At 40.3% G+C, this 71,378-nt stretch overlaps 3 protein-coding genes, 1 non-coding gene and 1 pseudogene across 7 annotated transcripts; 1 reads left to right on the top strand and 4 right to left on the bottom strand.

Moving 5' to 3' along the window:
• Positions 1 to 680: 680 nt before the first annotated feature.
• Positions 681 to 796, bottom strand: LOC114905415. Its single transcript, XR_003796241.1, has one exon. It is a non-coding gene; the product is annotated as a small nucleolar RNA SNORA22 (small nucleolar RNA).
• A 4,077-nt stretch (positions 797 to 4,873) lies between these two features.
• Positions 4,874 to 12,883, bottom strand: CUNH15orf48 (chromosome unknown C15orf48 homolog). Of its 2 annotated transcripts, none has more exons than XM_029238838.1 (5): positions 7,978 to 8,078; positions 7,779 to 7,840; positions 7,253 to 7,338; positions 6,267 to 6,327; positions 4,874 to 5,278 (listed from the first exon to the last, which is right to left on the bottom strand). In XM_029238838.1, the coding sequence occupies exons 2-5, from the start codon at positions 7,812 to 7,814 to the stop codon at positions 5,210 to 5,212; spliced, it is 252 nt and encodes an 83-aa protein (XP_029094671.1). In that variant the 5' UTR covers positions 7,815 to 7,840; positions 7,978 to 8,078; the 3' UTR covers positions 4,874 to 5,209. The 2 variants fall into 2 exon arrangements, with proteins under 2 accessions (XP_029094671.1, XP_029094672.1); XM_029238839.1 differs by lacking the exon at positions 7,978 to 8,078 and adding an exon at positions 11,919 to 12,883 and having other exon boundaries at positions 4,887 to 5,278.
• A 47-nt stretch (positions 12,884 to 12,930) lies between these two features.
• Positions 12,931 to 29,119, bottom strand: SPATA5L1 (spermatogenesis associated 5 like 1). Of its 3 annotated transcripts, none has more exons than XM_029236189.1 (8): positions 27,915 to 29,119; positions 26,729 to 26,914; positions 21,491 to 21,649; positions 17,998 to 18,207; positions 17,265 to 17,489; positions 15,767 to 15,901; positions 14,753 to 14,878; positions 12,931 to 13,284 (listed from the first exon to the last, which is right to left on the bottom strand). In XM_029236189.1, exons 1-8 carry the CDS (start codon positions 29,007 to 29,009, stop codon positions 13,117 to 13,119), a joined length of 2,304 nt encoding a protein of 767 aa, XP_029092022.1. In that variant the 5' UTR covers positions 29,010 to 29,119; the 3' UTR covers positions 12,931 to 13,116. The 3 variants fall into 3 exon arrangements, 2 of the variants coding, with proteins under 2 accessions (XP_029092022.1, XP_029092023.1); XM_029236190.1 differs by having other exon boundaries at positions 13,019 to 13,284; positions 15,767 to 15,897; positions 17,297 to 17,489; positions 27,915 to 29,100; XR_003795725.1 differs by lacking the exon at positions 12,931 to 13,284 and having other exon boundaries at positions 14,755 to 14,878; positions 17,297 to 17,489; positions 27,915 to 29,031.
• Positions 29,120 to 41,905: 12,786 nt separating this feature from the next.
• LOC114905260 lies at positions 41,906 to 42,005 on the bottom strand (annotated as a pseudogene).
• An 8,330-nt stretch (positions 42,006 to 50,335) lies between these two features.
• GATM (glycine amidinotransferase) lies at positions 50,336 to 65,798 on the top strand. The gene is made up of 9 exons (XM_029239399.1): positions 50,336 to 50,540; positions 52,027 to 52,245; positions 58,223 to 58,418; positions 59,266 to 59,456; positions 60,439 to 60,576; positions 60,718 to 60,882; positions 62,139 to 62,202; positions 62,664 to 62,780; positions 64,750 to 65,798. Exons 1-9 carry the CDS (start codon positions 50,472 to 50,474, stop codon positions 64,860 to 64,862), a joined length of 1,272 nt encoding a protein of 423 aa, XP_029095232.1. The 5' UTR covers positions 50,336 to 50,471; the 3' UTR covers positions 64,863 to 65,798.
• The last annotated feature ends 5,580 nt before the right edge of the window (positions 65,799 to 71,378 follow it).

Genomic DNA, 71,378 nt, shown 5'->3' on the forward strand with positions numbered 1-71,378 from the left:
CTCTTGTCGCGGAGCACAGGCTCTAGGCTCGTGGGCTGCAGCAGTTGTGGTGCACGGGCTTATTATTTGCAGTAGTTGTGGCGCACCGGCTTATTAGTTGCCCCGCAGCATGTGGGATCTTCCCAGGCCAGGGCTCGAACCCATGTTCCCTATATTGGCAGACCAATTCTTAACCACTGCGCCACCAGGGAAGCTCCATACCATCGTCTCTGAATGTAAGAATATGTGTAGTGTACTTGTAGACTATAGTGATTACTAAAATGTAGACAGTGGTTGCTAAGGACAAATTTTTATATTATACACATAAAAATAATTATTTTTGCTACTATGTCTTTTCTAGATGTGAGGCCATCTAGGTGGGCACATATGCGGGGGTTCTTATTTCTAGCTCGGTGTCTGAGTAGGTGAGAGTAAAGGTGAGATGTGTTTATCTTCAGGTGTGGTCATGCTCTGGCAAAGGTTTATAACTGGGGCACTGTGAACCAAAGGTAGACCAGTTACCAGAAGTAGGCGTGTGTGAATCTCAAACAGGCAATGTTCTCACTCATGGAAGAATATAATTTTATACACATTAAGAGCTTTCTCTTCTTTTTTTCCAGTTAGATGCAAATATAGTTCATGACAAAGCAAATTTATGAAGGGATATGCTAGATCATTCATACCCTTAAACACAATTAATATAATGGGCTGACTTTCTGAATACTCCTTTCAATGCGGAGGAAAAGAACAGACATTGCTCTAGTACAGAGTCAAAGCCAAGGGAATTATAAAGCACACTTGGGTGTTCACTGTGCAAAGAGCTTTCTCTTTTATAGTGATAATCATTTTTTAAAAAGCAAAAAGGGAATACTTATTGAACAACTAGTGCATGTTAAACACCATGTCAGAAACTTTTATTATCTCACAAAATCTTCACAACTAACCCAAGCAAGTAACAGATTAACCCAATTTCATAGACCAGGAATCTGAGGTACAAAGCAACATGGGTAGTAAAGTGGCAAAGTGGTCTGATTTCGGAGCCTGTAGTTTCATTCTCCGACAAAGTCTCAACTAAAATGTGTGAGAATTTCCCCAAGAAAATTGAAAATGATGATGAATGAGTATTTAATCAGACCTCACTCGTTTTTAGTGATATGGTGTGTGACTTTAACTTTTTTATTCAGAAAGTTTACTTCACATCTTCTTTTTATATGAGAGAATTATAGGTGTTTGCTTAAGGCTCAAGGCCATAAAACTGAAGGACTCTGGGCTTTGGTTTAATTGCAAACTGAAACCAACAATGGAAGAGCCTTCCTTTTTCTCTGGGCTCCATGATGCATCCTCTGGTTCTCCTTCCCCATTTCTCTCAATCCCCATCAGGGACCAAATCCTCTCCCCTGCCCACGTCCTTCATGATGACATTCCTCTCTGTTCAGTCTTCATATCACTTTAGAACTGCCTCTGTAGGCAGTTTTACCCATGCCCTGGCTTTAACCACCCCTTGAACTATCTCCAAGTCACACTTCTTGGCAGTTCTCGAGAAGTAATTTACCTACATAGCTTACTGGGCTCTCCAACGTTCAGTTCCAAAGTCCAACTCATTCCTCATCTACACTTCCCTTGAACATTCCATTTTATTTTCCTCCTGTATTCTCTGTCTTGGCACCACTGTGCACCCAACTACTCGGGCGAGAAATCTGGGAGTCATTTTGGACTCCCAGCCACATCCAATGAGCCTTGATGCCTTCTCTTCAATCACGTTCAAACGCATCCTCCTTTTTCCATTCCCTCTGCCATTGCCTTGATCAGTTACGGCCCTCCAGTGAGTTTCACCCTAGATGATATAACACTCCAGGTGATATAGCCAACACTCCCTTGAGAAAACTGTATTATCAAACGTAAGGTAGATAGCTAGTGGGAAGCAGCCGCATGGCACAGGGATATCGGCTCAGTGCTTTGTGACCACCTAGAGGGGTGGGATAGGGAGGGTGGGAGAGAGGGAGACGCAAGAGGGAAGAGATATGGGAACATATGTATATGTATAACTGATTCACTTTGTTATAAAGCAGAAACTAACACACCGTTGTAAAGCAATTATACCCCAATAAAGATGTTAAAAAAAACAAACAAACTGTATTATCTCCTTCCCCATCTTAAAATCCTATTCTGGTTCCTTTGTGCCTGCAGGATAATAGCATAAAAGGCCCTAAGCATTTCACCTATCCCACTCTACACTCCAATATTAAATTTCATGTACTAAATTGCTCCAAGTTTCTGAAGAGATGCTGTCTTAGCTCTCTATGGCTAGGTAAATACATGCCTCTACTTCAATTGCCTTTCTGACTTCTAATTATTGGCTGTTTTTTTAACATCTTTACTGGAGTATAGTTGCTTTACAATGGTGTGTTAGTTTCTGCTGTATAACAAAGGGAATCAGCTATACATACACATATATCCCCATATCCCCTCCCTCTCGTGTCTCCCTCCCACCCTCCCTATCTTACCCTAATTAATGGTTTTTGAAGAAACTAGGCTTTCAGGGACCCATCTTCTTCGGAACCTTCTTTTGTACCATGTGCTTGTTTCTATCTTTGCCTTATTGTCACTGTATTGCTTGGATTTGTTCACAGATGTATCTACCTTTCCTATGTCAGTCAGATCCTTGAGGCCAGCACACCACCTACCACATAGTGAATGCTTAACAATTGTACAACTTCTTAAATATTTAAATTACTTGAAAATGTCTTTAATACGTCTCAAATTTTAAAACTTCAAAGTCCACTTGCAAGAGAGAATCTTATCCAGATCAAACTCTGCAGAGAGAGTTCTATACAAGCTCCTTGGGAGTCACTTCCATGACCACATATCCGTCAAGTACTCAGTACAATAACCTAACAACCAAATGCAACAAGTGAAACTTGGATTGGATTCTGGACTTAAAACTACAGTTATAAAGGACATTACAGTCAGAGGAAATGGAAATGGATTATATGTTAGGTGATAGTATTGAATTAATGGTAATCGTCTCAGGAATGATAATGGTGTAACAGCTAGAATGTCCTTTCTCTTAGGCATGAATAGTATTATGATGTCTGTAACTTATTTTCAGAGTTTATTTTAAAAGAGCATAATATACAGAGAGATATAGCAAATGTGGCAAAATATTAAGTGATAAAAAGTGTATTTTTTGTGCTAGTTTTTCAACTTCTCTGAATATTTGAAAAATTTCAAAATAAAACGTGTGGAAAATGCTAAGAATACTATCAAAAATAAAATCAATAAATCTTTTGAAATTTAAGTTTCAATATTGCTGTTGGCCTTTCTCCCTCCCAAACCTGCTGCATGGTACCTTCCACTGCCTTGTTCACCCCATAAAGCCACTGTATTTCAATCAGGTTTGTGTTTTAAAGTTGAAAGGCACAGTCCCCTCCCAAACACTACAATTTGCTCTCCTAATTGGCCAAGCATCACAGGGCTGTTCATTTTTATTTGCCTATATGGTACCACATTGCCCTTTAGAAGCTTAAGCAAATAAAATTGTACTTCCTAACTGGTACATGTAATTCCTTGAAATCAATAATTGGAGATTTTCACCTGGGAAAATTTGAGGTGATAAGGAAAATAGAAGTTGCAGAAGTAGTCTTGCTTTAATCCCTTCAGAACTGCCAAGTCTCTAGAAAGATCTAGTTAATTCTTATTGCCGTGAAGGTGATTAGAATTTAGCCCTTCTCTTAAATTTCTATTATGTTCAGATGGAAATTAAGAAAAAGGATTTATGATATTTATTTAAAAGAGTTAATGAACCTAGGTATATACCCAAGAGAATTGAAAAGATATGGCTATACAAAAACTTATACATGGCCGTCCACAGAAGCATTATTCATAACAGCCAAATGGTGGAAACAATCCAAATGTCTGTCAACTGATGGATAAACAAAATATGGCATATCCATACAATGGAATATTAGTCATAAAGAGGAATGAAATACTGATACGTGTTACAACACGGACGAATCATGATAACATTATACTAAGTTAGAGCCAGGCACCAAGGCCACATAATGTGTGATCCCATTTATCTGAAATGCCCAGAATAGGCAAATCTATAGAAATAAACTTTATTAGTGTTTCCCTAGGCTGGGGGCAGAGGGGTCAGAAATGGGGGAATGACTGCTAATGGCTACAGTGTTGTTTTGGGGTGATAAAGATGTTCTGGAATTAGATGGTAGAGATGGTTGTAAAACTTTGTGAATATACTAAAAACCACCGAACTGTGCACTTTAAATGGATAATACTATGTTCTGTGAATTGTATCTCAATTTCTTTTAAAAGTTAATGAAAAGCTATTTTCTATGTGGTCCCACTTTCAAGAACAGTCAAGGGGGAGCCGAGGGGCATGCTGCGTTTGATCGTACCTTTGATCTCCAAGGGACCATTGGCCACAGTGAAGAGGAGCCCCAGACTCTGTGGGGTGCTCTCCATCCTCCCCTCCCCAAGCCTCACGGGAGCACCACTGTTAGCCTTGGCATCTGGAGGGCTACTCTCGCATGCCCCACATTCCCATCACTGCCAGAATCCCAGTACTTCCTCCAAGACCAATCCCCATGCAAGTCTCATACCCCATCTTGTCTTCATTTTCCTCACTGTACTTACCATCTTTTATTCCTCTCCCTCCAAAATTTGGTTTTGTTCATTGCCTTATCTCAGCTGCACAAGAACAGTGCCTGGATAACAGTAGTTACTCAATAGATTTCTGATGAATGAGTGAACTTGGAAAAAAAGTTTATACAGAAATTTGCACTGGGTGTTATTTAAAAAGATGAAGTTCCATGCTTCAGAATGTGTTTATCTCCCATAAAAAGACTTTCTCCTCGATTTAAATATGTACCTGAACTTTAAGAAATCTCGCACAAGTGGTATTTTATTGGAGACAATCAAATTTAACAAATCTTTATACATTTTAAGGAGAACATTCAGGCATCATAAACACAAAAATTTCAATACACAAAACAAATTTACAACAAGAAAATAAACATAGAATCTTATTTTGGGACTACGTGGTTATTGTTGCACTACCTTTATAATTCTTTATCCAGAGTCTGAAAACGTAGGCAAGCCCTAAAAATGTAGCAGAAGCATTTCCGCACACTGGTATCCATAATCTAGTTTGTGCAGAAGTGTTTCCACTAGATTCATAGAGTACTCTTTGGAAGAAAATGGCGAAGACTGGTCACCTGGTTGCCTTTCGGACCTGCTGCAACTCTTCAATAGGCTTCCATTCTTGGTTGATTGTTATAAGCTTTAAAAAAAGAATAAAAATGTTTTGTTAGGATCTGTCCATCCTCAGGCCCCCTTCTGGGAGTTGTACACAGCTCCCTTTGTAAAAAGCATCACCATAACGTTTGTAGTCAACGAATCACCTCTTCCCATCTCTAAAACAGTAATATGGGCTGGTTCTATCCCTCTATCCCTCTAAAGAGCCTTTGGGTTCCTGAGTGTTACAGGATCAGAGAGAAAGGTCATATCCATTTACCCTACTTTCACTTAAGGGGTTCTAGATTTTTAAATTTCCTATGGTTTTATGTGAACTAGAAGCTCAAAAAGTGTGTCTGCTACGTCTGAGTGGAGGTATGATGCTCCCAGCACAGAGCTAGGCACATAGTAGGCTCTTAAAATTTCCTCACTGTAATTACTCAACAAAGGTACAAATGATCCAAGTTATACAATAAGGGAAAAGGCACAGAGCTGTGGACAAGATAACTAGTAAGCACAGGTAACTCTACTCAATATTCTGTAACAACCTATTTGGGAAAAGAACCTGAAAAAGAATGGATATATGTATATGTATAACTGATTCACTTTGCTGTACCCCTGAAACTAACACAACATTGTAACTCAACTATACTCCAATATTAAATAAAAATTAAATTAAAAAAGGAGATGATGTGTCACAATAATGATAAAAGTTAATATTTGAGTGCTGACTATGGGCCAGGCACTGTGCTAAAGGGCTCTATTTTATCTTCTTTAATCCTCTAAACTCTGAGGAAGAGCCCTATTATTGTGCCCATTTTATAGATTCTGAGAGCCTCAGAGAGGCCAAATTATCTAAAATCACCTGTGACTAATGGAGCAAAGATTTGAACTAAATCTCCATAACCCTACAGCACTCCCTTTGCACTACACATTAAATGGCACCCTAAAGGTTAAAAGGTATTACATCTATTTTGCTGACAAAGGTGCTAAGGTTTCAGCTAAGTATAAATCACGTTTTAATGCAGGAATACCTTTCTAGGTGCAGTAGGATCCACAGTTTCCCAAGGTTCTGGATTTCTTTTTCGATCAATGCTAAAAATAAAAGAAAGCTGATTAAACATTAAAGTAAGTGCATTTAAACTAAGTCTGATATTGGGTTTATAAATATGCTAGGGACAGACTCAGAGTGCATACTTAGGCATTGAGTTAATTGAAATTGATGGAACATTCCTTTAAAAAGCTTCACAGTTTGGCTCAAACATCAAGGATCAATTCCTCTGCAGAGTAGGAGGTCTGTATTCCCTTTACTGGCCTAGACTGGAGAATGTTCTCATAAGCTGAAGAGCAATTAGGGTGGAAGTGCCAGGCTAAGAGCAAGCAAATATGCTCTTACCCCAGTTTCTGGAAGAGGCAGAAGGGCTGGGCTTGAAACCGGTAGGTGATGAACTGCCACAGCCTAGCATTACGGCTCTACGGAGCCCTGCACCCGGTCAATATCAGAGTCAGGTTTTTCTCTTCCTCATATTCCAGGATACATGGTATTTTACCTTATATCCAGGGCTAAGATTAGATTCATTGTAGACAGCTGAATCTATAAACTCTACCACATTAGGAAAGACCTTTCTAATGAATTGACATTTTAAAATGTTATTAAAATGATTAAGATTGATGATGTATATCCCAAAAGACCGTCTAAGAACTTTAAATTTCAAAACTTAAGTTAAAAAAAAAAAAACCAACAAGCTTTATTTTGCTGCAGCAGAAGAGGAGGAGGGCCAGTGGATGAAAGGGTATTTAGATACAAGGAACTTATATTAGTAAACTTATTTTATCACTAATCGTCATTTGATAGTCTTCTGATACCTGGATGCTTTCTGGCCCTGACTCTAACCAAGTTCACAATTCGACATTCTTATCCTGGGGGGAAAACCAGGAAACTGATACTATGCATTTCATAAACTGAAGGTCAACCTAACACGGCTAAAAACGTTTTTATAAATGATGAATGCCTACTTACATCACATCGGTTTTTCGGAGGGAATACAGAGCAAAAGACAAAGCTCCAGTCGCTGCCACGGTCGTGAAAAGCACCAAAGGAATAAGCTAACAGAGAACAAAATACTCGGACGTTTCAATGTGAAACACTTGAAATATAACAGAATAGCTCTATATCATTTTATACTTTCTTCAACATCTTTATAAGTTAATATTTTTAGTCAGATTTTCAGTTGCTTTAAAAATTTACTTTCTTCTTTTGGACTTCCCTGGTGGCGCAGTGGTTAAGAGTCCGCCTGCCAATACAGGGGACACGGGTTCAAGCCCTGGTCCGGAAGATCCCACATGCCGCAGAGCAACTACGCCCCTGCGCCACAGCTACTAAAGCCCGCGCGCCTAGAGCCCATGCTCCGCAAGAAAAGCCACCGCACTGAGAAGCCCGTGCACCGCAACGAAGAGTAGCCCCCGCTCACCGCAACTAGAGAAAGCCCACCCGCAGTAACGAAGACCCAAAGCAGCCATAAATAAACAAATAAATAAAACCTTACTTCCTTTCTTTTCATCAGGAGTTGGAAAAAGCTCATGATGACTTCAGTGTAGAATGCCAAATCTAGAAGAAAAAAAAATCCAAGATACTGATCAAAACTCAGCTACTAGGACGAAGCCTGTTGGGCTCCAAACCGGCCAACGTATCCCAAAGCCAGCCTCGAGACGGCTCACCAGAGCCTCCGCCCGAGGGCAGCTCACCTGGGAGACCTGGCGGGGCGCCGCGAGCGGACGATGCTAACGCCCAGAACCGAACGCCGACCTCGACCTCCGCGCATTATATACCAACCCCACCCTCTCCGGAAGGCCGGCCGGCGCGTTCTGGTCACGCGGGCCGCGCAGGGGGCGTGCGGGGCTTGACTCGCTTTCCATGCCGGGCGCCCGGCAACCGGGCGCGCCCCCTGCGGGACGCCGGGCCTTCAATTTCCGCGCAGCAGGACGCTAGCGCTCCCTGCCGCCTGCCGCGGTTCTTACCCGCCGCTCGGAGCGAGCCCAGGCTGGGCGTTGGCGGGTCTGCAAGGGGGTGGAACTGAGAACTAGGGGCGCTTGGATGGCCAAGAACAGGTGAAAAACAGCCCGTCTAAAAGGAGGTCCGGAAAAGGAGCCGCAGATCCGGGGGTCCCATGGGAGGCTCCTTGGTGCAGGCAGGTAAACTAGAATTAATCTAAGTCACTTTAAAAGCTCCAAAAATGTGATGTGGCGCACTTATGGAGATAATTTAAGTTGTAAATTTCCTTTCAGAATAATTCCTTGTTGTCCTGATTTTTTCCATTAAAAAAAAAAAATCAGGAGATTAGGGAGAGGAAACAAAAAGAATCAACCGGAGAGGTTTGCAGGAGAATATCTCTGAGACGACCCTGAAGGAACTCGCCCCTAAGCTAGCAGCCTAGCCTTTCACGGAGCATGAAGGTGGCAGCAGAACCACGGGAATAATAATTAAATCAGTATCTGTGTGTCAGGCACTGTACTGGAATCTTCTCGACATTTTTGCAAGGTATGTTATTTAGGCTCAGAGATGCTCTAGGCACATAGCCAGTAAGCGGCGGAGATGGAATCAGAAGCCCGGTCTGGCCGGCAATCAGGCAGCACTGTTCTTTCTGCACCCTGCTCTTAGCAACTGCGATTAAGTCAAGAGTGAAAGCTCAGTTATCTAAAAATAGTTATTTTTAAAACAATTATTTTAAAACTGTTTGAAGTTCAAGCTATGAGTTAGCATAAAAACGAAAATATCTTAATGTTTTCTAAACGGCCAGACCCAGCTCTGTTTCAGCCCCATTTTATTTCTAGTCATGGGCTTTGCATTCAAACTGACGTGAGTTCAGAGCCCACCCCTGACATACTTTATTAGCTGATTGACTTCGAGGAAACTACTTAACCTTCATGACTCTCAGTTTATATATCTGTAAAATGCGGACAAACCTGGCTCGGCAGGGAGTTGGAAAAAATGTTAGAATGTATGCAAAGCATGTAGCAGTCTGCCTTGCCTGTAGTAGGCATTCAATAAATAGTAATTATTTTTTGCAAAGATTTGTTTTATATAAGGGAGATCATAAATATAACTTCTCACCCAGTCACTGACAAGGGTTCTTACTGTGTAACTCGAGCTGTAGCTGGAGACGTTTGTTGATTACTTCAGAGAAAATTCAACATTTTCCGTGGTTTGTATTGAATAGAATCAAAGAAGCCTTTTAATGCTCCTTCTGCAGAATCTCTAAAGCTTCTTTTGTCAGAAGGTTCTAAGAAAAGCCTCAATTTGTTAATTAAAGATAAATTGTTTTTTCTAGGATACAAGCAGGAGAAAAAGGAAATCTTATAGGAATGTATCATGGCCCACAAATTAAAATTAAAATGTGTAGCCCTTGGGAATTCCCTGGCGGTCCAGTAGTTAGGGCTCCATGATTCCACTGCTGGGGGCCCGGGTTCCATCCCTGGTGGGGCAAGTAAGATCCTGCAAGCCACGTGGCGCGCCCTGGGGCGGGGGGCGTGTAGCCCATGCCTAGTAATGACCTTAAACTTAGAGCCCTGCTTTGCCAATGTCATTTCTTTTCAAAATGCAGTTTTGTAATAGCCTAGGCATTATTCTCAGAATGGGGCATGGTAAATTTAAAAGAATAAAACACAAGTCCCTTACTTCACGTTTCTTACAATTTAGCGCCTGTAAGTAACTCTAACACGCTCTGTCATGATCTGGTGCCAAAGACCGATAATTAATTCTGACTAATGGGCTCTGAGAAATCTTACCAAAGGTGAGGATATTTATTTGAACATAGAAATAGACAAACCAACTGTAAAGACATTTTGGGGGCAACTAGAGAAACTTACAGACCAGATATGAAATGATATTAAAGGGAGTACTGTTGATTTTTTCAGGTGTGATAATGGTATTATGGTTGTTTTTTTTTTTTTAAAAAAACACATTTTTAAAGAGATTATATGTGGAAATAATTAAGAAATATCATTATGTTTGGGATTTACCTGAAAATACTTCAGTTTTTCAGTAGAAAATGAAGCAAATTTAGCAAAATACTAATTATTCAATCTAGGTGACAGATATGTGGGAGTTTGTTATATTATTAAATGTGTGTGAAAATGTTCAGAATAAAATGTTTAAAAAATTTATAAATTGTATATGGCGTTAAAAAACAGAATTCAACTGAGTCAATTTGAAGATCTAATTGGCTTCATTCAATGATTCATGAACTAGCAGGGTGCTCCAAGGGGTAGTACAAACAGAAAGCTTTTATAAAGGCAGGAGGGTGGGGCAAGAAGTAGTAGCAAAAGAAAATGCTTGTTTCAAGCCAGACTGTCTTCTTTTGGGGGCCAGAATGGGGTGGGAGGAGGGGGTGGGTGGGAAGGAACCAGAGGGGTCTTTATCATGCAGATTACCTCACTACTGTTGATCAGGAAATTTTAGACTGGCTGTTCTAAAGCTCACAATGAGAACTAGACCCTGAAAGCCATACTTTCCCTCTTTCGGTTAATGCCCAGGTTTACTGAGCTTGTGTTTAGTCTTTCCCAGAATGACTAACTAGCAGGCACAGTTCTCACCCTTCAAATCTTGGCAGTGCCCCAAAGGAACCCACTCAGGATACTCGCCAGCATTACCCTCTGTGGCTGCTCCAAAGCCCGAAATCCCTTGGGGGAGCTTCTCCTCCCCACCCCAATTGCCAGAAACTTCCAGAACCTTCTCTAGCTGCTGCAACCCGGGCTTGCAGGAGCATGGAACCACAGCTACTTGGTTCCCACGTTAGGAATTTAAACTTAGATTTTAATCAGCCCAGTTCAGCCTTTATAAGAAAAATAGAATATCCTTTCATTAAATATTTTGTGTTGGAATTCTTTCTGCCCACCCTTCAGTGGCTGCCTAGTTACCAGGTTTAGCAAATATGGATTTGCTAAATTTCAGATGGTCTGGGAGTGTACTATTGATACATTGTTTAATGCTGTAATGTGGCTCAGAAAGGAGTTTGAGCTTAATGTAAAGCTGTTCACACTTCCCAGGTATAATATTTAGAAGCTGAAGTGTTTTCTCACCGATAACGAACACAGCTTTTGGAAATTTCCCAGAGCCATCCTCTAATCACACTGAAGTTGAGTCAAAGAAATCCTTGATCTGACTTCATCATTTACTGATTTATTTCAATGAGAGAAGAAACATGGTTTTTGTCCTCAGGAGGCTTCCAAAGTTCTGTTGCAAAGTTACAGTTTAAAAAGACATTTTCAAATAAAAACTCAGCCTCTAACCAAAGTGTGGGTACTAAATTTCCTGGCTGACCACTAGAAACTTTCTCTAGGAAAAAACAAGGAGCATACAACTAGAATCTGAGTTAAGGGGTTCAGGCCTAGGGATGGCAAAGGCCTAATGGCTGCCTTTTCCTGTGAAATCAATAATGGACAGAACATGAATGAAAATATTCAGAATTCTAAAAAAGTTTCTAGGTATTTTCCCTACTACTCAAAAGCAAGAGTCAGGTTGTTAGAATAATTTTAACTGAATTACATTTTATACCTATAAATAAGACAGGCCTTTTCCTTAATTGTTCCCCAATAGTGAGGTTTTGCTTAATAACAGTACTGGCTCCCGTCAGATATAGAAAACTTTCCAACTGCTTGACATTTATGACTTCATATAGTTCACGCACCATGTCCTGACTGTACCTATACTTCCTTTGAAGCTCGTCTCCTGTGTTTAATTCACACTGCATGATTTGTTGGAGGTCTCCGCTCCCAGCTGCCCTATCAGTGCCATGTCTGTCTCCTTCACGAACACTCCTGCACCCTGTATGGCACCTTGAGAGTGAAGAAAGGCTCAGTAAGATGCTTACCAGATACTGTTAGGTGAGAAAAACAAGAGCTACACAGTACCATGCTTTTGGTTTTAAAAAGTTATCTACGCATGTGTAAGGGACTGGAAAGTTAAATACCCACATGTTTTCTTCATGTTTATCTACATTTTCTAGCATTATTACTCTTTTAATAAAGGAAAATAAAAACTTATATATAACCTATCTCCTTAAAAAATACTCACAATTACAAAAGGAAAACTAGTAGCTATACAGTGGAGAAGATGGACAAGATCATAAACAAGTGATCAAAATTAACATCACCAATAATGTGCAGATGTCACGTGCCTCCAGCTGTGATCTGAGGACATGACAGCACATACATATGCTCCACTGGTGATGCATAACCTGAACCTATCATGATGCACATCAGACAAACACTAATTAGGAACCAACTGTTCTATAAAATACTTAGTCTGTACGCTTCAAAAGTGTCAAGGTCAAGAAAGACTGAGGAACTGTTTCAGATTAAAAAAGGCAAAGAGGCTAAAGAGACATGACAACTAAGTGCAGTGTATGCTCCTAAACTGGATCTTGTAATGGGAAAACAATTACTATTGGAACAATGGATGAAATTCATTGTCAATAGATTAAAATGTTGTATCAATGTTAAATTTCTTGAATTTGATAACTGCACTGTGGTCATGTAAGAAAATAACCTCATTTATAAGAAATGTACACTGAAGTATTAAAGGGATAAAGGGGCATGATGTGTAAAATCTACTTTTAGATAGTTCAGAAAAATACTGTGGTGGGGAGGAGGGAGAGAGAGAAAGGAGACAAATGTAGGAAAATGTTAAAAATTGGAGAATCTGGGTTAAGAGTATATAAGAGTTCTTTGTATTATTCTTTTAACTTTTCTGTAAGTATGAAATCTTAGCTTATTAGGCACAAGTTTTTTTATTTATAGGAAATAACACACACAAAGTGTGAAGTTGCAAATTATAATGCACGTTCACATTTAAGTTAATCCTTAAGCAGGTATGTAAAATAATTTTTAAATATCTTCTAAGTTAGAAAATCCTTGTTTCTGAAATAAGTTTTTATATAAAGTCAAATCCTTGTGACTTAAGGATGGTTTTACAGTCTTAAGTGATTCTAGAAAGTGCTCTTGTTTCACTGTGGTCGCTTCCAGTCCATTTTCTTGCAGAGCCAGCAAGGCGGCCTATAAGAGACAAACAATAGGAAATAATAAATATGCTTCATTGTTATTTTATAATATATGGTAATACTTTAAAATCTGAACACAAAAATCTCAGTCTCACTTCATAGAATTTCAATATTCATGATGCTAGAAAACATTAAGCTAAAAAGTTAAAGTGATTAAAAGTCCTCTCAGTAGACCATCTTTTCTTCTACATTAAATTCTAGCCTTAATTGGTTGGGGGTTGGGGGGAAAGCAGACTGCAGAATAATATAGACATTGTGAGTGCATATATTTTAAAGATGAGATCAACTATACTCTGGTATAAAATAAAAATTTTTTAAATCAACTATATGCCAATAAAAAAAAAAATTAAGTTACAAAAAGAGAGACTATATTCCTGACCTCAGAGTAGGAGTTTTTAAACAGGAAACAGCACTGATCATAAAGGAACAGATCAACACATACTAGATGACCCACCAATTCTCTTTGTATATGAAATAGACATACACACACACACACGTATACCAATAGACGCATACAAGATTGTTCATAGCAGCATAACTCATAATAGCAAAAAAGTTGTAACACAAATGTTCAAAGATAAAATGCGTATATAAATGCAGCACATTCATATATTAGAATATTATAAGCAATGGAAATGAACAAACTACTGCTACACACAAAACAACAGATGAACTTCACAGACATAATCTTGAGTTAAAGAAGCAGACAGAAAAGCATACCGTATGGGTTCCATCTATATAAAGTGCAAAAGCAGGCAAAACTAATCTCCCCAGTGCTGGAAGTCAGGAGAGTGGTTCTCTTTTGGGATAGAGTGGGAAGGCCCACGGGAAGCTTCTGGAGAGGTGGTTATACAAGTGTGTTCACTTTATGTTAATTCAGTGCACCATATCCTTCTGATCTGTGCATTTTTCTGAATGTTATATTTAACACAAGTTTATAGAAAGGAAAAACCCAACAGTGGCTGCCTTTTTTGGCAGCCAACATAAAGACTAAATGCCTTAAAGTGACCTACAAGAACCTGTGTGATCTGGCCACTGTCCACTCCATCTCTTCAATAATGTCATTTCTCACCTCCAGTTGCTGCACATTTTATTCCTTCTGCCTCAAACACTCCGCTTCTCTCCCTTAGCCTAGCTAACTCTCTAATCATCCTTCCAGTTTCAATGTACACACACCCTCTCTCAGATAGCCTTCTCTGATGCCCCCAGGTCTGGACTGGTGTCCTTCCTAGGTACTCCCACAGCACCCTGAACTTCCCTGACTCACTACATGTTTTAATTCAGTATTACCTCTCTGCACCTCCCCCACTGCCCCATCAACCTGTAAGCTCTGAAGAGAAGGTAAGGGACCACAGTGGTCTTTTTCACCTCACATGGTGCCTCCCTTTCAGTAAATACTGCCAAGTGAATGAAGTTCTGAAAAAATGTATTGAACTATAGGTTTTCTCCATTAATTAACTTACTTCTTTGCAGAGGTTTCCAAGATCAGCTCCAGAGAAAAAACAGGTATCTGCTGCTACATTTTCTAAGGAAATATCAGGCCCCATTGGCATGTTTTTTGTACAGACTTTCAGAATAGAAAGCCTGCCCTGGAACAAAATAAAAAATAATATGTTTATAACCTTACAACATTTATGTCTGATACAATGCTGTATTAAAACATTTCAAGTTAGAGTTTTCTATCATATTACAGAGAAAGTATATATATTTCAGAAACAATAAGAAAGAATCACTTCTTCTCAAGAAGTAAGAAAGTAAATGTAACATCATGATACATTTTAATATTTTTATGATTAATTTAAAAAACAACCAACCACAGATATAATCTTTAAGAGACTTGATGAATCTCTCTTTTGGGTACAAACAGTCCCATCAGACATGGTTCAAAAGCAAATACATAAATTATCAGACACAATTTAAAAATAAAATAGATATAATTTTTTTTCCATCCCTTCAAAATCTGGTAAAAACCTAAGGAAGGAAAAAAATTCATTTTCTGTGTCTTTCACCACTCACTGCCAGTGGCTCTGGATGTGAAGGGCAACGGATTTACTGATTCTTTGGCTGTGGATACATTGTATAATCTCTGTAACCTCAGATTTCTCCACTGAAAAATAAGAATGCTGACCCAGATAACCTCCAAAACCCTTTAACACTTTAGGATTCCTCCCTTCTAGTTGCAAAATAATGTTGAGTAGACTCGATAAACTCAGTATTTTGAGTCTTCCACAAAAAGGAAATTACTACCTTGCTTTTAGGCTTATGTTTCTCTGAAAACAGGGCCAGAGAACCCAGCAAAAGCAGATGAAAATGATGATTTATGACGGGCCCAGATAAGGAAAAATGCAGAATTCAATATAGGACACATACCATGTACACCTACACCCAGTAAGGGATTCAATTCTGCCGTCTTCTTAGAGCTCAGACACTGATGTGTTGTTAGAAATGCACACAGAGTAAATGTGCACAATGATTACCTTTTCATCTGGAGGTGGAATATAAATAATCTTGTCTAATCTTCCAGGCCGTAACAAGGCATCATCTAACACATCAGGTCTATTTGTTGCTGCAACAATCATGACATTGCTATTAAAAACTTCCTGAAACTCTAGCTGAGGGAAAACATACAACACAAAGTAATGTCAATAAGTTGTTAATTATTAAATGTATTTTTTTAAAAATTACAAATCAGAAGGTCCATTTGTTTCTAAATAGGGGGATATTTTTTTCTTGGGACTAGAATGCTTACATTTCCTTTCCAGACCACCTTCTTAATATCAAGGTACCCCAGAAACAAATTATTATCAAAGAGTTACTCTGTGTACACAGTGAAGGGAGTGATCAATCCTGATGGGGCATCTCTCAGTGTGAGAACTGATGAAAAGCTTTACACCACAGCAGAGTACATCTATCTGTTGACCTAAATGCACCTGAGCCCCAGTGAATGATTACAACTTAAATGGACGACTTGAAAAGACAGAAGCATCTGACTAACACATGTATAGCTATGAAAAGTCTTGGCTCTCACGTTCTTGAAGAGGGAGATTTATTTTACCTCTTTGTTTTCTTTCCAAAGGCAGAAATATGACAATTAACATAAGCTGCATTTATATAAATCCTGAAGATAAGAAATATCTAAGAGCAACCAGAACAAGGCCTTACACATGCTAAGCATTCAAAATTGTTGAACTTTATTATCAGAGCAGTTCTCCAGTGATGTGATCTCTCAAAGCAATGAGTTCCCTATATCTGCAAGTATTTTAGCAGAGGCTGGGTAAACACCAGTCAGAGGCTATACAAGGAAATCCTGCATGATGAGGAGATCTGATTAGAAAACCTGATGGGTCCCATCAAATTGTAGTGGCATATGTTCCTAAGGTGCTGTTAAGACTCTCTTTCCATGGAACAATTTAAAAAATGGGAAACAAGTAAGAACAAGAAAAAAATAAAAGAAAAAAAATTATCTGTCAGGAATTACTTAAGGATACCAAACTCTATCTGGAGAAGGCTCAGAAGAGAGGAAGAGGATTTCCAAGGTCACTTTAACTTTGTTATAACCAAGGAAACCCACTCCTTAAGAAAACTGAAAATTTTCAATTACTGATCATTATTTCCAATGATCAGTAACCCAAACATGCGTTATGTTTCATTTCACATAAACAATTTTAGAAAGGGATGAACACTAGTTTTTCAGGGTATAAAAATAAGAAGAAACTCCCTTCTCCACTAGCAATAGGTAGTTATGTTTCTAATCTTAGGAAAAAATTCACATTCATATATATCTAAGATAATTTATTATAAAATTTGCCTCACCTTTCCCAGGTAAATCACTATTTTACCAGCTCTGTAAAAGTCCTAAGAGTCACACTGAAATTATATAATTCTATGAGATGAATCCAGCATAGGGAAAGCTAGTGCAGATGCATTCTACTTAATGCTGGCCTGGATTTTTGGTGTATTCTGGCTAATAAATACCTCTTCGTTTTTTTCCAGCTCCTTGTATTTACCATGTTGATCTGATTTACTTCCTCTTCTCTCTATAGTCTTCAATCCAACACCATCTAATTCATTTAGGAGAACAGAAAGAACACGTTCTTGAACATTACATCCTGTTCTGCTGATTGATCGAGAGCCCAAGATTGAATCAATTTCATCCAAAAACACAATTGCTGGAGTATTTGCTCTTGCTTGTCGAAATACCTTTTGTTCGAAAAACGGAAATATTTAAAAGCTATACATCATGCCTTATTCATATGAATATGTTTTCTGCATTACTCTGTATTTATAATTTTAAAATATAAAAAGAAGGGAAAGATTCTAAATGTCTAAGAACCAGGGAATGAATAAATAAGGAATAACAGTATTATATGGGGGTTAAAATCATATTTTCAAAGAATATTTAATATTATTGAATTTTAAAAGTGATAATATTAAGTTAAAAAATCACAGATATATATTACCATCCACCCATTCCCTGCCCAAGGAAACTGAAAAGCAAAGGAAATTCACCAAAATGTTAACAGTAGGTAGAGGAATTATGGAGGATTTCTTATTTACACTTTTCTATATTTTCTATACACAATCAGGTATAACTTTCCTAATAGGAAAAAAAGCCAGTTATATTTAAAAAAATAAGGTTTATCCTTAAGGCATGAAACAAAAATTCAAAAGTAAACTTAACTGCATGAGGGAAAATAAAAAAACAAACCTGAGACAAGATTTTTTCTGAATCTCCAACAAAAGGTGAAAAGAGATCAGCTCCGCTCACTGAAACAAAAGAGCAATGACAGCTCGTGGCCAGGGCCCTCACCAGGGTGGTTTTAGCACACCCAGGGGGACCATACAGGAGAACTCCCTTTGGCTCTGTCAGGCCCATCCTAACAAATTCCCGAGGAAATTTCAGAGGCCATTCAATGCTCTAAAAGTACACAAAAAGAGACAGGACACAAAAAGAGAGAGTTGTTTTAGTATAATGATGAACATCAAAAAATTCAGTAAATTCATGCGTTCAACAACCCTCAGGTACCTGCTATGAGCTGGAAATGTGGTCCGATCTCCACACAGCAGCCAGTGACCTTATGACCTAAGTGAGGTCACATCACTTCCTGCTTAAAATCTTTCCATGACTTCTCATCAGAATTAGAATAAAATCCAAATCCAAACTCCTAACTTACCACTGCTTACAAGGCCTCACATAACCCATCGCCCAAACACTCCAGTTTGTTCCCATCTCATGGCCTTTACCTGCTAGTCTCTCTCTGCCTGAACACTCCCTTAAGATCTTTGTGTGCTATCCCTCATCATACATGTCTCCACTCATATGTCATTTCCTTGGAGAGGTCTTCCCTAACCACTGTAGTTAAAGCAGATCCTCCTCCTCCTAGGCAGTCTACGCTACTACCCATCTTTGGAGCACTTATTCAGTTGCTGTCTGAAACTACTATTTTTCCATGATGAGTTAGTCATTCTGCTCCTGCTAGAATGTAAGCGAAGTTCACCTCTAAATCCCCATCACCTAGAGTGACACCTTCACAAAGTAGGCACTAATAATAGTAAGTAAATCCTCACTACCTCTGAGGTAGATGGTTCTGTTATCATCATAACTTCACAGATGCAGAAACTCGGGCTAAAAAAGTGAAGTAACCCGCCCAGATCTTATCTTACTGCTAGCGAGGCAGCAGAACTAAGACTAAACCCAGACAGTGTAGAGCAAGAGCACAAGCTCTTAACTACTGATATATTGCCTCTACAGAAAGGGATAGACAAGACCCCTGTACCTAGAAACTCCTATTTTAGTTGGGGAGACAGGCTTGTAAACTAACAAGCAGACCAGAGAAGGGCATTCCACAGACAAGGAACAATATATACAGAGACACATGAAAGCATCCAATTCATCTCCCAACAGTAAGCAGGAACAGAGGGGAGGATGAGGGAGGCAAGACGCGATAGAGCTGAAGTGGAAGTAGGATTCAGATCACATTGGGCCTTGACAGTTTTAGTCAACAATGAGGAAGCAGTATAGAGAATGGATAGAAGGAAATGAAACTAGAGGGAGGGAGACCACTTAGCAGTCTCTTGCAAGGATTCAGACTACAAAAATAATAAGGCTTGATGTGTCACAGGCAGCAGAGGTGGTGTGGGAGGGATGTATATGAAACATAAAATGTAACTGTATTATACGCAGGGGAAATCCAGAGGGGAAGTTACGTGATGTATGACATGACTCCATGCATTCAGAAGACAGGTTTCTGAGTGAGGGGATGGGGTGACTGGCTGCATTCACTGAGGGAGGGAATCCAGGTGTAGAGGTGGAACTGATTAGCTGAACTTTGGACATGCTGAGTTTGAGACCCCTGGAAGTTATCCAGTAGGCAGGCATTTAAGTAGTTCTAATGATCAAAAGAACTATCTGTGCTGGATATAAAGATTTCTGAGTTAGCATTTTTCAGGGGACAGCTGAGGCCTGGGACATTGAGGAGATCAAAGGCTCACTCAGAAAATGCAAAAAGAAAACTCTCAGGAGCTTGGAGAACTAACATTTAAGGTAGGGGAGACGAGTGCTCAGAAAGGCAGGAAAGCTTAATATTCAGAGCTAAAGAAACAGTGTTTCTAACAGGAAGGTGTTACTCATCTCCCACATGTATTTTGTGAAGATTAAATGAGACAAAGCATGTAAAAAATTAGGGGGACTTCCGTGGTGGCGCAGTGGATAGGAGTCTGCCTGCCAATGCAGGGGACACAGGTTTGATCCCTGGTCAGGGAAGATCCCACATGCTGCAGAGCAACTAGGCCCATGAGCCACAACTACTGAGCCTGCACTCTAGAGCCCGCAAGCCACTATTACTGAGCCCGTGTGCCACAACTGCTGAGGCCCACAAGCCTGGAGCCCGTGCACCACAACGAGAGGCCACCGCAGTGAGAAGCCTGCATACCGCAATGAAGAGTGGCCCCCGCTCACTGCAACGAGAGAAAGCCCACATGCAGCAACGAAGTCCCAACGCAGCCAAAAATAAATAAATAAATAAATAAATAATTAGGGCATATTATAAACGTGCTTATCCATGGACACAAGGATTCCAGGGTTCACTGTAGATATAGCTTCCAGTTAAGACAAATAAATTATAATTGATACTTATAAATCAGTCTTGTGTGTGTGCAATTAAGAAACCTACTTCCTTATGGCAGGATCACCCAAAGGGGTATTGGCAAAATCAACTGCTGAACCTGCAATGCAGGTAAGAAGGGCTGAAGAGCTGTGTCCCTCAACAGCCACTGTGAGAACCAGTATCAAGTAGCCACCCAGGCCATACTGACTGTTTATTATAATTTTGTGTTTTTACCAGTCCCAGGGCAAACTCAGGCCTATGAACAAAGAATCTGTATTTGTATAGCCCATGAACTAATAAGAATCGTTTTTACATTTCCAAATGCTCAATAAATAAATAAATAAATAAACAATTCAGGGCTTCCCTGGTGGCGCAGTGGTTGAGAATCTGCCTGCCAATGCAGGGGACATGGGTTCGAGCCCTGGTCTGGGAAGATCCCACATGCCACGGAGCAACTGGGCCCGTGAGCCACAACTACTGAGCTTGCGCGTCTGGAGCCTGTGTTCTGCAACACGAGAGGCCGCAACAGTAAGAGGCCCGCGCACCGCAATGAAGAGTGGCCCCCGCTCGCCGCAACTAGAGAAAGCCCTCGCACAGAAACGAAGACCCAACACAGCCAAAAATAAATAAATAAAATTTTTTTAAAAATTCAAAAGAATACTATTTTGTGACGTGAAAATTATATGACTTCGGTGTCCATAAATAAAGTTCCATCAGAACACAGATACTCATTACATACTGTCTATGACTGTTTTCGTGCTACAATGGCAGGGTTGAGTGGTTGCAACAGAGACCACAAAGCCTAAAATATTTACTCTGGCCCTCTACAGAAAAGAGTTTACTAACCCCGGTCTAAATTATAAACTCTTTAGAGCAAAAAGCAAACAAAAAGAGGGTGAGGCAGGAAAGTATGAAAAATAATATTTGATGCCTATAGAGTCCGGTTAAATAAGGATTGAAAATCCACCATTAGATCTAGATGTTAGGATCGCATTAGTGATGACGGCAAGAAGTTTCAGTGCAGCTTGTTTTCACCATAAAGCATTACACTTAGACTGTTATATTCTACTGGCTTAAGCAGATTCTCTATCTCACCTGTTTTAACTTCAGTTTTACATCTTCAAGGCCACCAATCTGCTCCCAGCCAACAGGCTTGATGTCCATCAGTCCAATGACACTTCGAAATGATGAGGGCTGGATCTTTTTAAAAGCTTCAAGGAAGTCTGTTTCATCAATCATTGGATTGTCCTGGTTCTGAAGAAATCCACCCCAAAAAGCAAAATCAAACCAAAAATCAGGTGGGCCTTTTTTGTGGTACACAAACACAATTACTTTTTAATTGTAAATCCTCTTTTGAATTTATACATCTATTTTGTTATCACTATAAAGAAATTTGTAACACATGGTATAAAAAAATTAAATGTCTCCCCCTCAACTCCACCAATATTCATCCCCAGAGAATGTCAACAGTTTCCTGTGTATTCTTCCAGTGTTTTATGACATACGTATATGCTTTCAAAAAGATACACAAATGTGACCATACCATACATATTAATTTGTACTTTTTCATTTATCTTAGAAATCTTTTCACGTCAACTAATACAGCTCTACCTCATTCTTTTTGACAACTGCATATTGTATGAGTATTTTAACGACATCCTTCTGTTGAATGTAGGTTTCCAGTCTTTTGTTATTAAAAACAAAGCAGCAACTGAAAGTCCTTGTGCACATGCTCAAGTATTTTATATAATAATTTCCTTAAAGTAGAATTATTGTGCTTAAGAGTATGTACACTTACAATTTTCACAGCTACTACTAAACTGTCCTCAAAGCTGCACCAATATATGAAGCTGTTCTCCCCACACCTCTCCAACAATGGACATTACCAAACCTTAAATTTCGGCCAGTATGAGAGAGGAAATGGTGCTCACTATTGTGTTAATTAAATTTCTTTAATCAAGAGTGAGGTAGAGGAAAATAATGGAATTAGAAAATCAATTTTGCAACCATCACAGTAAAGGCTGTTTAGGGCAAGAATCAATGGATGCTAATCTAGGGGAGGGAAAGTTTGATGAGGAACAGTATGTCTGCATTGTCTCAGAGCATTTCCTCACAGATTTCTTATTAGTTGCAAAGGGAAAAATAGCAGCTATACAGTAAATAAACTGGACAAAACCTTGACTGATTGATCACATCAGTCACCATTAGGGACATCACCAATGAGGGGCAGGTGGACGTATTGTGCCTTCACATGTGACATCATAAGAAGGACACACTATCACTTATGTAGTATCCCCAATGGGAATGCATAACCTGAATCTGACTATGAAGAAACAGACAAACCCAAACTGACAGAAGTTCTATAAAATCACTGACCTGCATCCTTGAAAAACGTCAATGTCAAATGTCGCACACACACCAAAAAAGTGCTAAGGAAGCGTTCAAGATAAAAAGAAACAAAAAACTAAACACAATACATTATCCTGGACTAGATCCTGTACTGGAGGAAAAGAATGCTACAAAAATGGATACAGTTAGCAAAATTAGAATAGGAACTATAAATCTGACAACATTTTGATCAATGTTAAATTTCCTGAATATAATGAGATTATACATACTTTTTCATAGGAAATGGACATTAAAATATTAAGGGATAATGGGTTAAGATGCATGCAACCCCTTCTCAAATGATTCAGAAAAAAACAATGTGTATACCTAGGCAGTTGACCCTTGAACAACATGGGAGTTAATCCTCGTTTAAGTAGAGGTGGCCCCCCATATCTGCCGTTCCCCACGTCTGTGTGGATTCAACCAACCCCAGACCGTGCAGTACTTATAGTATTTACTATTGAAAAATATCCACGTATCAAGTGGACTGGTGCAGTTCAAACCTGTGTTGTTCAAAGGTCAGCTGTACAGAGAGAAGAAGAGAAAAGAGAGAATGATAAAGCTAATTTGGCAAAATGTTAAAAACTGGTGAATTTGGATAAAGGATTTAGCAGGAGTTCTCTATCTCAGAACTCTCCCTGAAGTTTTAATTATTTCAAAATAATAAGTTTTTAAAAAAGAAAAAGAACCAAAAGATTAATTTTTAAAGGAAGTTGAGGATTTTTCATGTGTATAAGCCATTTGTAATCCTTTTACTGTCAACTACCAGTTCATATCTTGCTACCCATTTTCTCTTGGATAGTTGGTCTTTTCTTATTGCTTTGTGAGAGTTCTTTCTACACCAAGGAAATTGGGCTTTTGTCATGGGCTGCAAGTATTTTTCCCAGTCTTTCTCATGTCTTGCCTTTGCTTATAGTATTGTTTGTTTGTTTTGATTTTGAACTTGTCATCTTTCTTTTTTTTTTTAATAGTATTGTTTTGCCATTCTAAAATGGCCAAATCAGTAAATCATTTCCTTTCTGGCTATTAAAAACTTATATTTCTATTTGTAATATCTGTATTATATTTAAGTATTTGTCCTCATACATCAAATTCTGAACATTCAGTTATCCCGAAATTCCCATTTTCAATAACAAACTATTTTATCCCACTTATGAAAGATTAAATAAGTGAATATGTATATGTGGAGCTTTTCTGAACAGTTTTCCTAAAAAATGTCAATAATTATAATCTCTGGGAGGTGAGATTTCAGACAATTTTTACTTTCTTTATAATTTTTATCTTGTTTAATTTCTCACAAATAATGTTATGAAATAGTTTTTTGAAATAGTGCTTTTTTTTTTTAACTAGTTAGCAGTATTAGATATTGGGTAACTGAATACTAATTAATTTTTAGGTAACACCAACTGACATTTGAAAATCCCATTTACACTTGCAGATTACTTGTGTATACACTATTCATTTGATTTTCATAATCCTTTCAGGCAGATAAAAATCCTTTCCCCTCTATGTGTATATGTGTGTGTGTTAAACTGTCTTTCTAACCCTTTAATAGGCATACTTGACAAAAAGATGAACAAACTGTGATGTGCCCTTGTCTGCCCTGGCACAGATAGAGGCAGCAGCAGCCCCTCAGCTGCCTGGGGAGGGAAAGAAGAAAAAGATGGAGCCAGTACCTTCCCAGAAGCCTCTGCCCCTTCTTCCTTTTTGCCTTTCTTTCTTCCACTTCCCCTGGCTGTTTATGAACTGAGCCATCACCTGTGGTAACTATGCCTGGGCAGGCCCCTCCTGAAGTAGCAGTGGGCTCCACCCTAGGACGGCTGCAGCTGGATGGTCCACCTAAGCCAACGTGCTTAAGGTCAAACCTGGAACTTCAAAGCAGAGGGAATTCTAAATGTAAACCTCCTTTCCCACACCGTGGTGTTCTTGTCTTCCCCTCAAGAGGCATATATCCTCAAATCTTCACACGTGGGACTTGTCATTAAATCTTCAAGCAGCTTTGGTTCTAAACTGAAAAGATGAGGACTTACAAGTTCACATAACTCCTTCCCCACCTTTGGTGTAAGAGTAAAAATAAAGGAAAAGAAAATGAGGAAGGATATAAATGACCTAGGTAAAAAGGTTTTCAAAATTTAGGATGATAAATCATCCTTTTATAGCTTAAACAAACTCGAATTAGGTTTTAAAAAATTATAAGGTCAAAGAACAATTTTAAGGTTACAAGAGAATCCTCAGCATGCTGAAAATAATTTTTTTCAGAAGGGGTTTAGGGATTCAGGTTGACATTACATAAAAGTGAACAGATTTTCCAATCTATAGTGTTGAAAACTACTATATTTAAGATAATATCCTAACATTTTTAAGAAAAGCAGTCATGAATTAAGGATTTGAATGTCAAAGATGAATTTAAATAAAATCCTAAGCACCTAATCGTCTCCTGAGTTAGAAAAGCTTATTTTCCCTTCAAGATGCTTATTAACAACAAAGGGAAAAAATAGTATCTTGAAAATGGAGAAATCTCAGAGATACCACCTTATCCAAGAAATCAAAGTTAATTTCACCAGTAATAGGACAAAGATATATCATTTGCTACCTAACAGATGCAATGAGAAGAACACAGTATTATTTCTGTGATATTTCTGCCAAAAATGCAAAACCTGAATCAAATCATGAGAAAACATCAGTCAAACCCAAACTTAGGAATATTCTATAGAATAACTGAACTGTATTTTTAAAAAATTAAAGTTGTAAAAGAAAGACTGAAGAATGTTTCTAGATTAAAGATTAAGCAGCCATGACAGCTAAATGCAAGGTGTAATCCTGGATTAAAAAATATATATTTTTTTCCTTTTAAAATTTTTGCTACAAAGGAAATTAGTGGGACAAATGGTGAGATTTGGTTAAGGTCTATATAGATTAGGTAGAAGTATCATGTCAGTGTTAATTTCCTCATCTTGATAATTGTACTGTGGTTTTAAAGTCCTTGTTTTTAGGAAATATACACTTAAATTTTCAGTGCTAAAGGGGCATCATGGCTGCATTTGAGAGTATGAGTATATATATATATATATATATATATATATACACACACACACACACACACATAAACATTCATACACATGAAGAGAGTATGATAAAGCAAAAGTGATAAAATGTTACATTTGACGAATCTGTGTGAAGGATATACAAAAATTCTTTGTACTATTTTTGCAACTTTTCTCTAAGTCTGAAATAGATTCAAAATAAAACAAAAATTAAAAAGATATAGGTTTACTTCTTCTGGGGTTACACTGTCTTTTTCCTGACTGCTCTGGGCTTCAGCACTAAAGAGTTACTATGGGAGTGGGGGAAAACACTCTGGGCAAACCCGAAGAACTCAGCTCTCCGTCCCTACTTTCAGTCATATACTATTTCTATGGAGTTCAGTTGTAAAACTATATGTAAGAGGACTTCCCCGGTGGTGCAGTGGTTAAGAATGTGCCTGCCAATGCAGGGGACACGGGTTCGAGCCCTGGTCTGGGAAGATCCCACATGCTGCGGAGCAACTAAGCCCGTGTGCCACAACTACTGAGTCTGCATGCCACAACTACTGAGCCTGTGAGCCACAACTACTGAGCCCATGCTCCACAACTACTGAAGCCTGCACGCCTGGAGCCCACGCTCTGAAACAAGAGAAGCCACCACAGTGAGAACTCCGCGCACCGCAACGAAGAGTAGCCCCGCTCACCGCAACTAGAGAAAGCTCGCGCGCAGCAACAAAGACCCAACGCAGCCAAAAATAAATAAATAAATAAATTTATTTAAAAAAAAAAAAATGTAAGAAACAGCTGTCGAAGGTATCAAAAGTTTGAAGAAAATGTACTTACCACTTTTTTAAATCTCCAAATTAACTTGTTATGTTAATAAAAGGGTTCACATAGAAGGTCATAAATCAATCCTTCTTACCTTCTCACTATGAAGCAGAGCGTGCATGGCAGCCTCCCTACAGAGTGCAGTCAGGTCTGCACCAACATAGCCAACCGTCATTTCTGCAAGGAGGCTCAAATCGACTTGACTGGAGATGGGCATCTTTGAGGTAATCACTTGTAGAATCGCCTTTCTTTGTCTAAGTGTGGGAGTTCCAATGACAATCTATGTGCAAAGCAAGGAAAGAAAAAGTTTACAGCTTAAAATATTATTTTTTTAATCCTCACAAACATGTATAATAATTTAGCGAACAAATTTGGAACTATTACTGGGTACTCTTAAGCATACCTTAGATTCTGAATACATGAAAATCTTTATCTTCCAGAGGAGTAACACTGGCTAGAAAGTTGCACAGTTAAAATTACATATGTCGTTTAATAAGTTTTTGTTATTTTTGAGAACCTACCATGTTCTAGGAGCCAGTAAACTAGATAGTCTATGTCCCTGCTCTTATGGAGCTTATTCAGGACAGGTACTACATGGTGTGAGGAAGAAATCCACTCAAGTTCTAAACAGATTATGCTAAAGGGGGCAATTATCACCTGTCTCTTTAGAAACTTACCACAAAGTTCAAACATCATTTAAATAATCACTATTCAAACTATTTAGTAGAAATCAAGAATCAATTTAGGACTGAAGTTTATAAAATAGGACAGCTTTGAATATTCAACCTTCCTGGCAACTCAGGGAGCAATTGTGGGATAGGAGGCTGGCGTTCGAACAAGGAATGAATAAATCTAGAAGAGTTAAATGTCTGCTCTGATTTAGTCCTTCCCTGCCTTCCCCCTTATTTCAATACATTTGTTTCTTGAGGCTATCCTACTTTAAATTCTCCTTCCAGATTCGTAAGAGTTTAACATGCTTGTAGCAGTCCCAGTTCCCTTAAAAACTAAACTACTGATTATAGTACTCCTCATTCTCAGGACCTGCACAACTCATCCCTAACGGCCCCCTTGCTTCTCAGAACAATTTGACTCTGGAGGGGGAAAGGGTCCTGGCTCGCAGATCATTTGTGGACCAGAGAATGGGTTCTCTGCTTTACAGAGCCCCTCTCCAGCTTCACTGACTTCCAAACCTAAGTGGCAAACGCCTCGGGGCAGCCAACCAGGGCCAGAAGAGGCCGGGGTTCCAGGAGGCAATGAGCTAGCTGGCTGAGCCTATTTACCTCTCGGTCAAATCTCCCAGGTCTACGCAGCGCTGGGTCTAGTGCGTCCGGCCGGTTGGTGGCTCCCACAACCACCACCTCCCGGCCCCCACTGATGCCGTCTAGCAGCGTCAACACCTGGGCCACCACGCGGCTCTCGGGGGCTTGGTGTGGGCCGCCCCGCCGGGGACACAGGGCGTCCACCTCGTCCAGGAAGAGAAGGGTGGGCCTGCGGCTGGCCAGCTCCTGCGCGCGCTGGAAGACCCGCCGCACGTTCTCCTCGGTCTCCCCGGGCCGGGAGCCCTGCAGCGTGGGGGCACTCACGGCCAGCAGCTCCGCGCCCGCCTTTCGGGCCACGGCCCGCACTAGCTGGGTCTTGCCGACTCCGGGGGGGCCAGCCAGGAGCACCCCGCGTGGCACTTCTAGCCCCAGCGAGGCCAAGGCGCGGGGGTAGCTGAGCGGCAAGTCGAGGAGCTCCCGCAGCGAGTCGGCCGCCTCGGAAAGGCCCCCCAGGGGCACCTCGGGCTGCGGCTCCTCTTCCGACGGAGGTAGCCCGCTCAGACTGATGTGGGTGCGAGGGGTGACCAGCCCGGCCGGATTCGGGTTGGGTGCCCCGCTGACGATGTGCAGGGCGGCCACCGGGCCGGGAGCGCCCGGAGGAGCGGCCACCACGTGGCCCAGAGAGACCGGACGGTTCCTCAGCAGCTCCTGCGCCGCCTCCAGCACCGCGGCTGGATTTGGGGCACCAGACACGCCCGCCAGCTCCCGCAACACCGGCCACACGGCGAGGAGCCGAAGGGGCGGGCAGGGCACTAACCGGAGTCGGCTCAGGTTCAGACTCCCCCGGGACCCCGGCGCCCCCACTGCCGCCCCCGGGCTCGCGCACTGCGGATCCAGTTGCACAAAGCCGTCCGCTCCATCCCGCCGCGGCCAGGCGGTGCAGAGGCAGGAGCCGCCGTCAGGCAGCGAGATCTCCACCGCTGAGCCCAGGTGCGCGCCTAAGGCGCGGAGGGCCGCCGGGCCCAGGCGACAGCGCTGGGTGCCCCGGTCCCTAGCGTCTACGGGTAGCAGCTTTAAGAGCGGCCCTTCTGGAAAGGGGCCTGAGTCCGGAGCCATTACTCACGGAAGACGCAAGGCCCAGGAAAGTGGGGTAAGAATTCCACCCGGGCCAGAAAGACTGGTACACAGAGCTCCTCTGCCGGAAGCACGTGATGCGCATGCGCCAGGGATCAGTTGCCGTTCCCTTACAGGAGGCAGAAAGGACCAATCGGAAAGTTAGACGAAGTTAAACGCTCGGACTCTCGGGGCTAGTTTGCTGTGGTGCTGGGTTTGATGAACTCCGGTCGTCCTTTCCATAGCTTTACGAACAAGGCCTTAGTCATGGGTGTCTGGGAGGCAGCGTAAGCTACCTTTACTAGGTCATTAAGCATGTACCTTGGTGGTTTGGGGAGTCGCCACATAGCACTCTCTTTCCCTGGCTCCCGGACTCGAGCATCACCATCTGCGCTTTTGGAGCCTAGAGATTTTGCTATTTTGTGAAAAAACCTCGACAGTCCTCAGGGGCCCAGTATTTTGCCTTTTTTTTTTTTTTTGCGGTACGCGGGCCTCTCACCGTTGCGGCCTCTCCCGCTGCAGAGCAACAGGCTCCGGACGCGCAGGCTCAGCGGCCACGGCCCACGGGCGCAGCCGCTCCGCGGCATGTGGGATCTTCCCGGACTGGGGCACGAACCCGCGTCCCCTGCATCGGCAGGCGGACTCCCAACCACTGCGCCACCAGGGAAGCCCAGGGGCACAGTATTTTGGAGTGCTCTGGTGCTAATGTCTTAGGTGACTTGGAGTGGATGAGAAATACAGCCTTGGCACCTTCGATAACCTGGGTTCCAACCTGTTTGTAAAGTCCATGCATGTCCTTCGTATACAAAAGAATCAGCCGAGCAAAAGAGAATCACAGTGTAGCATTTTAAATCCCTTGAAGAAGGGAAAGAAGGAAAACCAGGCCACCTGACGTAGTTGTGGCACACCAGTACATTCTGTTCATATTCCTGACTTCTCCTTTGAATGTTCTTTGACAACAACTTAATCATAACCTCTTCTGTTCATGTGATTAAGTCCTTATTGTCTATCTGGGGCACAACAGTACTAAGTCCTGTATTAGAGGCAATGCCTGTCTACATTATTAAGACCTCCACCTAATATTCGCTTTCCACCTCTCCCCTCCCTTCCCCACCGGGAATTACTCTTTCCTCCTATCCTTTTAAATTCTACTCATCAAAAAGAGCTATAGGGCTTCCCTGGTGGCCCAGTGGTTGAGAGTCCGCCTGCCCGGTCCGGGAAGATCCCACATGCCGCGAAGCGGCTGGGCCCGTGAGCCATGGCTGCTGAGCCTGCGCGTCCGGAGCCTGTGCTCCGCAACGGGAGAGGCCACAACAGAGAGAGGCCAGCGTACCGCAAAAAAAAAAAAAAAAAAAAAAAAAAGAGAGCTACAAATATTCAAAGTCAAGATAATATGCCTTGTTTTTTATCCTCACATCTTTCTACCTCTGTTTTTCCCACTTTCACTGAAAACCAAATTTATGTGATTACAAAATTGAGATTGCAGACGGAATGCTTAAGTCACTGGGGTTTGAGTGCTTTTTCTTCCTACTTATGCAAATAATCAGCTGCAGACTCTATAGTGATCTCTTCTCAATGGAAAGTACTGTCAGATCTGGGATCTTATGACTAGTGCCCATTCCTGGCCTCACTCTATCCAAACCTCAGGGAAGACAGTATGACTAACTTCTGGAGTCCACAGTCACTTATCAGATCTTTGCTGTATGTTTCCAACTACTGTGCTGGAACAACGTAAAAGGAACTAGAAAACAGCATACTAGGAGGAAGTCCTGAAATGGGTAAATCACCCATTACATCCTGTTTGCTTCTTTCTCTTAATCGTATTGCTTTCTATTCTCTTTGGAGAACAATGACTCTAAACTCAGACTTTTCAAGAACAGCTTTGTATTTTCTGAAATAAAAAGCCAATGTTTTTTTTTTTGCAGCAACACGGATGGACCTAGAGATTATCATACTAAATCAGAGAGAGAAAGATAAATATCATATGATATCTCTTTTACGTGGAATCTAAAAAAAGGGTACAAATGAACTTATTTACAAAACAGAAATAGAGTCCCAGTTGGAGAAAACAAACTTATGGTTACCAAAGGTGAAAGCGGGGGGAGGGGAATAAATTAGGAGATTGTGATTAGCATATACACACTACTATATATAAAAGAGATATCTAATAAGGACCTACTGCACAGCACAGGGAACCCTACTCAATATTCTGTAATAACCTATATGGGAAAAGAATCGAAAAAAGAATGGATATGTGTGTATGCACAACTGATTCACTTTGCTGTACACCTGAAACTAACACAACATTGTAAATCAACTGTAGTTCAATAAATTTTTTTAAAAGCCAATGTTTTTACCTCTGAAGATGTGAACAAAATGCCCATTAAGTTATTCAATTATGATACCTCTACCTCACAGAGGTTCTTTTATTCTGGTACCAAGAAGCTTTGGGGATCCAAAAAAGGGAAAGAAGACAGGACATGATAACTGTCCTAAATATGCAAATGGCTGTCATATTAAAGAGTTGGCAGATTTATGTAATCTATAATGCAGAACTGGCTAGGAAGTGAAAGTTTAATGGAGTGAACACAAGAGTCTGCCTCCTCATGTGGTCATGTGCAAGAAGTAGGAGACATAGCCAAGGGGCATAACCAAAGCCAATATAGGGAAGCAAATAAAGTTAAATCACTCTTAGAATTTTCTGAATTTGGTTTAAAACAGATGTATAGGCTGTAATATTAGGGATATGATATGAAGGGAACCACATGTTGCTTTGGGTTGGTCTGAAAGGTTGACTTTATACAAGGTCAAGCTAGAACTCTCTGACCTTGTAGGACCCATATACCAAGAAAATAGTCACTTCTCTCTATCCCTAAAAGGTTGAATTCTCACCTTAGGTTGCAAACAAAAGCAAACAGAAATCCTGTTCCTGGACCTCCAGCTATTATTCACACATTCTCAGCAGAACTATAACTGGCTTTTCTAGTCAGCCAGTGAAATCCACTGTGTCCCTTTAGGTCAGACCATTTGAAACACTATTATTTCAACTACCTTAATAGCCACATTATCATACTATTCAATCACATAGTTTTCTTCTTGTGGGAAACCACTCAGGAGTTGTGTGGTCCTTTTGCTTGTTTTTAATATGACCCAAAATTTGATGATTCTACGAACTGAAGAGTACCAATTAAAGCACCAAAGTTTGAACCACTAGAGGGAGTCCAGAACCAGATAAGCCCTAAGGCTGTAAAATTTGAGTTTGAAGTGTTCTCAACTGTGGTTCTAGGTTTTCCCAAGATTCACACCCAGGTGTATGAAACAATCTGTTGACTATATAGTTACTTATTTTCACATAATTTCTACATGCCTCGGGCCATGTATAACTCACTTCTCACATTGTTCACATTATCCTCGGTACTGAATACTTCATTTGTCCTTTGAAATGAAGGTCACTGTTTCCCTCCCACGTCCAAAAGATGTGTGGGAGTGGTCATGAATGCTTAGGCATTTTTCAAAGTTTTCTTTGGGAAACTTCTTTCCATGTTTCTCTGCTACTCCCAGACCCTCAAACTTTTCTGACTTCAAGCAGACTCAATATGTTTCATTGCCATGAAACAGTGTCTGACCTGCTTTGGTGCCACTCGGATGGATTCTAGGCAAACATACCACCTCCAGACAGAATTCATCAATTCTTCCTTTGGCTTTCCTCAGCATGTAACCTGCACCCCTTTCATTTTTATTTTTATTATTAATTTATTTTTTTGCAGTACGCAGGCCTCTCACTGTTGTGGCCTCTCCCGTTGCAGAGCACAGGCTCCGGACGCGCAGGTTCAGCGACCATGGCTCACGGGCCCAGCCGCTCCGCGGCATGTGGGATCCTCCCGAACCGGGGCACGAACCCGTGTCCCCTGCATCTGCAGGCGGACTCTCAACCACTGCGCCACCAGGGAAGCCCTGCACCCCTTTTAGTACATGGCTTCATTATGCCTTGAATGAGCTAGTTGTTTTCCTCCCTGTCTTCCCTCTACTCCCTTCTTATTTTAAGAGTTGACACTGTGTTATCTTTAATCTTTCATTCTACCTTTTCTCAACAGGGCCTAACTACTTGCTGTATGATCTTTAGCAATCCATTTAACCTTTCTGAGCCTGATTCTTGTAATCTACAAAATGGATTATTATGAGGATTAAGTGAGATAATATTATGTTTTAAATTGAAGTATAGTTGATTTAGAATATTAGTTTCAGGTGTACAACATAGTGATTCAATATTTTTATTGATTATACTGCATGAGATTCTATTATCTTAATTGTAATGATTATTGTCCACCTTATAAGGACATTATGAGATAATGTATAAAAATTTCTTTTGAAAAGTAGAAAACTCTATTGGTATGTAATATAAGGCTCTACTAAACAGTAATAGCTATATTTAGAGGGTGCCAGCCACAGTTCTAAGTGCTTTACATGTGTGATCTCATTTAATCCTCCCAATAACCTTGGGAGATTGGGATTATTACTTCTAATTTACAGATGAAGGAACTGAGGCACAGAAAGGCTAAGTAACTTCCCCAAGGTCACACAGTTAGTAAGTGGCAGAGGTAGGATTCAAAACTAGCTCTGTGGTTCCCACTCTGAACCACTACACTATGTTATGCTACAATCAAATTTCAGTTTACCAGCTAGGTTCACTTGTTACTTATTAGTTATGTGACCTTAGGCAAAGCTTAAAATTCTAAACCTAATTTTAATCATTTGTGAAATTGATAAAAGTAATTCCTATCTCACAGATTTACTCAACAAATATCTATTAAACTCCTCCTGTTTGCTATATGCTGGGCATATTGCAATATCACGTTGATTATATTCACATAAAACACTTGGCATACTGCCAGGCACATGGTAAGTGGCCAATGTTAATTATTGTTTTAATTAATAACAATAAGCCAATAACTTCTCTGACACGTTTCCTATTACTCAGCTAGAGATTATGTTCTGATCATCACCATATTGTCATTTCTACTGTTCCCTTAATTCTATTTGAAATATTTTTGTGGCACTGTTCTGTAGGATATTGCCTTGCTATCATAGCAAAAACAAACAAAACAAAACAGCAATTCAAGTATCTCTCAGGGCTAAACAGAGAAAGTGCTTTAAACGGCTACTTTCTGATACATAGCTAAGGCTGGGTGAGGCACGCACAATATGCTTACTACCAAGGAACATGAAGTATTGGGGTGGCCAAAAAGTTCGTTCTGTAACATCTTACAGAAAAACTCGCACAAACTTTTTGGCCAACCCAATATATTTGATGAATGTGAAGCTGTGAGGATCACCAAATATAATGCTTTCAGGAAATGTACAATAAGGTCATCTTGGGAAAGAAAATAACCCCACATTACATCTCCAGTGACATATAAAGAGCCCAGCAACACCTCTGGTAATCCAGATGGGAAGGGATGGCCTGCTATGCTCTACTGTGCTCTCCTGCACTGTACTTTGGTGCCCTGAGGGTCCATCCTGTGCTTGCCTTACCCACATACTGTGAGAGTCAGCAGTATTTGCTAGATTGCATACGAGATTTTACCTCCCTAGATGGCTGATAATCAAATGAAATGATATATAGGAAATCACTTTGAAATATTACACAAACACACATGCAAATAGTGAAGAGTTATATACAAGAGTGTTGTAGTCACGTCCAGAGAATACCTGATGTAGGAAGCAGATGTGGAAAGTATTATCTTCCCCATTTCTGAACTTGCTCTCAGCATCTTTTTCTTAATGTGGCCACACTTGCCTTCCTGTCTTGACTAGTTCCCCTTCTCCCCATTTCAGTTCCTATTTTTTTAAAATAAATTTATTTTATTTATTTATTTTTGGCTGCGCTGTGTCTTCGTTGCTGCTCGCAGGCTTTCTCTAGTTGTGGCGAGAGGGGGCTACTCTTCGTTGAGGTGCACGTGCTTCTCATTGTGGTGGCTTTTCTTGTTGCCGAGTGCGGACTCTAGGCGTGCGGGCTTCAGTAGTTGTGGCGCATGGTCTTTGTTGCTCCACAGCATGTGGGATCTTCCCAGACCAGGGATCAAACCTGTGTGCCTTGCATTGGCAGGTGGATTCTTAACCACTGCGCCACCAGGGAAGTCCCCCAGTTCCTATGAATAAGAATAACAATAGCGAACGTGTAGTGAGTGGTGCTTTACGTATATTATTTAATCATAATAACAACTCTGTGAGTTATGTACTGGTATTATTCCTGTTACATTCAAGAAAGCTGAGATCCAGAGGGTTTAAACAACTTCACAAGGTCATACAGCCAACAAATGGTAGAGTCAGAATTCAAACCTGGAAGTACAGCTCTAGAGCCCATGTTCCCATTGCTAGGCTGACTGCATCTCATCCTGCCATAGTGCCTGCCGCTGTCTTAGATATATATTTACCAAGCTAAATTTTTTCAGGCAGCAGTCAACATTTTTCTTCTTTACCTTTTATAATTCAGTCAATGATACCAGAGTCACTTTTTCAACTAAAATCAACTCTGGGGACTTCCCTGGTAGTCCAGTGGTTAAGACTCCGTGCTTCCACTGCAGTGGGTGCGGGTTGGAACCCTGTTCGGGGAAGTAAGATCCCACATGCCTCGCAGTGCGGCCAAAAAATTTTAAATATATTAATTAATTAAATCAACTCATATAATATTTGTTACCCAGTATGATAAATTCAGAATCTTATCAACTGGTAATAATTCATGCTATAAACTTTGATTTTTCGTCATTATCTGGGGGAAAAAAAGAGTTTAGCAATAACTCTGTATAATATTAACTAAACCACTAGCTTAGCTAGCTGACAACCACAAACATATCTATTCAAGAAATGAGGTCAAATCTCAGCTATTTTTCCTCTGATGATTACTTGATATAACATTAAAGCTGCAACTTGCTCAAGGGTTAGGCACAAGTTGGCAGAATCATCTTTATTAATGACATTGTAAACAGGGATAAGCATTTTGAAATGTATGCAAAATATCTTTCTGAGCTATGGAAATGGAGTGGTGAAAGACTAGGGCTTGAAAGAAACCCTGACTTGAGCATCCATGGATTTTGGAATCCACAGGGGTCCTGAAGCCAATCCCCCTTGGATAGTGAGGAATGACTTTAGATTTAAATAAGTAGATTCCATACGTCATATTAGCTTAATTTGAAAGCAACTAAGGGTTTGGCTGCTGTGGCTTAGATCTTGAAGGACAGACAAACCCACCTTGTGTTTGTAAGAAAACAGAAGCAATCATATAAAATGTACATTAGTGTCATCCTAAAATCCTCAAGTGTAATTTTAGGATAAGAAGCCTCAAGTTCTAGAAGTGGACCTCTCTCCACAAAACTGATCTTTATATAAAACTAGCTTATTGCCCTTTTGATGTAGTCTGGGTGCTTCTTTTCAACATCAAAGGAACCAGAAAGTCCAAGAACTGTTTGCCTCTAAAGTAGTTCTCTTAAGGAAGAGAATTCTCTTTCCTTCCTTTGGCTTATTTTAGAAGAATGAGTTATTTATTTTTGTCACCTAGCTCCTTCTTTTTCTAAGCTCTGACTGTACTTTGTGAATGATCCATGTCTATTCAAAGCTCTTTGCAGCATGAGAGAAAAGTTCTGCCCCGTCCCAGGAACTTCCTGGCCTCCTAAAGCCTTGCCAACAGCCAGACTACAGAGTTGGGTATGTAGGGTTCCCTGGGTCCTTGTCACTCAAAGAATGATCTATGGACCAGCAACACTGGCATCACCTGGGAGGTTGTTAGAAATGCAGAATCTCAGGTCAGGCCTGAATCAGAACCTGGCTTTTAACAACCTCCCTGCGTGATTTGTATGAGCTGTCCTGCCTGCTCTTGTGTGAACACCTGTTGCTTCTCTCTGATCTAGACGTAAGGCTGAGACCACTGTACCCCAGTCCAAAGTAAAAACCTTAGGTTTAAAACAAGAAGTTTTCGGTTATTTGGGGACGTAACTTCATTAATCCTGTCTGATAGTTGTTAAACTTAGATTGGAAAAAACTTTAGAGGTCATCAAGTTTAACCATCATCATTGCTGTGAATTTCAGTATCATGATCAATGTTTGTAAAAAGGCTAAATTTTTGTTCAGGATATTCTGTTCAAGAAGATAAAAGCACATGATATACCGTAGAAAGGCAGCCAGAAGAATGGGAGAAATTTATATATTAAAAAAAAAGAAGCTCTTGGTGATTGAAGGAATACATTTCAGTAATCTGGAAAGTTTATTGATGTGAACTCTCTCAGCCATGGTGGTGTCCCCAAAAGAGGTGTTTATCTCTTAAATTCATATTCTAACACCATATGCTTACTTTATATTGGCCCAAACTTACTGTCTTATACAGTTATAATTTTAGTTTAACTTCCCACAAATTCAAGGAATTGCTATTATCTACTAAACTAAAATCTCCATAAATAAAGGGAGGATAAGAGATAAATCTCCCTAATGAAAGAATTCCAAATACTATATGAAGATAAACCTCTCTTCCCTTCCAGGCCGGCCCTAGTGACTCACTTCTAAAGAATAGAGAATGGAAAGGAAAAACACTAACTTTATAGTGGAGAAACCTGGCACATACCACCTTCACCAAGTGATCAAGGTTAACCTCACCAGTGATAGCATGGGGATATCATTTACCTCCTGATGTAATGTGATGAGAAGGGCACTTGGCATTTGTGGTATGCTTTCCAAAAACACATACACAACCCCAGTCTAATCACAAGGAAAACATAAGACCAAACCAATTTGAGGGACAATCTACAAAATACCCAACCAGTACTCTTCAAAACTATCATGGTAGCCATAAAAAAGAACAGAATAATGTCATTTGCAGCAACAAGGATGGACCTAGAAACTGAGTAAAGTAAGTCAGGGAAAGACAAATATATGATATTGCTTATATATGGAATCTAAAAATAGGCTACAAATGAACTTATTTACAAAACAGAACTGGAGTCACAGATGTAGAAAATAAACTTATACTTACCAGGGGGTAAGCGGGGGAGGGATAAATTGGGAGATTGGGATTGACATATACACACTACTATATATAAAATAGATAACTAATAAGGACCTATTATATAGCATAGGGAACTCTGCTCAGTACACTGTAATGGCCTATATGGGAAAAGAATCTAAAAAAGAAAGGATATATGTATATGTATAACTGATTCACTTTGCTGTAGACCTGAAATGAACAAAGCATTGTAAATCAACTATACTCCAATAAAAACTAAAAACAAACAAACTGTCATAGAGCAAAGACTAAGAAACTGTCACAGACCAGAGAAGACACAACAACTAAACATAATGTGGTATCCTGGATGGAATCCTGGAATGGAAAAAGGACATTGGTGGGAAAACTGGTGAAATCTGAATAAAGTCTGGAGTTTCATTAATAGGAATACACAGTGTTAGCTCCTTAGTTATTTTGTGTTTTTTTGCGGTACGTGGGCCTCTCACTGTTGTGGCCTCTCCTGTTGCGGAGCACAGGCTCCGGACGCGCAGGCTCAGCGGCCATGGCTCACGGGCCCAGCCGCTCCGCGGCATGTGGGATCTTCCCGGACCGGGGCACGAACCCGTGTCCCCTGCGTCGGCAGGCGGACTCTCAACCACTGCGCCACCACGGAAGCCCAGTTCCTTAGTTTTGACAAATGTACCGTGGTAATGTAAGATGACAGCATTAGGGAGAACTGACACTGGGTGACAGGTATACAGGAACTGTGTACTACCTTTGTAACTTTTCTATAAATCTAAAACCTGTAATGGAAAATAAAAATAAAATGTCCCACAAGCTCATGAGAATAGTTTTAACACATTAAAGTAAGATTTCTCTTGATAGTATCTTCTGCAAGTTTAGAGGGCAGACTTGGGCCAAACACCAACCTATACTATCCACCTTTAAAATACTTCTTGAGGCCTGTTAGCACCATTTTGCTAAACCTGGAAGTTAAAGTTTTACACATTTGAATTCCCAGAATGTAAAATAAAAGTCCATTTTCCTAAAGCTCACTTAACTCTCGCAAAGAAAATTGCACTGATCTCAGCAACATTTGATGGATTCGTATGGGTCATTGGACTTTTCTGAGCTGTGGTTATCCCATTGACAAAGTGAGGTCCCTCTCGGTTCTAAAATTCTATAAATATGCCTCTCTCAAATATGTTAAACATTGTTTAAAGTGCTGTATCGATTCTGAGAGGGGAAAAAAATGAACATTTTGATTAGGCAATTAATTCCACAGACATTTATTAAGCGGCAATCACTGTGCTCTGGTACAGAACCTATAGCCCTTGCTCTCCAGAGGTCTCAGTCTGGTGATAGAGACAGATCTGGAAACAAACTGTTACAGGCATGTAACAAGTGCTATAAAAGAGGTATTAACAAGGTGCACTGGTACTCACGGAGGAATTGCTTCGCTCTGCCTGTGGAGGCTAGAGATGGCTTTGGACCTGAGAAACAAGGACAACAATGAAACATTACAAGTTGATCTAACCAGAGTCAGTGAGGAATCTGTCCCATGGTAGTAAACATTTATTTTAATTGGCTGTGTATGAGAATTTGGGATTACTGGATTTTCCCAGCCATACATTGGTTGTTGACTCAGTAATTCGGCTGCTACAGAGCTGGGCCAGAGAAGTACACTGTCTCAGGTGGCAGATGCGCTCTCTGAGGAGTGTTGATACGCGTCAACGTTCACATGAACAAGATAACTTTCTAGAAAAGGCCATGTGTGGGCTACATATCCTGTCATTTCTAAATCAGGCCTCATTAAACATTCATGCCTCTCAGATCATTTCATTTCCATCTTACGGCTGAACATCTGTGGCTCAGGCCTTACAATCCTCAGTCTTAGTATATAGCTTTGCTTTTAAATTCTGAACAGCCTGGCAGAAATGGAAATTTAGGATTCCTAAGCAAAAATTCAAAATTGGCTCTTACCTGGACCCTAAGCTTGCAAATTCTGAATAATTCTATTTAGGCAGGGCTTTCTTTAGTGAGAACATGACATGACTGTGGGGGCAGCTTTGCCACTTAAATGATCTTGATGGGGGTGGGGATAAGTGCTTTCTCCTGGGATGTTGCCCAAGCCAATCCGAGAGAGGAGTACAGAAAACTGGCAAATGTTACGTCTCCATTTCCCAGGGCCTAGTTAGAGAAATGCCTTCTGCTGGGAGTGATAATTTGGGGAAATTCCTCACCAGCAACAAGTGAGACAGATGGGAGTGAAACAGCAAGCACAGATCTGAGAGAGCTGGGCAAAGTGCACAACAGACAGACGTGCCTTCCCATGCTAATCCCCGCGTCCTGCCAGATCATCACATGTGTGGACACAGAGGAGCCAGGTGGCCATGGGAAGTGTTCTCCCAGAGCAGGGTTTACAGTTTTCCTGGGGCTGTGAGGGAAAACATCTGGGACAGTAAGAGAGTTCTTTGCAGTATACACAGAATCCTTTTCTTCTAAAGAAAAAATTGACATTTATGGGGTTTTTTCCTGATTATAAATGTAAGAATGGCTCATAGAGAAAACTGCACAAGTTGCTAAAAGCAGAAAGAAGATTATAAAGAACACCCATTATACCTCTATCCAAGGATAGTAACTATTAAAATTTTAGTGAATTTCTTTCCAGGATTTTACATGCATAGGTATTCATCACGGTTGAGAGCATACTATATGTATAATTTCATATTCTGTTCTTTTCCTCTTAATATCACGACATAGGAATTGCCCTACGTTATTAAAATTCTCTGTAAACATTCTTCTTAGTGGCTGCATGTTTTATCCTATGATGAAATCTATTTACTCTAAATCCTAAATTTATTCATTCATTTAAGAAGTATTCATTAAATTTTTTTATTTTTTCACTTAAGAGCCCAATGCTGAATGTGTTTTAATTTCCTAACCCATCCGCTAGTTGTTGGCCACTCAATCCCTTTCTTATTTCATAGCTTTTTTTTTTTTTTTTTTTGAGGATCTAGGCCAGACGTGAAAATAGGGAGTCAGAGTTAAGAAGAAGGTTGAAAAAATAATGGGAGAGGAATTTAGGCTGAATGAATGAGATGAGGGAGAGGGTCCAGTGAAAGCTGCTCTCCCAGCACTAAGGCATCCAAGGATATTTCCTGCAAAATCAGGAACTGTTCATGGGCAAAGAAATCTTTGTGGCACTGACATTATATAACTTAATGATGGCGATTCAGTAACTTCTCCACCATTTCTGGAATTGGCCAAATGCCTTCCTCACTCTTGGGTGCTGACTAGATGTGGCCCACCTCTGGCCAGCACCACCGGTGCTAGCGGCTGTTGGCTTAGGAAAGGGAAGTGCCAACTCAGAGGGAAATGTGAGGCACCTTTTTCAGCAGGGTGAGTGGAGCTATTTTAGCCCCTGTGAAAAGTCTTAAGGGTGGACTCAAGTGGGGATGAATATGTAGTCTATTTCCAGAACCATCCCCATAGGATAGACCCTTGTGGAGCATCCATCCCCTTCCTGATGTTCTCCCCTCTTTGACTGAAGTGCAGGGGCAACAGCTACACCTACGCTAAAATACCTTCTCTTGCCTCTGTAGAGTTCTCAGTAAAACACTTAAGCCATTCCTGTGCTTGTTTAGAGTGCCCATACTTTATGCTTTCCTTTGCTGTGCAAAGCTTTTAAGTTTCGTTAGGTCCCATTTGTTTATCCTTGTTTTTATTTTCATTACTCTAGGAGGTGGATCAGAAAAGATCTTGCTGCGATTTATGTCAGAGAGTGTTCTGCCTATGTTTTCCCCTAAGAGTTTTATAGTATCCGGTCTTAACATTTAGGTCTTTAATCCATTTTGAGTTTATTTTTGTGTATGGTGTTAGAGAATGTTCTAATTTCATTCTTTTACATAAAAATATGGAACGCTTCATGAATTTGCATGTCATCCTTGTGCAGGGGCCATGCTAATCTCTGTATTGTTCCAATTTTAGTATACATGAGCTAAAATTGTTCCAATTTTAGTATATATGAGCATTGGAGTGCTCATACTATGTTCTGGTCTTTCCCTGTCTTTGGCATTCAGCTATAGCTGACCTGTAGAAGTTCAATTTGTCAAAGACTCTACCACGCAATCTTTATAGGTACAGTGTTATCCTAAGAAGGGCAGTTATCTGATAAATAACTCCCAGAAGAAACACTCAGATATCCTGAAGGATAAATGGAAGCATGTGACACAACATGAAGCTTACAGGAGAGTATCTGATATTGAAAGTAGTTGGATTACACATATACCTTGTGTTGCAATACGTATTTCCCTGAGAATCTGGAGAAAATCAAGAGGTATGAGTGGTAAGAGCACAGGCTTTGAAGTCTGTGCCTGTGTTTGAATTTGCCTCTGTCAGTCACTTGGCAGCTGTTTGACGTTGGGCAATTTATTTAACCTCCCTAAGGCTTAATTTCTTCATCTACATGAGATTTGAGATTATTTTAAGAATACCTCCTCAGGACTTCCCTGGTGGCGCAGTGGTTAAGAATCTGCCTGCCAATGCAGGGGACACATCCCTGGTCTGGGAAGATCCCACATGCCCGGAGCAACTAAGCCCGTGCGCCACAAATACTGAACTTGCGCTCTACAGCCCATGAGCCACAACTACCGAGCCCACGTGCTGCAACTACTGAAGCCCGTGCGCCTACAGCCCGTGCTCCGCAACAAGAGAAACCACAGCAATAAGAAGCCCGCGCACCGCAATGAAGTGTAGCCCTCCTCGCTGCAACTAGAGGAAGCCTGCGCACAGCAGCGAAGACCCAACGCAGCCAAAAATCAATCAATCAATCAATAAAATTTAAAAATAAATGAATAAATAAAATTTGTCCTTATTTAAAAAAAAAAGAATACTTCCTCATAGATGGGTGAATAAGATAACATACATGAAGCTCTTAATCTGGCACATTTAAGCACTCAGCAAATAGTAGTTATTATTAAGTAGAGTGGAAGTTATTTTCAAATTAATTCAGTCAACAAATATTAATTGAGCACTGTCAGGGGCAGGGCTGTATGATAGCCCCCCTCCACTTATACTTTATTTTTCATGTGAACTGAGTTTTTCTCTGTGGGTTCATTAATATTAAAATGATAACTTTATCTTTTTCGAAACAGCAGATTTGTTACATTATCTACTAAGTCCTAAGCAAGTCTCAGAGGCTCCTCCAAAAATAGGAATATTGGTGGTAATGTCTCTTACAAGCCCATTGTTTAATTCTTGATGTGAGCAGTAGTTACTGTTTATTTTTCTGCTCTAAAAGAGAAATTTCCTTAGCTTTCCTTAAGAGAAATCACTTAGCTTTGAGGTTAATTTTTGTAACTTTTTAAAGATAAAAGTGTGTTTTTAACCCCAGAGTCCTATGCTATATATTTAAAGAAGTATTTCCCCTTTGCATTTTTAAACAACTATTAATTTGGCCTCACTTGAAAGAATGCTGTTGGTTCCTATAAACAGGCATCAGTTCCGCTCTAAATAAAGGTATTTTAATTTTTATCTGTCCTAAGACTGAGGTGACCCAAAGATGACGTACAAATGGCCAATACACACATGTAAAGACGATCAACGTCATTAGTCACTGGGGCAATGCAAATTAAAACCACAGTGAGACACCATGTCACACCCACTAGGATGGATATGATCAAAAACAATGGACTTACAAGTGTTGATGAGGATGTGAAGAAACTGGAACCCTCACACATTGCTGGTGGGAATGTAAAACTCATACAGCCACTTTGGAAAACAGTTTGCCAGTTCCTCAGAATGTTAACCATGGAGTTAACATATAATACAGTGATTCGACTCCTAGATATACATCCATGATCAATGAAAAATACATTCACAAAAAACTTGTACGTAAATGTTCATAAAAGCATTATTCATAATAGCCCAAAATGAAAACTATACACGTCCATCAACTGATGAATAGATAAATATAATGTGGTACTGAACCAACTTTAGCCACTGGGGACAGACACCAAAAACAACGGGAACTACGAACCTGCAGCCTGCAAAAAGGAGACCCCAAACACAGTAAGATAAGCAAAATGAGAAGACAGAAAAACACACAGCAGATGAAGGAGCAAGATAAAAACCCACCAGACCTAACAAATGAAGAGGAAATAGGCAGTCTACCTGAAAAAGAATTCAGAATAATGATAGTAAAGATTATCCAAAATATTGGAAATAGAATAGACAAAATGCAAGAAACATTTAACAAGGACCTAGAAGAACTAAAGATGAAACAAGCAATGATGAACAACACAATAAATGAAATTAAAAATACTCTAGATGGGATCAATAGCAGAATAACTGAGGCAGAAGAATGGATAAATGACCTGGAAGATAAAATAGTGGAAATAACTACTGCAGAGCAGAATAAAGAAAATAGAATGAAAAGAACTGAGGACAGTCTCAGAGACATCTGGGACAACATTAAACACAGCAACATTCGAATTATAGGGGTTCCAGAAGAAGAAGAGAAAAAGAAAGGGACTGAGAAAATATTTGAAGAGATTATAGTTGAAAACTTCCCTAATATGGGAAAGGAAATAGTTAATCAAGTCCAGGAAGCACAGATCGTCCCATACACGATAAATCCAAGGAGAAATACACCAAGACACATATTAATCAAACTGTCAAAAATTAAATACAAAGGAAAAATATTAAAAGCAGCAAGGGAAAAACAACAAATAACACACAAGGGAATCCCCATAAGGTTAACAGCTGATCATTCAGCAGAAACTCTGCAAGCCAGAAGGGACTGGCAGGATATATTTAAAGTGATGAAGGAGAAAAACCTGCAACCAAGATTACTCTACCCAGCAAGGATCTCATTCAGATTTGATGGAGAAATTAAAACCTTTACAGACAAGCAAAAGCTGAGAGAGTTCAGCACCACCAAACCAGCTTTACAACAAATGCTAAAGGAACTTCTCTAGGCAAGAAACACAAGAGAAGGAAAAGACCTACAATAACGAACCCAAAACAATTAAGAAAATGGGAATAGGAACATACATATTGATAATTAGCTTAAATGTAAATGGACTAAATGCTCCCACCAAAAGACAAGATTGGCTGAATGGATACAAAAACAAGACCCATATATATGCTGTCTACAAGAGACCCACTTCAGACCTAGAGACACATACAGACTGAAAGTAAGGGGTTGGAAAAAGATATTCCATGCAAATGGAAACCAAAAAGAAGCTGGAGTAGCAATTCTCATATCAGACAAAATAGACTTTTTTTTTTTTTGGCGGTACGCGGGCCTCTCACTGTTGTGGCCTCTCCCGTTGCGGAGCAACAGGCTCTGGACACGCAGCCTCAGTGGCCATGGCTCATGGGCGCAGCCGCTCTGCAGCATGTGGGATCCTCCCAGACTGGGGCACGAACCCGTGTCCCCTGCATCAGCAGGCGGACTCTCAACCACTGTGCCACCAGGGAAGCCCCCAAATAGACTTTTAAATAAACACTATTAGAAGAGACAAAGAAGGACACTACATAATGATCAAGGGATCTATCCAAGAAGAAGATATAACAATTGTAAATATTTATGCACCCAACATAGGAGCACCTCAATACATAGGGCAAATACTAAAAGCCATAAAAGGGGAAATTGACAGTAACACATTCATAGTAGGGGACTTTAACACCCCACTTTCACCAATGGACAGATCATCCAAAATGAAAATAAATCAGGAAACACAAGCTTTAAATGATACATTAAACAAGATGGACTTAATTGATATTTATAGGACATTCCATCCAAAAACAACAGAATACACTTTTTCTCAAGTGTTCATGGAACATTCTCCAGGATAGATCATATCCTGGGTCACAAATCAAGCCTTGGTAAATTTAAGAAAATTGAAATTGTATCAAGTATCTTTTCCAACCACAATGCTATGAGACTAGATATCAATTACAGGAAAAGGCCTGTAAAAAATACAAACACATGGAGGCTAAACAATACACTACTTAATAACGAAGTGATCACTGAAGAAATCAAAGAGGAAATAAAAAATACCTAAAAACAAATGACAATGGAGACACGATGACCCAAAACCTATGGCATGCAGCAAAAGCTGTTCTAAGAGGGAAGTTTATAGCAATACCATCCTACCTTAAGAAACAGGAAACATCTCGAATAAAAAACCTAACCTTGCACCTAACACAATTAGAGAGAGAAGAACAAAAAAACCCCCCAAAGTCAGCAGAAGGAAGGAAAGCATAAAAATCAGATCAGAAATAAATGAAAAAGAAATGAAGGAAACGATAGCAAAGATCAACAAAACTAAAAGATGGTTCTTTGAGAAGATAAACAAAATTGATAAACCATTAGCCAGACTCATCAAGAAAAAAAGGGAGAAGACTCAAATTAATAGAATTAGAAATGAAAAAGGAGAAGTAACAACTGACACTGAAAAAATACAAAAGATCATGAGAGATTACTACAAGCAACTCTATGCCAATAAAATGGACAACCTGGAAGAAATGGACAAATTCTTAGAAATGCACAACCTGCCAAGACTGAATCAGGAAGAAATAGAAAATATGAACAGACCAATCACAAGCACTGAAATTGAAACTGTGATTAAAAATCTTCCAACAGACAAAAGCCCAGGACCAGATGGCTTCACAGGCGAATTCTATCAAACATTTAGAGAAGAGCTAACACCTATCCTTCTCAAACTCTTCCAAAATATAGCAGAGGGAGGAACACTCCCAAACTCATTCTACGAGGCCACCATCACCCTGATACCAAAACCAGCCAAGGATGTCACAAAGTAAAAAAACTACAGGCCAATATCACTGACGAACATAGATGCAAAAATCCTCCACAAAATATTAGCAAACAGAATCCAACAGCACATTAAAAGGATCATACACCATGATCAAGTGGGGTTTATTCCAGGAATGCAAGGATTCTTCAATATACGCAAATCAATCAACGTGATACACCATATTAACAAATTGAAGGAGAAAAACCATATGATCATCTCAATAGATGCAGAGAAAGCTTTTGACAAAATTCAACACCCATTTATGATAAAAACTCTGCAGAAAGTAGGCATAGAGGGAACTTTCCTCAACATAATAAAGGCCATATATGACAAACCCACAGCCAACATCGTCCTCAATGGTGAAAAACGGAAAGCATTTCCACTAAGACCAGGAACAAGACAAGGTTGCCCACTCTCACTGCTCTTATTCAACATAGTTTTGGAAGTTTTAGCCACAGCAATCAGAGAAGAAAAGGAAATAAAAGGAATTCAAATCAGAAAAGAAGAAATAAAGCTGTCACTGTTTGCAGATGACATGATACTATACATAGAGAATCCTAAAGATGCTACCAGAAAACTACTAGAGCTAATCAATGAATTTGGTAAAGTAGCAGGATACAAAATTAATGCACAGAAATCTCTGGCATTCCTATACACTAATGATGAAAAATCTGAAAGTGAAATCAAGAAAACACTCCCATTTATCACTGCAGCAAAAAGAATAAAATATCTAGGAATAAACCTACCTAAGGAGACAAAAGACCTGTATGCAGAAAATTATAAGACACTGATGAAAGAAATTAAAGATGATACAAATAGATGGAGAGATATACCATGTTCTTGGATTGGAAGAATCAACATTGTGAAAATGACTCTACTACCCAAAGCAATCTACAGATTCAATGCAATCCCTAACAAACTACCACTGGCATTTTTCACAGAACTAGAACAAAAAATTTCACAATTTGTATGGAAACACAAAAGACCCCGAATAGCCAAAGCAATCTTGAGAACAAAAAACGGAGCTGGAGGAATCAGGCTCCCTGACTTCAGACTATACTACAAAGCTACAGTAATCAAGACAGTATGGTATTGGCACAAAAACAGAAAGATAGATCAATGGAACAAGATAGAAAGCCCAGAGATAAACCCACGCACATATGGTCACCTTATCTTTGATAAAGGTGGCAGGAATGTACGGTGGAGAAAGGACAGCCTGTTCAATAAGTGGTGCTGGGAAAACTGGACAGGGACATGTAAAAGTATGAGATTAGATCACTTCCTAACACAGTACACAAAAATAAACTCAAAATGGATTAAAGACCTAAATGTAAGGCCAGAAACTATCAAACTCTTAGAGGAAAACATAGGCAGAGCACTCTATGACATAAATCACAGCAAGATCCTTTTTGACCCACCTCCTAGAGAAATGGAAATAAAAACAAAAAAAACAAATGGGACCCAATGAAACTTCAAAGCTTTTGCACAGCAAAGGAAACCATAAACAAGATCAAAAGACAACCCTCAGAATGGGAGAAAATATTTGCAAATGAAGCAACTGACAAAGGATTAATCTCCAAAATTTATAAGCAGCTCATGCAGCTCAATATGAAAAAAACAAACAACCCAATCCAAAAATGGACAGAAGACCTAAATAGACATTTCTCCAAAGAAGATATACAGACTGCCAACAAACACATGAAAGAATGCTCAACATCGTTAATCATTAGAGAAATGCAAATCAAAACTACAATGAGATATCATCTCACACCTTTCAGAATGGCCATCATCAAAAAATCTACAAACAATAAATGCTGGAGAGGGTGTGGAGAAAAGGGAACACTCTTGCACTGCTGGTGGGAATGTGAATTGATACAGCCACTATGGAGAACAGTATGGAGGTTCCTTAAAAAACTACAAATAGAACTACCATATGACCCAGCAATCCCACTACTGGGCATATACCCTGAGAAAACGATAATTCAAAAAGAGTCATGTACCAAAATGTTCATTGCAGCTCTATTTACAATAGCCCGGACATGGAAGCAACCTAAGTGTCCATCAACAGATGAATGGATAAAGAAGATGTGGCACATGTATTCAATGGAATATTACTCAGCCATTAAAAGAAACGAAATTGAGCTATTTGTAATGAGGTGGATGGACCTAGAGTCTGTCATACAGAGTGAAGTAAGTCAGAAAGAGAAAGACAAATACTGTATGCTAACACATATATATGGAATTTAAGAAAAAAATGTCATGAATAACCTAGGGGTAAGAAAGGAATAAAGACACAGACCTACTAGAGAACGGACTTGAGGATATGGGGAGGGGGAAGGGTAAGCTGTGACAAAGCGAGAGAGAGGCATGGACATATATACACTACCAAACGTAAAATAGATAGCTAGTGGGAAGCAGCCGCATAGCACAGGGAGATCAGCTTGGTGCTTTGTAACCGCCTTGAGGGGTGGGATAGGGAGAGTGGGAGGGAGGGAGATGCAAGAGGGAAGAGATATGGGAACATATGTATATGTATAACTGATTCACTTTGTTATAAAGCAGAAACTAACACATCATTGTAAAGCAATTGTACTCTAATAAAGGTGTAAAAAAAAAAAAGAACCCATCTGAAAAAAAAATGACAGCTCTGAATTACTTATTAAAAATAAGTAATTACATATATTGTAGGCACAGACATGAAATACTCTCTGTCCCCTCTCCTAACAATATAAATGTTAAACCGAGTTCTCTAGTTTTGCACAAATCTGCAGCAATTAAAACTTTGCACTGTTTGGGAGCTACTTTTCTAACAAATGTATCTTTATCAAATTGAAACAAAATTTTAAATACATGAGATAGAAGGGAAAAAATTCCCTGTAGTCCTCCCTCATTTCTGGCCCACATTTATCTCTATTTTCATGACTGAGTTTCTCAAGCCAGGGACACATGGCCGAAGACTATGAAACGACAAGTATTCCGAAGAACACGTAACAGGCTAGTGGGTGGACCACGCAGCACCCCGGGGAGCGGATGACCTGAGTTCCAGACTTGGTCCCCTCCAGGCTCCATCCCGGTGTTGCCCTAAGAAGCCACCTAAACTTGAGGTGGTTTCGTTCACTGCAAAATGAGGGGAGTGGATCAGTGCACAGAGATGAATTTAAACGTGAGACTCTACTCACGCTTTGCATATTTAAATCCATAAATGTAAATTTAAAACCATACATGTATATATCATTACTTGACTCGTCAGAAATCGCGTCCTCCTCCCCGAGACTGGGGGCCTGGTTCGGCGGACCCGGGCGGGGCTGGCGGAGCTCGGCAGAAACCAGTGGGCGGACTGACAAACTAACAGAGGGCCAGCCCGGCGGACTTGACCCCGCGTCCCCCGCTCTCCCTGCCGTTCCTAACTCCCGGGCGGCCCCGCGCGCAGCCGTGCGTTCCGCGGCCCCGCCACCTGCTCCCGGCAGCCAATGGGGCGCGCGGGAGGAGGGGGGGGCGCGCGGGAGGAGGGGGGGGGGCGGCCGGGGCGGGGCGAGGCTACAAAAGGCCGAGCACCGGGACACCCTGCTGCGGGCGCGCTCTCGGGGCACTCGGAAGGAGGTGGCCGAGCGCTGGGCACAGTCGGCTTGTGGACCAGGCGGGCACGAGACGATGCTGCGGGTGCGGTGTCTGCGCGGCGGGAGCCGCGGCGCCGAAGCGGTGCACTACATCGGGTCTCGGGTGCGTGCGCCGCCGCCTCATCGGGCAGCCGCGTGCTCTCTTCCCCCTCTCTTTTCCTGGCTTTCCCCCGCCAGCTTTGCACGACCCTGTCCTTTCTGGGCCCCCTTGGAAGCTTGGCTTCAGGAGCCTTTGCCGGCTGCCGGAAGCTTGGCGGTGTTCCAGGGGAAGGGGGCGTGCGTTGGGGCCACACCCAGTGGGCACAGCTGCGGTCTGCGCGCCTCGGGTTGCGTTGGCCGTCAGCGCGGGGGGCGCGGCCCTCCCCAGCCGGAGGGGGCGAGGGCGACAAGCAACACCGCTTAGTGAAAAAGGGCGGCCTTTTGGCGGCTCATCGCTATGGGTGGGCAGAGAGTTGGGCATGCGTGTACCGTGGATGGACGGGAGAAGGGGCGAAGTGGGACTCGGGGACAGAGGGGGAGCGAGCAGGCTCATTCTAAGTGTAACGTGGAGTCCTGAGTCGCGAGAGGAGTTGGAGCGAGTTCGGTCTGTACCCAGATTTCTGCCCGGTCCTGCCCTCCGCTCTCCTGGTATGCAAGCACGCGCCTGCAGCAAACCCTCCCTAGCTCCTGGGACGGGAATAGCCAGGCAGTTTGGCTTCCGCCAGCAACTGGCTTCAGAACAGTTGTCACTCCCTCCTGCTTTTTAGTCTCCACCCTGGCTCCCCTCCTGCCTCCTTCCTAAGGCTTTTAACAGAACCGGATAGAGATTTGTGGGGTTGAGGTTTGCCCAGTGTATGAGGGACTCTCCCTGATCTAGAGTTTATGGGCTCTACATTTTCAAAAGCCTTTTTTGAAGTTCTTAGATCTCCTTCCTAGTTGTTTAAGTTTGTACCTGGGTTAGTTAATCCTTATCTTGCCTAGGGTACTGTGGACCATCTGTAAAATAAGCCTATGGCACTTGGTCACTCTCTCATAATTGCAGTGCCAAATAATGTGAAGTGTGTGTCAGTGAGGACAAACTGATGGTTTGAAGCTGATTATTCTGAAAGAGAAAGTCATTTAAAATGTTTCTATAGTTTCATTTGCGTGGGGCGGGGGGAGAGGATCCTAATACTAGTAACCTTTGGTACTGAAAGGGACAGGAGGCTCCCTCCCCCAGCTGGACTTGGCAGGGAGATCCGGAGCCACTTTCTGTGGTTTTCTGGGAAGAAGGGTGACCCACCATCTGCAGAAACTTGCTTAAGGCTTGACTGCAGAAAACCATTCCGAGATATAAATGGGGGTGTATGGTCTTTGGGGACAAAATCTTCTGAGAAGTTTTAAAGAGTTATACCAATTAACATAATACATAAAAAGATAATGTATAAATAAACACAAAAGTAAAATCTGTAACCCCACTACCCACCTATCCACTAACATCTCGGTTTACATTCTCCTAAAAGATTTTAAATGCCTGGCTGTGTTATCCTGGGTTTTCATCCTACCTCTACTTCCCCCTCCCCCAAGTACTGTGCAGGACCACACAATAATCTTTTCTTTGTTCTTGGAAGCTTGGAAGAACTGTTACGGGATGGGTGCAGCGAACTTTCCAGAGCACCCAGGCAGCTACGGCTTCCTCCCGGAATTCCTGTGCAGCTGACGACAAGGCCACTGATCCTCTGCCCAAGGACTGCCCTGTCTCCTCTTACAACGAATGGGACCCCTTAGAGGAAGTGATAGTGGGCAGAGCAGAAAATGCCTGTGTTCCACCATTCACTGTGGAGGTGAAGGTAAAGCCAGGGTTTCACATGTCTGAGCGGGTTCATTCCTCATGGTCTGCAGTCTGGCTTCTGCTCCCACTCTCCTCTGTAACTGTGTTCACTTTAGCTTACCCAAGACTACCCAGATCCAGTGGCTGATGATATCTTAACTTGGCATCTCTGCAGTATTTGACACTATCTACACCAATGATTACTCCCTCCTTCAGGTTTGGGGAGACCGTTTCGGGGGGGTGGGGGGGATATTAGTTCTTTCCCTATTCCTCACATCTTCTTCCTTTACGGTCTGTAATGTTGGGCTGAACAGAATTTCACTGTAGCTGTTCTCATAGCTTCCTCCCACCCCTACACTCTGGTCCAGATCTCTCTCCTGAATTCTGTCCATATGAACACGTTAAATTCCTTGTTGGATATTGCCACTGGACCTCAAACATGGCACATTTGAGTTCAGCTGCCAGCCACTCTGCAAAACTGGGACGTTCTTCATTCCTTCCTTTCAGTTTTGGGCATTCCTATTTATTCAAGCTAAAACTTTTATTTATTTCTCCTTCAGTCACATCCTCCACATCCATTCTCCAAGATCGAACAAGTCTTTTATCAAAATGAACCTTACCTCCATCCCTCTGCTACTGCCTTAGGTCAGGATCTCATCTACTGCCTGGACTATTGCAGTGAACTCCTAACTGGTCTCCCCTATTTGCTGCACTCTCTAAACCACCTCTAGCTTCTATCAGAGTAATTTTTTTTTTATAAATTTACTTATTTATTTATTTTTTGGTGCATTGGGTCTTCACTGCTACATGTGGGCTTTCTCTAGTTGCGGTGAGCAGGGGCTACTCTTCGCTGCGGTGCGTGGGCTTCTCATTGCGATGGTTTCTCCTGTTGCGGAGCATGGGCTCTAGGCACGCAGGCTTCAGTAGTTGCGGCACGTGGGCTCAGGGCTCCAGAGTTATTAGCACAAAAGAACTTGTTTTCCATTTGGAGAGGTATGATGTTTATTACGTAGAAATGAAGACTAATACTAAGTATCTTATGGCAACTAGCTGGCAAGGCAGTTGAATTCAAATACCAGGAGAGCTAAGGGAAAGGCAATGACCAAATGCTGAATAGTTAGGAAGTCTTCTTCCTAAACGAAGAAAATAATTCTTGAGTTAGACCTTGAAGAGAAGGTAATAGAAAAAGTCATAACTTCTTCTAGTTGTTCTGAAACTACCTTTGGTTTTGATATTTGAAATTTGATGAACAGATTAATTTATGTATCATCCACATGTTTTAAAAAGGCACGATCTTTTTAAAGTCTTTTTTTTTTTAATAAGTTTATTTTGTTCATTTATTTTTGGCTGTGTTGAGTCTTCGTTGCTGGGCGCGGGCCTCCTCTAGTTGTGGTGAATAGGGGCCACTCTTCATTATGGTGTGCAGGCCTCCCATTGCGGTGGCCTCTCCTGCTGTGGAGCACGGGCCCTAGGCGCGTGGGCTTCAGTAGTTGTGGCTCGCGGGCTCTAGAGGGCAGGCTCAGCAGTTGTGGCGCACGGGCTTAGCTGCTCCGTGGCATGTAGGATCTTCCCAGACCAGGGCTCGAACCCGTGTCCCCTGCATTGGCAGGCGGATTCTTAACCACTGCGCCACCAGGGAAGCCCTGAAGTCTTTTCTTGAAAGGAAGTCCCATCCCCTAACCATTTTAATTGGGTGGAATTAAATTTCAAATTCAGACAATAGTTTATCCTTCTATTTGTCTTGAGAATAATTGACTTTTATATCATGTGATCTTACGGAATCAGAATTCTAAGACATTATTTTGAGTTCTTTGTCACTTGATTTATGATTTTAGATTTTGAAATTTCATGGACTTTTGGAAGGTGTGCCAGGCTGAAGTCAGGAGATCAGGATTGAATTAGGTATTTGATAAAAGCTTATTAGCTAATCTCAGTTAATCAGCTATTTGACCTTGTGACCTTGATTCCACAAATTTCTGGGCCTCACTAAAATGAAGATATTAAGAGGGTTGCTATCTACCTAATGAGATTAAATAGGAAGGTAAAAGGTTACATGTTACTTATTTTTAAAGGACAAAACTACAACTCATTATAGTTGTATGGATGCAATTTGCCAAGTCTGTTGAGGGTATAATAATTGTAGATAATAGTAGCTTTAGCAGTATTGATTTCATTCATTTGTCTGGTTATTTCTGCTTTATGACACATAAGAAACTAGGTATCGAGGGAGAGGAAATTAAATCTAAGACACGCATGGCCAACTAGAAGGTCATACCTTCTAGTTGGAGAAAAATGACACAGATATATTAATCAGTTTGGGACCAATGAAATATAAAATAGTGTAGTAAACCATTTATAGGCAGTTAGAGCATAAGATATGTTGGAAGACGTAAGTGCTAGAAAAATTTTATGGGAATGAGGAACATAGTCATCAGGAAGCACAATTTTTGAAAGCTATGTGGCTTTTTATTCTGCAAACATGGTGAATACTTTCCATCAAATATGTGCTTTTTGTTTTGCTTTTGTCTTTTTTTTCTAAAGCCCTTGATAAAAGGACCTTTTAAAAATACAAAGTCGAGTGGGATGAATTGGGAGATTGGGATTGACATATACACACTACTATATATAAAATAGATAACTAATGAGAACCTACTGTACAGCACAGGGAATTCTACTCAGTGCTCCGTGGTGACCTAAATGGGAAGGAAATCCAAAAAAGAGGGGATATGTGTATACGTATAGCTGATTCACTTTGCTGTACAGCAGAAACTAACCCAACATTGTAAAGCAACTATACTCCAATAAAAATTAATAAAAAAAATACAAAGTCGATCAACGTTAATGTAATATCAGTTTGCAGCTGGATAAATAATGTTTCTATTGAGATTTCCTAGCCTTCCAAAGACAGTATTTAAAATTCATTTGGCAAACACCCCTAAAGGATTTTAGGCTCTGAGAGACTATCAGGTTTCTAGGAGTGCAGCCACATGTCTGCAACAGATTATTAAAAACATCCCATGCTAAGCATTTAATAGTGTTTTTTTATCTTGCAGACACTTGGTAAATGATTGCTAACTTACTTAGCAGGGTTGTAAAGGAAGTGTAAATAATTTCCAACTATCTCTTGGAAAATGTAGTCTGGCCTGATCACTCAGACTTTGTCCAACCTTAGCCAGAGTATGAACTATACAAGAGAATTCACACTTGTTCAAATAACTTTTTTCTCCCAGGGAAGTTTATATTTATCAAGCAAGCTTCACTCTGCACAAATAGTCACATGGGATACTTTGGAATGTGTCCAGCAAGAAAACATGGCTGTGCAGCAGAAACTATTTCACCCAGTGTTAAATTTTCAAAGACTTCTTGTCCCCTCGTGGACTGTTAGAGATGTGCCTGGCATGAGAAGGAGGAAGTGGTGAATGGATGAGTAGTACCAGGATGTGTCTGAGAGGAATATAAAGAGTCATTATTATCCTCTCCTCTGGTTGCTACTGCAGGACCTCCTAGGAGTAGAAAACAGTAGAGTGCTCTTGTTTTGTTCTGTTTTTTAAAAGAGTGGATTGATCTTAACAAGCAATCAAATTTTTAATTCTGATAACATTTTTCATGGGCCAGAAATCGAGCTTATTGTTTACCTATAGATCTTCAAAAGTAAAGCAACTAACTGATCATTTAGACAGGGTTTGGCAAGGTTTTTCTTTACAGGGCCAGATAATTAATGTTTCAGGCTTTGCAGACCATAGGTCTCTGTCACAACTACTCCACTCTCAACTCTGCCACTGTAGTGCAAAACCACCACAGGCCATATGTAAATGAGTATTTCTATGTTCCATAAAACTTTATTTGCATAAACAGGCAGCAGTCCAGATTTGGCCCATGGACTTTAGTTTGCCAGCCCCTGTTTTAGAGCTTCACTGGCATCTCCCTGTTTGCTGAAGACCTGTTTTTCAGATTCTTATTCCCTCCCCAGCAGGCTCAGCTCCAGCCTAATTGATGTGAACCTAGGTATTGAACTAACAAGAGGCAGGTCTGCTTCCATATGTTTGATATCTATCAGGCTGAGGTGAAAGTGGAAGTAGAGACATATAATCTGGAAGAGACATGGTCTTTGACATTAAAGAGCTAGACATCTAGATAGCCTGTCTCATTACCCAGTTTCCCCTTCTTTATGGCACTTACCATAGTCTGTCTGAAGTTATCGGACATGATTAGGGCTAGTGGTTGGTTAATCAATGATATAAGGAAACACTTTAAAAACACCTGCTTTAACACAGACCTGCTAGAGAATGGACTTGAGGATACGGGGAGGGGGAAGGGTAAGCTGGGACAAAGTGAGAGAGTGGCATGGACATATATACACTACCAAATGTAAAATAGCTAGCTAGTGGGAAGCAGCCGCATAGCACGGGGAGATCAGCTTGGTACTTTGTTACCACCTAGAGCAGTGGGATAGGGAGGGTGGGAGGGAGATGCAAGAGGGAAGAGATATGGGGACATATGTATATGTATAACTGATTCACTTTGTTATAAAGCAGAAACTAACACACCATTGTAAAGCAATTATACTTCAATAATGTTAAAAATAAGAATAAAATAAAAATACCTGCTTTAAACATTTTTTAAAAACTTAAAACATATAAATGTACGTTGCTTTGCCAATCTTTTGATGAAGGTCCAAGGCTTTTTCTTAGCATTTGGATCTTCTGATTGGAATTCTGCTTTATGTGTCTTAATAAATTATATCCACGTGTGTCTCCTACATTTCCCAATGTATTTTTTAATTTGAGAAATTTGCACATGGAAAACAATCTGAATGAAGAATCCTTCCAGACTTTTCCACTTTTGAAAACCAGTATTTTATAGTTGTTGTACCTACCCTAATTCAATAGTAATTTTTAGCAAATTGAGCCTTTTTAAAGCATTCAACCGCTTTCCATTCAGTTGTCTTTTAAAATGCGTATAACCCTTGGACACTTCCTAAATGTTAAGATTTTTTTTTCAGCTACTTAAAAATTTGGGGATTTGCTTATCAAATCACTTTTTTTTTTTTTTTTTTCGCGGTACGCGGGCTTCTCACTGTTGTGGCCTCTCCCGTTGCGGAGCACAGGCTCTGGATGTGCAGGCTCAGCGGCCATGGCTCACGGGCCTAGCCGCTCCACGGCATGTGGGATCTTCCCGGACCGGGGCACGAACCCATGTGTCCTGCATCGGCAGGCGGACTCTCAACCACTGCGCCACCAGGGAAGCCCTCAAATCACTTCTTTTTATGGTGAAAGGACCTGAAGCACTATGAAAGCTTAGATGAATTGGGGAGAAGAGAGGTTGGTGAGGAGAGACACTTTGGCAGGGAAGTGTAGGAAGCACTAAAGGTAGACTTGCACCGCTGCACAGGTTTGCCAAGTGGTGATTCTGTTGAATGAGAAAATAATCAATAATGGCTTTTTAAGAGAAACAAAGCATAGTTGAGAGTATGTCCCTAACCTTTAAGGGAGCAGTGTCCTATTTTCCTAGAAAGTATCTTGAAGTGCTGTTTTTTAGACAGAATTCTGGGATGCCTGGGTAGCCCATGGTTTTATCTTCGTTTAGGTGTGCTTTTATTCTCTTAAGCTGTTTTGTTTGTTCTCTTATTTGATTTCATTGAGACTGTCTAATGGGAGCGTCCATGTCCTATTTTGTCTATGAAGCATGTAAAAAGTGGCCCAAGAGCGTTCCAAGCCCATGTGAGGGCAGACATGCTGTGTGTGGTAAGGCATGAGATCTCAGGCAGAAGGAACAAAAGGTCTCAAAACATCCAGAGAATTTAGAGATCTTCATTCAACAAATATTGAGTGTCTTCCCAGAGTCAGTGTGCTTGGCTCTGGGGATGAACACTGCACCAGATGTGGTCTCAGTCTCAATTCCAGTAAGTTATACAAGTAATTGTTCACAACCTATGAACCTATCTTGAGCTGTAATTTTTTCCTGTAAGTATTTCACTTACTTTCTTCTGGTTCTAGGCCAACACATATGAAAAGTACTGGACTTTTTACCAAAAGTATGGGGGCCATCATTTTCCCAAAGATCATTTGAAAAAGGCTGTTGCCGAAATTGAAGAAATGTGCAATATTTTAAAAATGGAAGGAGTGACAGTGAGGAGGCCTGACACCATTGACTGGTCCTTGAAGTATAAAACTCCTGATTTTGAGTCTACGGGTAAGTGATACTGGATACTTAAACTGCTAGGGTCTTAATTTTTTTATTTCTCTCAATCTGTAAGGAGAAAGCTCTGATTATTTCTCAGAGATCCCTTTGTTTTAATAATCCTTCAAAACTTTAAAGATTATTTAGGAACAGTTTGGTTCTTTTTGGTAAGACTTAGATGTACACATTTTAAACTCCATTGTAAATCTAGAATTCCTTGAAAGAAGCAGTTTTTCTAAACTTCATGAGCATTTCCTTACATAAGACCAGTGGATTCCATTTAATTTTCCTCAAGAACAGAAAGTAAAAGAGGAACAGAAACATTCCCATCTTATTTTTAACTGACACTGCTGCAGGATTGTTTTTGTGCCTGAGTTCAGTGTGTGTTTTTCTTTTAATATTTATTTATTTATTTATTTGGTTGTGCTGGGTCTTAGTTGTGGCAGGTGGGCTCCTTAGTTGCGGAGTTCGGTGTGTTCTAATTTACAGTTGTATAAGTGATCCTTGGCCCAATTTTCATCTTGTGGTACTGATATTCCCTGAAAAACTCTGTTAGGAGTTACAAAAGGTGAAAACTTGGTGGTTCAAGATGTCTTTGAACAAGAGATGCTTCTTTTTCTCTTTTCTTTTTTTTTTTTTCTATTTGGCCTGGCTTCATCATCCCCACACAGAATTCATGTTAACAGTCTAGCATGTATCATTTAATATTTTTTCATTTGCGTATAATTATGTACATATACACGTATAGGTTTTCTGTAATTTTTATTTTTTTACCAAAGAATGAAATCACATGATATAGACTCTTCTGTCTTGGAAATTAGCATCACTGAAGTTGCTCTGGAACTTTCTGGCCTGACAGGTTTATATGGTGCGATGCCTCGAGACATCCTGATAGTTGTGGGAAATGAGATTATCGAGGCTCCCATGGCCTGGCGCGCTCGCTTCTTTGAGTACCGCGCATACAGAGCAATTATCAAAGACTACTTCCGCCGCGGGGCCAAGTGGACAACAGCTCCTAAGCCCACAATGGCTGATGAGCTTTATGACCAGGTAAGTCCCCAATTATGGGAGAGCTTATTAGTAACTTTTCTAAATAATCCACAGAGACTGAGAGATTCTCTGATACCTTGTATTTATTATGTATTTCAGAAGCTGAGATGACCTACTTTTCGAAAACTGATTGTTTTATGATGAAAATAAGAGTAAATGATAAGTTATAATAACAGTAATAATAATAGCTAACACTTATTGGTGTTTACCACGTGCCAGATCTTGAACTAAGTACTTTATTTACATCCTCAGTCCTGTTTATTTTTCACAACAACCTCATGAGGGAGTAGTTTCATTCCATTACAGAGAGGAAAACTTGTCTAAAGGCGCACAGCTATTCATTGGTGGAGACAGAACAGTCACTAGGCTGAACTCCAGCCTCTTCTAGAAAAAGAATTTGGTCTGTAGGCCATATTCACAGTAAAAGGAAGTATATGTCTCTTATTAGATCACTTACTATTTGATCACTTATAGAAAGAATCAAAAAATGAAAATTTCTTTAACCCTTTATGGGTTTAAAGACAGAAGTAAGTAAAGAATCTATTACCCAACCGCATACCCAGTCAAATTTGGTAGGGGATGCATGGCATCGCATTTTATGGTATGAGTTAGGCTCAGGGCCAACTTCCTTTTTCAAAAGAACAGAATGACTTCATCTTGCAGATTTTCAATACTGTAGATAGATACATAAATCATTGGATGGGTCATGGAATATTTTCAGTTTCATTACTGCCTCTGTACCACTTGCTTCCAAGTATCAGGAACTTGTCATGCCTAGTTTTTAATTTTTTTGTTGGTGGTTTGGTTTATTTTGGTTTGCTTAGCATGGGCCTACATCTTCCCATGCCTGTTTCAGTCTAGAACAGGGCCGTAGTATTTCAGGAAATGATGATGTTGAACTAATTTTCTTCGTAATGAAGGCCCTATGAGTCATCTCCTCATGAACCAAGGCACTGTGTGTGTTCATTCTTGTTCCAATTAGGATTACCCCATCCATTCTGTAGAAGACAGACACAAATTGGCTGCTCAGGGAAAATTTGTGACGACTGAGTTCGAGCCATGCTTTGATGCCGCTGACTTCATTCGAGCTGGAAGAGACATCTTTGCACAGAGAAGCCAGGTTGATAAAGGCTACCTCGGAAATTTCTCACTTTATTATTACATTTTAAATTTCCGAAATTAAAATATTTTCATCCTATTTTTAGTTATCTAAACATAGAACCAAATCTTTATAGGTTTATGTCTCCTTTTTTATTTTCAGGTGACAAACTACATGGGCATTGAATGGATGCGTAAGCATCTCGCTCCAGACTACAGAGTGCATATCATCTCCTTTAAAGACCCCAATCCGATGCACATTGATGCCACCTTCAATATCATTGGGCCCGGTCTTGTGCTTTCCAATCCTGACCGACCATGTCACCAGGTAGGGGAGTTCTTAGGACTCTGGAAAATCAAGAGATTTGGCAACTGAAGGAATTGCCACTATTATTTTAAGCACTTCCGTGATTTCCTAATGGTTCTAAACGACAGATTCAGCAATGCTCACATTATTATGATCAAACATTGGATTGCTTATGTTATATTTACTACAGGATGTCCAACACTCAGAAATATACACTATAGCCGTGATAATTAGTGTAGTGTCATCAGACTCTGACTTTGGCTGCTTGCTGCTGTCAGAGCCTCAAGTTTGTGCGTATGTGTGTGTCTTTATTGAACAGCGTGGTATTATCTCATAACTTGCAGCCGAGGTTCCTCAGCAGATGAATTGCAAACAAGATGATCTCTGCATGTCTGGGGTAACACCACTAGGCAGTGGGTGTCTTCTTCCCTCTCCAGTGGGGCTCCCTTCAGCCAGGCCCACCCTGCAGGGGAGGAACAGAGCCACTGCACTGCAGCAGGTCTATCCCCCCCTGCAGCCTCCTACTTCTGCCCGCTGCCCCCTACTTCCAGTTGGGCGGTGAGTGATTTTGTGTTATTTGCTGGGCTGTAGTGCGCCATTGCAAAATTCACTATTTTACCATATCACTGTTCATTTCTATTCTATATATTTAGACCAATGACCAAGATTACTTATTCACTTCATTTAAATTTATTTATATATAATTTACATAAATCAATTATATATATTATTAAATATTTATTTAATATAATTTATATATTAAGTGGGTATGTGAACTAGGGATGGTTGGGTTATAATAGGTCACTAGGGACAGTTATGGTTCTTTGAGGGTATATTCCTAACATCTGTCTTTATACCATGGTCACAGACGCAAAGTGACAGACTATGAAGTGGATGGACTATGGGTTTGACATAGTCATATTTTGTTTTCTTACAACTAAGTAAGAGGAAATATTTTCATCTCATCTTTGGTCTTTTAAAAAATCTCTGAAACCTGTGAAAAGCATAAGAATATTTTTAAAAGCTTTAACATTTCTGTTACTTTTTAACTTTAATCTGGCACTCTGAGGACTTTATGTACATTTTAACTAAGATTCAGACAAAATCATCCAAATGTTTTGAAATTTTAATTTTTTAATTTTGGCAGTTGAGAAGACAGCTTCTCAAAAAGAATTATTAATCATAAGGGCTATCAGAGACCAAGAATGATAAGAATAGTATCTATAGATTTAAGCCTCTTTGGGTTTGGGGGGGTTTTTTTTATTTTGGTCTTGCAGATTGATCTTTTCAAGAAAGCAGGATGGACCATAGTTACTCCTCCAATACCAGTCATCCCAGATGGTATGTTTACTTTTGTATACTCATAGCCTAAAATAATTACTTCAGTGGCCAAGAATCTTTCACCTATAGACAGCAGCCTGCATATTAGCAATTTAGAATATTTCTCTGGTAAGCAGTAAACTGGTGCTTGGCACTACGGGTACTAGAACAAGGCTGGACTTGTGTTCACAACCTCTCCTTCCATAGAAAATGAAAATGAAAAGACAGGAAAAATCAGTACAAAACAATTTGACGGAAAGCAAGAAATGGCTTTTTAAAGACAACAAGACGAAATTCAAATGTGTAATGAGTATGGATTGATTCATAACATTTACAGATAGTCTTAAGATTAAAATAAATTTTCACAGGGAAACTGAACTATTGAAAGAATTGAGCTGTCACTTGAATATTCTTCACTTCTGAATCCTTGCTTTAACCAAGAATAACAGCAGACATGATTTAATCGTTATTGCTATTTTTAGATCACCCACTCTGGATGTCGTCCAAATGGCTTTCCATGAATGTCTTAATGCTAGATGAAAAGCGTGTTATGGTGGATGCCAACGAAGTCCCGATTCAAAAGATGTTTGAAAAGCTGGGTATGTACCCAGCATAAATGAAACATGTTCATATTCAAAAATATTAAATGAGAAGAAATGACATGCTAGGTCTGATGTATGATTTATCTAATTAAATTTCTGTTCCTTTTAGAAGTACCAAGTTGTTATTTCGTAGGTGGACAATATACTTGTTTTCAACAATCACAACCTCAAAAGGTTGGAGATGCATCCCAGGCTCCTTAGACACCCCCTGAGCAATAAGTTTATCAGTCTTCTATGACTTATCTAACTTCCTGGTGCCCAAGTGTGGAGAGCTACCCCTTTGCAGATAAGCATATAGATGATTTGGCCCTTCGCCAAATAAGAAATTGTTGGGGTCCTTTAAAAGTAATTTGTCATTACATATTTTAAAGGACGTATAAGGATACAGATATAGAAGTGACTTATCTGTGTGATAAGCACTGTGAACAAAGTAATGAAATACAATAGAGGATGTCAGTAAATCATTTCAGCTTTGAACTAAAAAGCAGAACTGGTTATTACTTGGGTGGGAATTTGCTTATCGTGGTATTCAAAATTTAGACCAGTTATTCTATACTGAGAAAAGCGTTGAAAGAATTTTCATATCGCTGTTATTAGGGTGCAGAAGTGTGTGTTTATCACTATCATTCTACTTGACATATCCTAAGTGTCGAATAAAGCCAGGCAGTACACTTATTGAAATCAAGTCATGTTTTGATTTATGTCTTATATTTCAGATGTACTACTCAGAAGATATTGTTTGCCCCTTTGAAACATCCCTCTTTAATGAAGTATCAGTTTAAAAAGATTAGCCCGTTAGTTTTAGATTGAGCCCAATCTAATGATTTCACCTGTAATGCTATCCCACTTTTTTTTTCGTGGCTTCTGTTAAATAAGCCAGTTGCTTGGGTTCAGTTTCCTGTCCTTTAAGATTTTATTGTTTCTCAACTTAAAATATTATTAAGTACCAAATATCTGATTTATAATTTTGTTTTTAATAAAGTCTTTTTGAACATAGGGAACTTGTTAAAGCAAATTAAATTCTCTCCAGCTCAAGGTTATATGGCTCTAGCCATCTGACTAAGATAGATATGTCTTTCTATCAGGAAACACATACTCATTGTTAAAAGCCCACTTCTTATCCCAAGCCCACTCCTGAACCCGTGTCCAAACCCTGTTTTTACTCTTCAAAGCCCTGCTCAGTCTTACTTTCTCATGAAAGGCTTTCCAGATGACTCATGCTGCCTTTCTAACTATACCAGTGGACCCTTTAGCAACTCTGTAGCTTAGCTTTCCTCTCAAAATAATGGATTCCTTGAGAGAGGAGAATAGATTTTCTTTTTAAAACCCCATTATGCCAAACACAACAGATTCTTCCAAAATACCATTGGTTGACTGGGCCATGTACATCATAACCATATTAATACAAATGGTGCTGGATTAAACTAATTGCCTGAGTAGCTCTGATACCTGTATGACCATACAACCCAGATGAACTCTGTTCCATTGTTTCCTTAAGGTGGCCTGGTCAAGCTAATTATGTCAGATAAACTCTGCTTGTATGTGGGCAGGTAAAGTCAACTTTTCAGGTTGGCTAAATTATACTTTTCTTACTAAATTGACATGGTAAAATTAGAAACAGTCTGACAAAGTAGTTAAAGCATAATTCTAAAAGGCCTTGAAATTTTACTATTTGGATTGTTTCTGAACGTTTGTCAGATATATCCGCTCATGAAACCTGTTGACTTGTGAATAGTCAGTAGAACAAAATAGACATCAGAGTCTCTGCTGACTTTCTGGTGAAGGTTTTATATTAGCAGTGGAATAGATCAGATGAAATATAATTGACGAATAAAATTGAAAGACTATCCTGGGGTGGACTTATGGGTTAGAACCACAGTATTCCTACCCATTTTTAGGCTCATTTCTATAGAAGAATCTTCATGTGAGTCCATCTAACTGGCCACGTCTCTCTCTTTCCATGCAGGTATCAGTACCATTAAGGTTAACATTCGTAATGCCAATTCCCTGGGAGGAGGCTTCCACTGCTGGACCTGCGATGTCCGGCGCCGAGGCACCCTACAGTCCTACTTTGATTGACCAGGCCTGCTGGGGCTTGGGGCTGGGCCTCAAATAAAACTAGGAAGCTTAGGGATAAGGTTCATTCTCCTGCTTTAAAAAGTGCATGAACTGTAGTGCTTTATACAATCATATCCATAACAGGGGTCTTAAGCCTGGTTTATTTTTATTATTTTTCTTTGATAAAAGGAAAATAACCTGTGCTAGATCTTACTCTCTTCTCCTAAATATTTTACTGTTTGGCTTCAAGCATAAAAATTTGGTGAATGTCTACCAAAACAGAAATTAGTCATTTGAGTAACTTGGCTACTAATATATTTAACCATCTACCTCTGTTTTTAATTTTCTTTCCAAAAGGCAGCTTGAAATGTTAGTCCTAATCGTCACTTTTTTTTTCCTTTTTGCTAAACTTGTGAATGTTTGTATCACTTCTTTTTTCTAAATAAAAGACTCAGAATGTATACAGATCTTATAGAACCAGTAATTGTCTCTTTTTCTAATAAGGAATTTTGGTAATTTTTAATTTTTTGTTTTTAAAAATAACCTAGACTATTGCAAACATTTAAGTGAATTTTCCATGAATATTTTTAATATTCTCATCTCAACATTGGTGATATTTGCTATTAAAAACCTTTTCATACAACTTACCTCATTTCAAGTGATTTATTTTAATCTCTTTTTTCTTCTTTGTCCAGAATTTTAGAGGAATATTTAGTGCAATAGGATATAACTATCAGTTCCAATTCCTAAATTTTGATGTTCAGTATCTAGTGGATACATTGCATCTTTGGTAATCTAAGATTTGTGTACAGATGTGCAAATTATTTAAAGCACAGACTTTAAAAGCATTAAAAAAAAAAAACTAATGGAGGTAAAACCTACATGCGATGTGAAATAATTTTAACGTTGGATACGGTACATGTATTTTTATTCTAATAAACTTTTGTGTTCCAGAATGGGTTTTATTAGAGTTTGGCATCAGTCTAACCATTTTAAGCATAAGTAAATTATGGGAATAAAGCTCTTGGAACAGTGTTCTAATGCTTTGAATTATTCAATATATTCACCTCCAGTAGATAAAAATTTAAACCTAATGCTTGTATTCAGAAATGTTTAGCAGAGTCAGATTTTATTTATTAATTAATCCAATCAGTCAACAATATCTGAATGTCTTCTGAATATAAGGGACTAATCCTAGGCTCCAGAAGAGGAAAAAAAGTCTCCATTCTCTAGATACTCAGTATTTTGACCCATGAAAAATCTGTGGGGTGAGGATGGGGGGAGGTGTACTTTGAAGTGGTCATGGGTTTCGACCGTGCCTTTGTAGCCTAGTGTCTTTTTTCACGCACCACAGAAATACCTGCCCATTCTACACTCGACTGAATCCTGCTTAAGAAATCTTACAGGGGCTTCCCTGGTGGCACAGTGCTTGACAGTCCGCCTGCCGATGCAGGGGACACGGGTTCGTGCCCCGGTCCGGGAAGATCCCACATGCCGCGGAGCGGCTGGGCCTGTGAGCCATGGCCGCTGAGCCTGTGCGTCCGGAGCCTGTTGCTCCGCAACGGGAGAGGCCACAACAGTGAGAGGCCCGCAAAAAAAAGAAACCTTACAATCATGTGGATTGGTGCACAGTTAGGGGATATATTCCTGGGTCTAAATACTACTCTGCAATTCTATTACACACCCCTCCACATTCTCCTCAGTAGCTATTCCAGACCTTCACTTTGTTCTCTTATCATACTGCTTCATTTTTCACAGAGAAAATAGAGGCCATCAGGTGTCAGTTCCCTCAGCTTTTCTGCTCCAATTCTCTATAGATTTACCTGCATTTGCATTCCCTGGTTAAATTCTTTCTCTCCTTGCCTGTACGAGCTAAGCTTCTAAAGAGAAAAGTTGGGTCTTCCTCTCATCACTCAACTGTACTTCTCAACCCTCTACAAAGACACTTCTCTCACTACTGCAGAGAAAGAGGTGAACCTTTTGACCAGGTCTAATCCACACAACTGTCCTTAGATTCTAATCTTTCTCTCCTCTTTCAGGAACTGGCTTCATCAGTTATCATCTTTCTTATAACTCCAGCGTGTGTGTGTGTGTGTGTGTGTGTCTTCCCTCAGCAAATAGTCATGTTCAAAATAATCTTCAAAACAAAAACTATCCCTCTGGCAATGTCACTGTCTTTTAGAGCTCAGTTTCCAGAAAGAATACATCTACTGATATGTCCACTTTTTCACCTTTTATTTACTCTTTAATCTCTTGCTATCTGATTTCTACCTTATTGCTTCAGGGTACTGCTGAGAACCCTGACCCAAGTGTCATTTCCAGTGGACACAATTCAGGCCTTACTGACCATTCCTTTGAAGGTCTCTCCTCTTTTGGGTTTCTGAGGTACCGCTTTCTCCCTCCTGGGTTATCTCACCTGTGCACAGGTCTTACCCCCTACATATCCACCAGTAATTCCCAGAGGCTACGTGGGAGGGGAGGCCCTAAGCCTGGACCTTCTAGTCTAGGCCTGGCCCTGAGCCCCAGGTCCTGTTCCCAACTGTCTGTGGACATTATCTGGATGTGCAAAGGCATCGCAGGCTCAACACTATCACAACTGACTCAGTTGGCCAAGCCATCCTGGACTCTTCCCTCTTTCTCATCTCATCATGTTTCTAGCATTGGCCTTTTGCATGGTTATTAAATAAGACGATTACTTCAACAAAGATAGCTCAACTGAATGATTTAATAAAGTCTCTATTTTTAGATCCTTGGCACTGCTTGTGGTGTCCCCTCTTGTCAAAGTTGTAGAGGAAAACAGAAGCAGCCTGGTGTCCACCACACAATTGCTATCAGGTTTCTTTTCGTCATCCACCAGTCCTGCAACCTGGTGGCTTCTCTGGTATCTGTAGCAGGCAGAAGGCCCACCATTTGCCTCTTTAGAGTCACGGTTTCCAGATCACTTGCCAACAACTGCAGATTGCCATTCTTCCTAGGGACCACCAAGCCTTTTGTAACTCGATGTCTAAGGAAACAGCTGTGCATATTAGGATGAACCTACTGTCATAAAAAATGAACTAAATTTAAATAAAAATAATATTGCCAGGGCAGGTCTAGGTCCTTGTAAAAAAGCAAGGTATTTCTTTCAGGAATAACCTTTTAAAAATAAAGTTCATGGATCTGACCACTCTAGTGTGTTAACTTGCAACTACATAGGAATACCACCCAATAGTTCAGAAGAATGTAAAAATACAGTACCTCAGATTTTTTTTGGTCAACTTTTTGGATGTAGAGGATCTTTTTTTTTAAGAAATTAGAAGAATATGAAAAACATTTAGATTCCCATCACAGTGCACCAACAGTAACAGTTAAACGAGGTTTGACTGCTAAAGTCTCATAGGACTTAAAATGACAGTGCTTATAAATCTATATAGTTTATTACAGGAAAAGGGCACAGTATAGCAATAGTATTAAAGATATGCATCACAGCCAAAGGCCATCTCACAGCAAAGAGTCCAGGGCAGCCAAGCCCGACCTGCATTTGTTAGCCCTCTGTAAGGGCTGTCTAGACACACTTTCTCAGATCTGGAACCACCAATATGAGCACGGACCATCTCAGAACCAAGGAGCCCAAGGTAGAGTCTCAACCAGGGTTTCTCATCCCCTGTTGGTCACGTGGGCATATACTTGCTATGTAACCAGTTCCAATGACAGAACCCTCTGGGTGTCTCAGACCAGGTGCAAGTCAATTTCACTGTTATCAATAAACAATGTCAACAGCTTGCCTTGAAACTCCTCCCACCCATGGTTACAAAGCAGCACTAATAATCAGTAGGTGTTATGCCTGGACCAGAGGTCAGTGTCAGGTGGGTACATTTCTTATTTTAGTAAAAGAGTTCGGGCCAATTTCAGGTCTGCAGGAATTAACCCTCACAGCACGGACTAACCCCTCATCCATGGTCAAGACCATTCTAGGACAAAATGGTCACTCTTAGTTTGAGAGCCATTACTTGCTTGACGATATATAATCAAGTAGACAATCAAAATGTACATGAAAATTCCATGCATTTGTAATAATCCGTGGGCAGCTGGTATGGATTTAAACAAATAGCTGAAAATTCCAGCATAAACTTTCTCATACTTCTGAACTAACTTTACAATTAGTTTGTCTACTTCTTCTACAGCCATTGTATTTATGGTATGTATCTGCTGAGGGATTCAGGGACTGTAGTCGACCTACCATTGCTCAGGTCAAAATTTTCTTCATGCAGGTTCTCCTCCACAGGGATAATATCCTAAAGGGGTTTAGTTCAGTCTCCCAATATTCACATTTGGTTGTCCATATCAGTATTATCACACGTTTTATTAGCTTCTACAATATTAGTTTTACCCAATTATCTAATGTAATTCTACCTTTAATCCTCCTCAGGTCAAGTTATAAGACATAGTCCTATAATTTTGTGGAATGGCCCTTCAATCACTTGTTTTCCCTCAGTTTAAAAAGCATATGTTTTGTTTATCCCCATTTTCTATTAACCCATTACTTTGAGAGTGACAAGTAATATGCTAAGCCTACTGAATATGTTTCTTTGCCTACCGTTTCACTGTATATATAGGCAGTGACGTGTCTTGATCTGATCTGATGAAATGTAACTAGGAGGGCCAAACAGGAAGGCGATGTGTGTGTGTGTGTGTGTGTGTGTGTCTGTGTGTGTGTGCGTGTGTGGTTGTTGCAGTCCTTTGACAGAATTTGCAACACTGACTTTAGCCATTGATATGTGAAACCAAACCCTTAAGGCCAATATTTAAGTTGCCAAACAATAGGTAAAGGGACAATGTAATCTATTTGCCAGCTATATGATGGACCTTTTCCCCTGGGAATACTTCCCCAGAGGAACCGAAAATTCTGCCTTTCCTGTTGGCAAATAGGGCAATTTTTATTAAGAGTTTGAGACTCAGTAGGGCCAAATAACAGCTGGCCAATCCTCTTCAGGAGGCTCTATAGTCAGTCCTACGGGAAAAGAGGCTACTTGCTTGTGACTACAGTGAGTTCCTCCCATGGAAACTCCCAGGAACATGCTCCCATTGTGTACCAAATCCATTTTAGGATGGAACTTGTTTGGGCATTGTCCTTCTTGTTGGAATGCTTTTCTAACATCACCCATGACGTGCTGGTATTTCAGGTCTTAATATAATCTTATATCCTTCTATTATTGGAGCTGTTCCATAAATGCTCAATAACAAGCCTGTAACTGTCTTCAAAAGGAATATACTAGAGAGTAGCATTTGGTACTTTTCTAGTTCAAAAGTCCAGGTCACCACTGAGCAGTAGATATTGCCTTTGGCCAGACACTCCAGTTGGCATGAGTGCAGGTAGCCAACACTTCTAATATTATTTCATCATGAGGATCATAAGGTCCAATGGGATAATTTGGGCTACAGCCCTCTGCGGTTCTAAGAAGCCTTGTTGCTATTCAGCTCCTCAGTCAAATATAGCCTTTTTCTGGGTAATCTTACGAACTGAAACTAACGATATCCCTGACTGAGGGATACAATTTTTCCAAAAGCCAAACAGGCCCACTAGGTGTTGAGTCCCTATAGCCTGAGAGGTGGGAAGCAATAATTTATTGCTCATTGTCTACAGTATGCAGTCCCCCCAAATTTCATAGTCTGTGTACAGCCCTGGATTTTTTTGGAGTTAATCAATTATCCCCAATTGGTTATATGATTTATAACCTTCGTAAGGTCTCTTTTAGCTTGATCCTCAGATTTTGAGATAACCATATCACCAATATAGCATATTCGAACATTGTCCAGTTGTATTAGATCTAGGGCCCACCTGACAAGACTGTGACAGTACATGGGCGAGTTCAAATATCCTTGATGTGATACAGTAATTGTGTATTACAGACCATAACACGTCAATGCAAGTTGTGGTTGCCTCCCCCTGTCGACTGATAATGGGAACAGCACATTTTCTGTGCGATTCTGTGGTGAACTGGCTCACATTGGTCTCTGCTTCCTGTACCCTGCTGTCTGGATTAGGCATCACTCCTCCATCAGCTGTCCTGTCTTCCAAAAATTTATAGGCAGCTCTCATCTACTGTTTTCCCTTTTCTCTTAGTCCTTCTGGGTTTTGACCTTGTTATTCCATTACTATCATTTCAGGGCAGTTTCAGGGGAAAGTGAAGATAAATGTTTATTTTTAATCCAATTCAGTCCCTAATCATGTGTTAGTCTTTAGACAGTTAATTCTAAATAGCATGATAAAGGAAGAAATTGAGGGAATTTCCCCCAAATCGCACAACCTGGTTGCACACCAGGAATTAAGGTGAAATGGAAGTGAACCAGCCCTTGCACCGTCTGCAGCTCAGCTTCACATCATTTGAGTAGCCCAGAAAATCTCTAGCTTGGAATTGGATTAAAATGATACTTGATGGCTGGAACTCCCAGATGCCTGAAAAAAGTAATAAGAATTCTTCTTTGAGGGAATGTAACATCTGTCTAGGCTTCAGATTGTTTCTAAAAATAAGATTTCATATACAAAGTCCCATACAC

This window comes from Monodon monoceros, unplaced genomic scaffold (genome assembly GCF_005190385.1).
Source record: "Monodon monoceros isolate NGI ecotype Baffin Bay Population unplaced genomic scaffold, NGI_Narwhal_1 Super_Scaffold_21, whole genome shotgun sequence".
NCBI classification, from domain to species: Eukaryota; Metazoa; Chordata; class Mammalia; order Artiodactyla; family Monodontidae; genus Monodon; species Monodon monoceros.

Coding starts and splice junctions, on each gene's coding strand:
- CUNH15orf48 (XM_029238838.1), bottom strand. CDS start 7,814: ATGAGCTTTTTCCAACTCCTGATGAAAAGAAAGGAA. Junction 6,328..7,252: donor CTCCGAAAAACCGATGTGAT/GTAAGTAGGCAT, acceptor TTTTATTTTTAG/CATTGATCGAAAAAGAAATC. Junction 5,279..6,266: donor ATCCTACTGCACCTAGAAAG/GTATTCCTGCAT, acceptor CTTTTTTTAAAG/CTTATAACAATCAACCAAGA.
- SPATA5L1 (XM_029236189.1), bottom strand. CDS start 29,009: ATGGCTCCGGACTCAGGCCCCTTTCCAGAAGGGCCGCTCTTAAAGCTG. Junction 15,902..17,264: donor AGCTGGAAAAAAACGAAGAG/GTATTTATTAGC, acceptor GTTTTCCCTCAG/CTAGAGTTTCAGGAAGTTTT. Junction 14,879..15,766: donor TTCCACCTCCAGATGAAAAG/GTAATCATTGTG, acceptor ATTTTGTTCCAG/GGCAGGCTTTCTATTCTGAA.
- GATM (XM_029239399.1), top strand. CDS start 50,472: ATGCTGCGGGTGCGGTGTCTGCGCGGCGGGAGCCGCGGCGCCGAAGCG. Junction 59,457..60,438: donor CTGATGAGCTTTATGACCAG/GTAAGTCCCCAA, acceptor TGTTCCAATTAG/GATTACCCCATCCATTCTGT. Junction 62,781..64,749: donor AAAGATGTTTGAAAAGCTGG/GTATGTACCCAG, acceptor CTTTCCATGCAG/GTATCAGTACCATTAAGGTT.